This window comes from Lepisma saccharinum, chromosome 7, assembly GCF_977018435.1.
Source record: "Lepisma saccharinum chromosome 7, izLepSacc3.1, whole genome shotgun sequence".
In the NCBI taxonomy this organism is placed as follows: Eukaryota; Metazoa; Arthropoda; class Insecta; order Zygentoma; family Lepismatidae; genus Lepisma; species Lepisma saccharinum.
In genome coordinates this window covers 29285986-29358074 of record NC_139235.1, presented here as the reverse complement: position 1 = coordinate 29358074, position 72089 = coordinate 29285986, and the positions used below count along the sequence as shown (strand labels likewise).

Genomic DNA, 72089 nt, shown 5'->3' with positions numbered 1-72089 from the left:
ATAATTGTATACTTAGTATATAGTAATAAGTCATGTGTTTTGCTGTCTCTGGTCATAGCCCCACCAAAGTTGATGGTCTAGGACATTTCAAATGTGTATTTAAAGTTACTTCATGTGGCACAATTCAGAGTAAACTTTACAAGAGAAGCAAAATAACACATTAGATTCTCTTAAGCAAAATTATTTGGGGGGCTCTGCCCCCCACATCATTAACATTGGGGGGCTCGAGCCCCCCCAAGCCCCATGGAGTCGGCGCCTATGAGAATAATATTTTATTTAATGGTGATAAATTGTGTGATTTATGTAATGTTTTCGTGTTTTTGAATAAATTGATGGTGTCTGTGGCTTTCGAAGAAAATGTCCTCTTTTTAGAATTTCAAAATATGGTAGCCCTAATACTGTCAATATTTATTAATATTTTAATATTATTTCACAATTTATTAATGTTTTATGGTAAGAAAGTAAGGAAACACACAAAAAAAACAGTAAGAACGAGAGAGATGGGAAGGTTAATCTTTAAAATTAAAAGGAAGGCGACGTTAAATAAGAAAAATCAAATCAAATCAAGAAGAAAACAGATTATAGATAACTGTGTAATATTTCAGCAGATATGTATGCAGCATGACTTATCCTTTGCCAAAGAAGGGGCGGGGGGGGGGGGTTGCACCTGACACTGTGCTCTTTTAGTTATAACTGCAATGCCCTTTGTACGCATCTGTGGATGTCCTGCTTTTCGTTTCAGAAAATCTGGTCACCCTAGCATATCTTCCTTCATTCGATGTGATTAAGTGAATAACATTTTATATTATTGTTAAAATAAATATTACAATCACGGCCAAAACATAGACTTTTCAAGAAGAACTTGGCCCTATTTCATGCTAACGTGAACAATTCAGTAATGGCATAGATATTTCACTCCATTACTACAAATTTCTAAATAAAGGGCGTAGGGATGCTTTCCTGCACCTCTTTATACTCCATTTTTGCAAACTGTACATGTTGCTCACATCTTTAATTTTCAAATGCGCTAATCATGACAGGATAGAACCATTATATGCACATCTATCGTAATTTTATGGCGTTCATTAGCAGGCTGCTCGAAATTACTGAGAAGAAAACTACTTTAAATAGAAAATTCTAGGTGTAAGAATGCTTTTTATACTCACAGGATACAGAGCATTGGTTGTTTCTCAAACTAAGGTTTATTATCTAGCTCTTTCTTATTGTAACAATTGAACATAAAGTTCTACAGGGTGTCTACCAGTCAAGAAAGTTAATAAAAAGTAATGAAATCAGCAGGTAGGTCAATAAAGTCAAGGAAAAGTCAAGAAATTACGCATGTGGTCAAGATTTTTTGCTATTTTTTTACATTATAGTGAATTTACATTGTTATGTCCTGTACTGGTCCTCCTCCGTGGCCGTGCGATCTAAGGCACCTTGCTTTGGACGGCGACTGCGGGACGGCATGGGTTCGATCCCGGGAAACTTCGACCTGTGTATAGGGCCGGTGGCAACCCACCATCGTGAGGAAATTGGGGAGCTTCGAATGAGTAAGCGTAATCCGGTCACGGAGACCTACTATAACGGCTGGGGATACGTCGGACTGACCCCCCGACTGTTCCAATACTGGTTGAAGATATCCACGCTTAGAGGTGACGAAGGAAAGCGTGGGAGGGAGACCGGCAGTCGGTAGGTACGCCAAGGCCCTTCATGAGCTGTTGCGCAAAGGAAAAAGAAAAAATGTCCTGTACTGGGATTTGATAAAAATTGAATATTTGGAAATATAAAATTCTATTGGGTTGCCTTTAAGATTTGCTCACTTTACTTCTTAAGAATTACATTCTTTTATGGGTGAAGTTTTGTAAAAATATTAAATAATGTGGCCATTCCCATTCCAGGATGAAGTCTTAAGCATTAATTTGTACATGCATTAATAATTAAAGCAAGTCTAAATCTTTTAAAAAATGAAGCTTCAGTTTTCATCTTAACCTGCCTGTTTTTCATTGACTTAATTTCCAACTATACCTCAGTAGTGGGTGATTAAATAAATGTTAAGAAAAAAATTAAAAAAGAAGAAAGAAAAGAAAGGTAAAGAAAAAGACAAGAATTTTGGGTTTGTTATTTTGGTAGACACCCTGTTCTAACTTACTAACAGTTCTAGACACCTTGGAAATAAGATATTGGAATAAAACAAACAGTTTTCCGTCTACACGCAGAAAGGTATTCTTCGTGTTGACTGTGAATGCAAATGATTCAAACTTGTGAAACTGGTTTCACCGAAAAGGAAAGACAATATACTTCCAGTAGCTTGTAGTTAAATGACAACGGTTTATAAATAGCACAAGTACACGTAGTTTTCTATCTACATATTTGAATTCTGTGACCTCTAAAGTAAATGGCCTGTGTAGCAGTATGAGAAATTTGTCTGGCAAACGCGTTCGTAAGACACCTGCCGGTAGGTGGCTCTGCTGGAAGTGAGATATGGCGTGAAAAGAGAATAAAAGAGTTTCCCTTTGACACGCCCATTTCCTTTAGTAACCATTTTGTTCAACCTGTTCCCCAAGAGGACAGGTTGCATTTTCCCACAAGTTAAAAAAGGTTCACGCAAGAATGGACCTTTGCAGCTCAGAAGAATCCGTCCATAAATAAGAAAAGAGTGCACCATCTTCGATAAGGAACCTTTTTTTCTATTCACGAGGATACTAGGAAGGAATTTTTATCTTTCATTCCTATTCTTAGCTGACCGGAGGAATATAATGATATTTACCACAATAACCTCGTTAAAATGTAGGAAAAAAAGATCGGCTCGGTTTTCGTTCGCAGTTACAGCATAATATATTAAGCTTCCAGATTGATTCCCTTCGTTTCTGAGGTGGAAGGCGGGTGGCTGTCACGATTTGATTTGTGGGTGGTCGTACAAAAGACCTTGAGACCAGGCTAAATATTTGTAGGTCACTTTTCACATATGAAACATCGAAATGTTTCGTTGTCGTGGGAAAAAGTGTTCTCGGTGCCTCGCTGTAAGAACAACGTGAGGAAGAATTTTATAATACTTTTCTAATCGAAAAAAATAACCGTTTCACAACCTTTGTCTGTGTCAATTGAGACACGTTCATGTTTCACGTAAGAGAGTTATACAACACTTCTCACGGCAGCTAGGCAATCATTGTTCTACCCGGATTTGGGGGTGGAGTGGGGGGCTACAACCAGTGCTTTTATTTAGATAAACGCTAACATAAATTTATGAACCCACTGTTAGCCTACAGGATTAGTTTAGTGCAGAAAAACCGGTGTAAATATCTCTTACGATTTTCATGATATACATTTTCAAAGTTACATTATTTTTAAAAACATTGTTAATTGCTGAAAACATCTGAGAACTGATTTCCAACAATAAATGCCAACAATTTGTGGGATCATAGGCGCCGACTCCATGGGGCTTGGGGGGGGGGGGGTCGAGCACCCCCAATGTTAACGATGTGGGGGCAGAGCTCCCAAATAATTTTGCTTTAGAGGATCTAATGTATTATTTTACTTCTCTTGTAAACCTTACTCAGAATTGTGCCACATGAACTTAACTTTAAATACACATTTGAAATGTTCTAGACCATCAATTTGGGGGGCTGAGAACGCTAAACCATCAACTTTGGGGGGGGGAGGCTGAGACTGATTAACCATCAACTTTGGGGGGGGAGGCTGAGACTGATAAACCATCAACTTTGGGGGGGGGGACTATGACCAGAGACAGCAAAACACATGACTTATTACTATATACTAAGTATGTAATTATGAGTATTGTTAAAATTTTTACTAAAAGGAGTTTCAAAAGACGATGTGCATGAACTAGGGTAGTGGATGAGACTTTTGGGCTACAAATGGCTCTCACATGACATTCAGAACGAGATCATTGATATATTAGGGAGATCTGTTTTGCGCTCCGTGGTAGCTGATATTAAAAGTCGGGAATATTTTGCTATTATGGTTGACGAAACTTGTGAAATATCCATTCGTGGACAATATTAATATTCTGCATTAGAACTGTGAATAAAAATTTTGATATTTTTGAGGAATTCATGGGCTTTTACGTGATTCCGAACACTGAGATAAAAACTTAAAAAAGGGAGAGAGTGAGTCAATCATTAATTTATTTCAGTGATCAGAGCCCCCCCAATAATTTTGACAAGTCGGCGCCCCTGTGTGGGATCATTTGTTGGTGTTCGACTGGTTGTAAAACAGTTGCTTTGTGAGGTACAGCAGGGAATTTTTATTGGAAAACCTCTTGCACATGAGTGTAAGAATGAGTACTAAAATACTCTTCAGCAATGCACACGCGCTACTCCAATGAATACGCCATGCTGAATCAATTTTAAAAAAAAAGGCACAGTAGCGGCGAAAGTGAGCGAAGATAATTCAATGTAACCAGGGACAGCCTAGGATTCTCTCAAGAGTCCAATTCCTGCACAAAATCTTGATTTTTCACGTAAATGCATAGCCAATACTTACACATGTTGCATGAGACTTGTCAATATTTCGACCTGCTAGTGTTGCCATATACGGATATATGTCCCAAGAATGGCACTTTTCACTCAACCCATAAAATCGCCAGTCAAAAATTTATCAAATGTTGCACGTGACCAATATTGGTCGCAAATGACAGACTGACATGGCATTAGTCATCAAATGTCTAATTATGACCCTTCGATAATTTCTTACATATTTTTCTTACTCAGAAGTTCAATTCTGGGAAAAATTGAATGCTGCTTTCCGTCAGTTATTAATTTATATAATTTTCTGTACGGAGTGAACTGATAATTTTAAGCATTGAAAAATATATCAATGGATGAGGCTTTATAATGCAGAAAACCCGGTGTAAATATCTCTTACGGTTTTCATGATATGCATTTCCGAAGTTTGGGTTGTGCAACTTTGGAAACACTCTGTATAAGATGCTGACCATCACGGTATTCAAAACATCGCTAAATTATTTGATAAAGCAGGGAATGGGGTGTTGGGGGACAAAGGGTAAGGAATTGTTACTGACTCTATGGAATGTTCACAACATCAAAATTTCGTACATATTACAGCAAAAGATCACAGTCGCCAGGCTGAAATTTTTAGTCGCCATGGCGTCCTGGCGACCGGGCATTCGAGCCCTAGCTACAACCCAGACCGAGTAGCTGCAGGATCACCAACGATAAGTGGCTTCTTATTGATGGTCATTTCGGAAGTGAATGCGTTGAATTATGCAGTGTTCCTTTAAGGTATTTTTCTGTTTGTGGAAACTTAACTTTAGCGCTACGAAAAATGATAATTTTGAGAAATTAATATAATATTTACAGCCGACCTCCGCGACAGAGGGTTAGAACAGCGAGCCACGACGCAGGAATCCAGGGTTCGAATCCCGACTTGGGCATAGATGTTCATTGTGAGTTTCCATCAATTTCATCATATCATCACTCATCCTCATCTTCGCGATTAGTCAAAAGTGGCAGAAAAGAGAAGTAAAATAAACCAAATCAATCAATCAATAGAATATTTCTCTTTAGAACTAGACGGAAACAAGTCTTCTTGAGGCATCGAAAAAACGTGAAGCAGGGAAAGAGTTTGTAAATCTTTCGGCAACAAGTTGCATCCTAAGTTTTGGCCTGTATTGCTTCCAAATGTTTGACGAATCGCATTAACTTCCGGAATGATACCAACAAGAAGCTGGGATTTCTACAACATTAAACATTATAGAGTTTGGTAATACGCCCCCGGGCTCCCACTGGCGAAAAATTAGTTTTGAAAAGGGTCACAAAATGAAAATAAAATGAGTGGAATGCAACAAAAATATATAATAATAACTAACCATCTGACATAGTTTGTTATAATTGAAATTGTATTTAGGGGCGGGGGAGCTCAATACTGCATGATCTTAGACCCGGACTTCCACATATACAAATTTCGACCTGGTCCAGATGTGTTCATTATACATTTTGGGGGGGAGGGAGGAGTAAAATTAGTTGAACTTGGATAATATAATAACTAACCTTTTTAAAAAAATAATAAAATACTTTATCTACACTTGTACGAGTATTTACCTTCACACAAACTTGGGGGACAGATTGGTTGATTTATCAATTGATTTAAGGTGTTTTTTTTTTTTTTAATTTCACATTATGCACAGTCTATGCAGCACAGATAGGCTAATCGACACTGGACATACATTTAAAAGTGGGATCCAAACCACTAGTATGTACCCCACTGGGTATCGAACCCGAATTTTGACTACTTAACGTCGTTTTTTCTACCTGTGAGTTAACCGCGGCGATGGGGATGAGCGGATGATTATTATTGATTAATGAAATTATCACAGGTCTGCATGGGATGGGATGACTCACATATGACTGTTGTCTCTGAATAATTTCAGCATGCTGATTCCAAAAATGAAATCCATTTTTTTACCCATCACGTCTAGTTCTTTCAGAAAATAGCAATATATTAACTGCCTTCATTTCACAATAAAATGTGTAGTTCCATCATTTCCTCAATAGATGGCTCTGTTTAGATGATGGTAAAATTGGTTTTCTAGAAAGAATACAAATCCTCCAACTTTGGGAATTGAACTATAAATGCACATGGAATAGTAAGCTTTTAATCCACCTTCTATCTTCACAAGACACATTGACATGAAAATTGTAAACTTTGATTACACAAATTCCATTTTCGAAATCCCTCATAAACATTTCCTTCACAAAATGTCCAAAACTCAATGTTATAATGTAGTGGGTTGTTGATTGAACTTGATGACGTGGCGAAAAATCCTGTTCTAGGGGAAAATCCTGACGTGATGGGAAGAAATGTATGTCATGTGCGTGATCAGCATTCAAAATACTTCCAGAATCGCCTATTGGTTTGTAAACAACCGAAATTACCCTTGTTTAAATTTATTTTTTTGCGTTCTGTAATAGGTGTAATGATGTAATTGATTTGAAGTCATCTGATTTTTTTGATTTTCTTTATGATTCGGACTCTCACCCTGCAATTCCAGAGATTCAAACCCACGACACTTGGTTGGTGTGGTTTCGAACTCTTCACAAACTATTTCAGACCTATTCTTACTTTATATTTTCTTGCAGTCAAGAATGTCTGCGTGGTACAGTATAAGTAAAGACACCAAACAGCCTGATTAGTTTCCAAGACAATAAATGCCGGAGTGTTCTGTTTAAATACTATGCTAAAGGTTTTGTGATTATTTACACATTTACACCGCTGCGCTAGTGTAAATAAAATACTTTCAGAATTCAGAAATACAGCTATGCTGGAGAATTTTCTCCCCGGCATAACATAATCGAACATTATCGAATTCTCTATCGCCGTCAGTCACGAACGATTACGAAATATTCAAATCACAGATAAACGTATTCCAATACGTTTATATGTGATTCAAAATATGCATCGACCAAATCAATTGTTAGATAACCCCACAATTCACTTCTTGTTTTTTGAGTTTACAGATAATTTGTATAGGCTACCAAATGATATTAATGCGAGTGATTTAACTTGACGAAAACTAATTGAAGATTTTATAATGAAGGCCTAACTAACACGTGACTTCATTACCGATTCAATGTTACAATATCATCGATAAACTACTGGTCACATTGCGAGATAAAAGTAAGCTCTCATTTTTAGCTTACAAGAACAGTGGTGACATCTATGGGCGTCAAAGAGTATCTCTGCGCTTCAGCACATCAGTGCTTTAACCTGTGGTGCCATCTGTTTATCAATACCAGAAAGCAAATACGAAATTTTCGAAGTGGAGCAATAAGAGCACGAGCAAAAGTGTATCCACAAAATATGATTTTCACTAATCTAGTAGTGTGAACTAAAATAAACCCTCAATAAACGTAAACTATGAGACCAATGAAAATTAAAGAGATATGCAGAACAGGGCATCTTGCATAAGTAAACGGAGAAATCGCGTCCTGTTCGTGGGTTTGAAACCCGGTTCCTGTGAATATTTTAAGAAATAATACTCCTGCTATTATCTAGACAACCAATCTCAGTATCACCTGCTAACAAACTTTGACGTTGACAATCGTGTAGCAATAAAAATTACGAAGTTAACGATCCTGTGTGAGTGTGATGCTTGACAGGCCGAGCAAAGTGTAAACCTGCAGTACGAACATACCTGCAGCTCCTGTTGCACTCTTTCCATTCGAAATGTATACACACACAGGCACGTATCCAGAGGGGGGTTAAGGGGGCTCGAGCCCCCTCCGAAATATTTTGATTTACACTAGATAAAATGAGGTTTTTGGCTTGTGTGCGTGAAATAAAATATTGTGATTATAATTTAAAGAGAGATATAATTATCGAGGAAAAGCGGAGAATGTTCTAGAACCCTGAGGGATAATCCTGTTATTGGATATAAATTCGCGGATTCAATTTCACGGTTGGTCTATACAACAGAATCATTCAATAAGACTTCAGGAGTAAGTGTGACAGTTGATTAGTGATCAGTCAGTGTCCATTGACAGTTTTATAAGATGTAGAGATTGGGGGGGGGGGGGGGAGAGAACTAGTGACACGTTTTGCTGGAAACTGCTGAAGTTGACCACTATTACAAGTTTGGGTCCAAAGCTGAAGACATTGCCGACAGTGTAGTGCTAGTTTCGGGTCATGACCCGAAGAGATCGAAGGTCTCTAAAGTAAATATTTCAGCAGTAACGGGCATTCGAGCATCATTTTTATAAAAAAAAAAAAAAAAAGGAAACAAGCTGCACAGTTCGACTGAAAATCTAAGTTTTGAGTGACGGTTTATTAGTGACCAGACCAAGTTTCCTGTATGCAGTCCGAGAGTTTCGTGGGTTAAAAAAGGACTTTTAAGTCAACTGTTTTGGAAAAACACTCAAACACTAACTACCACAAAGGGTCAGCCATAAAGGCCGAAAATTTTATGAATGTCGAGAAGAGAAAGCAAGAATATGGTGCATATGTGGAAATTTTAGCGGAGAAAGCAAGCTCGACCATGACTCAAAAACCAGGGTCTCGGGCATATACCGTGTCATTCTTTGTTCTACCTTCGCTTGATCTTTTGCTGTCGCTGTAGACGTAGAGCAATGGCACAGTATGCCTGGTGGAGCCTGCATTTTCCGCTAAAATTTCTGCATGGCACATCTCTTGTGTATGCCCAACCGTAAGATGTTGCCTGTTTAATTAACAAGCACAGAAAAAGGAGATAGAATAAAAGTAAGGGAAATTCCCACCGGTTGACAAGATATTTTTCTTCTGTGGTCAACACGAGCTGCCGTTTGAAGGTGACAATGAGATTGACCCACCAGGTTTCACACCGAAGCTACAAGCTTCGGATTTCACAAATCGAACACAGGCTTGTGCAGCCTGTCGTGCCGCTACGGTGTGAAAAGTTTCTGTTGATTGGGTCACTCATTGCAAACGACGTGTGTGCGCCTTCGGTCTGAATTGTTCCTAAATCTTGAAGATCCAAGTCACAAGGATGGAAAATTAGGATTTTTGTTAAGGTTACGTTTCGAAGGCAGGGGACAACACCATAAAGGATCATATCCAAACCTGGGAGGACACATTCGAATGGGCCGGACCCTGAGGCTGAGTGGTCAGCACATCGCGCTGCGACGTCAAGGGTCCCGGCTTCGAATCCCGCTCGGGAATGGTTGTTTGTGAATGTCCATTCATCAATTTCATCACTCATCCCCATCTTCGAAAATTAGCCAAGAGGCACAAAACGCGAAGTAAAATAAAATAAATCAAATCAAATCAAAACATTCGAATAGATTGTCCATTGCATAACAGCTTTGTGAAACGGACACATACACATACTAAGATTGTTTCGGCACAAACACAACGTTCGTACATTGAGAGGAGTCGAGTGATAAAAAATGTCCCGATATCACGTTCTGAAAGAAATAAAAAAGAGCAGCTTAAACAGTGGCAGATTTAGGAGACAGTTGCTCTCCATTTTTGGCCCCACACTATGGCTTTTTAATGCTAACCTTTGTCTACCAAGAGAAAGTAAACTTTTCTTGCCCCCTCCCCCCACCGCTTTGGAACTGAATCGCCACCATCGACCTTAAAGCTTGCGAGATTCTATCTATACCCCTGTAAAAAAAAAAAAAATGTTTAGCCCCCCCCCCCCCCGAAAAGAATTTCTGGATACGTGCCTGTACACACGTCTCTTTTCTTCCGTTCCCAAACTCGATAATAACTAACAATATATGTATTGTTTAATATTGATAACTTACAATTACAGAATAACTAACTAACCTTTAATGTTTTTGGACTTGTGATTATTCGTAGTTTAAAGACACACACGCATTCATGCACAATTTCTTCCAGGTAAATTAATTCAATGTCGATTTACGTTCACTTGAAAATGTATGCTAACAATATCACAAGATGATGGTTTAACGTATTTCCACAAACAATATTAAATGTTTCTGCACACTTATATTTACTCACTAAAAATAAACCCAATAATAAAAAATCATATTACTACAGTAGACTCGCGATTATCCGAGCTAATTGGGACCGAGATTACCTCGGATACGGAAAAACTCGGACAATACGGAGATAATGTGCTAATAGGTCGTAAATGACAAAACAACACTTAAAACTGTATAGTAATTATTTATTACTAGTACAGTGGGATCCATGAGTATTACCGTGCAAATTGTCCATAACCATGTTCATGGACTTTATTTGACCCAATAAGAGCTTCAAGTATTAAAAGAAAACTCAAAACAAAATGTGAACAACTTCTGCACCAGCATACATAAAAATCCATGGCTTAAAAACACATAGGATGTAATAAAAAATTAATGAAAATAGTCATGGACAATTTGCACGGTAATACTTATGGATCCCACTACAACATAAATGAGATTACTTTTTCCGCTTAGAATAGGCATACGCAGACTTAAACACCATTGGTAACAATCGGATACACCGACAATGTAACGAACACGTGCAGCGCGGACGGTGACTTGATTCCAAGTTACTAGTAAATAAACAGGGGGTTCGTTATGAAGCGCGATGTTTTCCAACCATTCCCTCGGTGGAAACCCGGAGCCTAGGTTAATCGCGAGTCTACTGTATATCGAATCAGCACTTGAACACTTGTATTATCCCGTCAGAACCAATGTTGCCAGAATCTAAGAATATAATTTCCCTTTGCAAGGGAAAAATCCCCATTTTAGCAAACTTTTTCCCTTCATCTAAAGAAATCTCACACAGTGGGCTTTTTGTAATTCTAATTCGAACTCTGGATCAAGTGGTTCTTGAAAAGTCGCCAGGTCAATTGTGCACAAAGTTAAGATTTATTTAAACTCCATGTCAAAAGTGGATGTTTTGCTTGCTTTGATACAATAAAAACAATTGTAACGTGGGTATATACAGGGCAGGCCCGCACCCATGCAAGGGGGGGGGGCACAGGGGCCATGCCCCCCTCGAGCCTTTAAATGTAATATGAACCTATAAAAACCTACGAAAATAACACATTGACAATTTTTAAGATTTTCGATCTTGTCCTTGCATAAATGAATGTGTTGTTTGTGGAGAAAACTCTAGATGGTTGCAGTCTGCAATATTTGGTAATTTTAGTCTTACAATCATTGTTGCAAGTCGACCAACGACCCAATTTAGCCGGAACAATCTGCTCTTTTTAATCATGTCCTGGCTTTTTTCGAACTGCAGTCGTCATATGCAAATGTCCCTTTCTTTTTGGTTAATTTATAAATATATTATATTCTAAACATAGATTTATCATGGCTGTTCGGTGGTACTGGTAAAAGAAAATTACAGGATATTGAAAAATATTGTGTATTTGCGAAATACAGTACTATTCGAATACTACTTAGAATTGAATGTAAAAAAATAAGCACGATGTACTCTGTGTAACGGCATTTGTCTGTAAGCAAGTGTGTTGCTGATTGATTGGCTAGCGAGTTGAATTTTTTGGTCACCCTGAACGATAACATTGCAACTCTATAATTGTACATTAGCTCTAGCTACCATACTATAACAACATTGATGCCACATCTAATACTCCAACAGCATTTACCTCCCCGATGGCATAGTGCATGTGCATATAATGGACTAAAACAAAAATTCAATTCCAACACCATTTATGATCATATTTTTGTTTCACCCTGACATCAGTGGCAGAGTGGTTAGCAGAGTGCACAATTATGCTGTGTTCTTTTTGTTATGAGAACAAAGATAAGCAGTTAATTTGGAATTCAAATATATTTAATACTTTTTTTTCACTAAGGAAAATATTCAGACAAATAATGATGGATAATGTCTGTCCTGTGTGTTCGTGAGTAACTGAATGCTTTCTGTCTCTTTCTCAATCTCTATCAAGAGCCCATGGACAGATCTACAGCAATAAAAATATTTCCACAATACAAGTAAAACAAAAAAGTATGAAATATAATTGATTTATAATTATTAATAAGAAGAAAAATTTAAACATAATAATCATAGGCGTAGCTAGAACTTTATATTTGGGTGTGCACAAAGAAAATATATGAGGTCTTGTACCTTTTTAATAGCATATTTTGCAACACAATCACTTGGCTCTTTAACTGCACTGATGTTTGTAAAGGAATATAAATTCACTAAATAGCAGTGTTGAAAATTTCTGAATATATGTAGTAGAAAAAAATCAAATTGCATAGAAATTACACACACACAAAATGTTCATAAATGTTACAAACAAATACATCAAAATACACGTCATCTATAATGAGAGACGTCTGTCAAAAGGTACAATGTTCTTAAACTCATCAATAACTTCATTTACACCAATAGACTAAACTTTTTCCTGTTCCACAAATACAGGGGCGCCAACTTGTCAAAATTATTGGGTGGGCTCTGATCACCGAAATAAATTAATGAATGACTCCCTCCCTACCTTTTTTAAGTTTTGGCCTCAGTGTTCGGAATCTCGTAAACGCCCATGAATTCCTCAAAAATATTAAAGTTTTCATTTACAGTTCGAATGCAAAATGTCAATTGTTCACGGATGGATATGTCAAGTTTCGTCAACCATAACAGCAAAATATTCCCACTTTTAATATCTGCTACCAAGGAGCGCAATACAGATCTCCCTAATATATCAAAGATCTCGTTCTGAATGTCATGCGAGAGCCATTTGTAGCCCGAACGTCCCATCCACTCTCCTAGTTCATGCACATCTTATTTTTAAACTCTTTTTAGTAAAAATGTTAACAATACTCATAATTATATACTTAGTATATAGTAATAAGTCAGGTGTTTTGATGTCTCAGGTCATAGCCCCCTCCCCCCAAAGTTGATGGTTTAGCGGTCTCAGCCCCCAACATTTCAAATGTGTATTTAAAGTTAATTTCATGTGGCACAATTTAGAGTAAACTTTACAAGAGAAGCAAAATAATACATTAGATTCTCTTAAGCAAAATTATTTTGGGGGGCTCTGCCCCCACATCAATAACAAGCCCCATGGAGTCTGCGCCTATGCACAAATAGCAAGAGGAGGACTTCCAATCTATCCTGCTTCCGAGTTGCTCTTAATTTAGTTTTAACTTGGGAAAGCTTGGAGAAAGCTCTCTCACACGTGCAGCTTGTGACAGGTATAGAAGAAAGGTGCTGCAGTACAGAGTAGAATGCAGTAAATATCTTTTCTCCAATGACATAAAACAATCGAAAATCTATACACACTCGTTTCATCAGCGATAATGCACACGTTTGTACCAAGTAATGACATTTTCAACTTCTTACAAACTGCCGCTTATTTTCTCTCTCATTGAAATATCTGTCTTTAATTCTCTTTGATAAAGCAGCCCATTAGGGTGTGCCTAGGGAGACCTGTATTGCGCTCCTTGGTAGCAGATATTAAAAGTCGGGAATATTTTGTTATTATGGTTGACGAAACTTGACATATCCATCCGTGAACAATTGACATTTTGCATTCGAACTGTAAATGAAAATTTTAATTTTTTTGAGTAATTCATGGGTGTTTACGAGATTAAGAACACTGAGGCCAAAACTTAAAAAAGGTAGGGAGGGAGTCATTCATTAATTTATTTCAGTGATCAGAGCCCACCCAATAATTTTGACAAGTTGGCACCCCTGTATTTGTGGAACAGGAAAAAGCTTAGTCTATTGGTGTATAGCCTTTGATAATAATACCATTTCAACCATTATCAATTTGACATTTTAACAAGTTGGTAAAGGAATTAGTTTGTTACTGTATAAATGTTTGATATATATATAAAAGTAACAAATGAATTCCTTTATATAGCTATATTTAGTATATATATATATATATATATATATATATATATATATATATATATGTGTGTGTGTGTGTATTTAATAACTGATTTCTATATATAACATAATACATATATAATAATTAAATAATATGTACCTAGTGTGTGTGTAAATTAAGATCTCCCCCTGACTCTTCAATGATTTCATGCCCTGTATAAAAGCTAAGTAAAATAATAGAAAAAAATTGCTCAAAATTTCCAGGTTTGCTCCCCTTCCTCCCCCCCAAAAAAATCCTGGGTACAGCTTACAGGTCTGATAGAGGGTGTGAAGTCAATATAAAACAAACACTGATTTGCTCAAGTTAATCTCTTTGTAATAAGAAGTTTTAATATGCAGATTATAATAGTAATGCAGACAGAATGTGGCTGAAAACAAACTACACATACAAGATTATCTTATATGCAATACAGTATCAAATAGAAATAACGACCTACGTTGACCAAAATACTGGCAAGTGCATATGGTTGTGTGGTGTGGAAACTATTTCAGTGTGCCACATATTACCGACTAGAATGTGAATTGACAATTTTGGATATTTTTTCTTTACCAATAATATATGGACAAAGCTGCTTCTACAGCAAACTATGCACTGTTATTGGCAATACACTGAACGATGTACTTGTCAAATTGATTTCCTTGGATCACAACTGACTTATGTAGCTTGTAAATATCACTTTTGATACTAAACATTGCCTTTATTTCCATAAGTTTCTTTCCAAAGTACAAGTGCAGCTTCAGTAAGAAAGGTTTCCTACAGACAGCATAAATAACTTGTGTCAATACTTTTTCCCATACCATGTGACCGACCACTTACATGTACAATATGCATCTGTGTGTGCATGAGGGGGGGACAGCTTACTTGCAAACTTGGACTTCCTTATGACATCTTGAAAACTGTGCAGACACATGCACACACACAAAATATTTTTTTCAATGTGAAGTAAGCTGTTATGCAATGCTAGTTAGGCCATTCATGTTCAATACTTTAAAAAAGTGGTTAAAAGCACCCACTACTGTACGTGAATTAATTCACACAATTCAGGGTTCAATCAGCAGTAAACACCACTAGGTAATCCAATAACGAAAACTAAAGGAAGAATAAAATTGAAATTTTACACAAAAATTCATATTCAGTGCACTTCCGTGGCCTGCACAATAAACCAAAGTGAATGATGGTAGATTCCTATAACCATGCAAAGTTGCAATGAAAAAACACTGTTATTTGTTGTGTGTGGTTGGGGGGATAATGTATAAGAAAAGAAGTGTTGCCAGCTTACAAAAAAAATTAGAAAATTGCTTTCTGTGGATGTTGGATAAACCAAATTTGCAAGGAAACATTACAAAAACCACTTTGAGACGATTTAATGCTCAACCCTTTTTTTCTTAATGGAAATTTTAGAAAACTAATTTTTGGGTAATTTGAAAAGTGGACGTTTCCTGCTTGACCTCCAATTGTCATACATTGTGAACAAGTTCTCGTGTTTTCATTATTACATGTAAAAATAAAATATAACAGCAAAAAGCTGTGATTAAAAACTAATAACCCCATGTGTAAGTTATATCCCATAATGTTGGAACAGAAAAAATACACATTTTCAAATTGCATTTATTAAAATAGAAATAACTATCATGTTTTGTGATTCAAGTATGTCATAAAACTATCATGTTTTGTGATTCAAGCATGTCATACCCTCATTATGTATTCAAATGAAAGACCGAACTGAAATACCAACCCGACGGGAATTTTCGGCGTTTGAGTGCAGGATGATAGTTGGTGCTAGACGAATGGGGCATGCGACACTGAACTTTTCTCGCCCCACAGTGTCAAGGGTGGACCGTGAGTACCGCATTGGAGTCATTACGACCCATCAGGGACAAGGCAGTGGCTGCCCATGAGTGATGAATGACTGTGACCGGCGACGACTGGGCAGACTCGTCCAGGCAACAGACAAGCAACAGTGCGTGATTTGACAGCCGGAATCAATGCAGGATGTCCCAGGAACGTGTCTCAGAGGTCAGTGCAACGGAATTTGGTCTCCACGGGGTATCGCAGCCAAAGACAGACACGTGTGCTGCTACTAACCGCTGTCCATCGGCGACTGCGATGCACATTTCATCTGGAACAGGTACATTGGTCTTAGAGGACTGGCAACGTGTAGCGTGGTCAGATGAGTCCCGTTTCCAATTGGTACGTGCGGATGGTAGGGTCCGGGTGTGGCACAGACCCCATGGACCCAAGTTGTCAACAACTTGGTGGTGGTGGCTGAGTCATGGTGTGGGGTATGTTTACTTGGCATGGTTTGGGTCCTCTGGTCCTTGTGAACCAGACAATGAACGCTCATCACTATGTTCAGCTGCTTGGTGACCATCTCAGACTCTTTATGGACTTCATGTACCCTGCCAACAATGGGATTTTCCAGGATGACAATGCGCCATGTCACCAGGCCGCAATGGTGCACGACTGGTTTGAGGAACATTCTGGAAATTTCCAACGCATGAATTGGCCTCCTCGATTGCAGGACATGAACCCTATCGAGCACATGTGGGATGTTATCAAACGCACTATTCGTGCCCAGGATCCTCCACCTGCAACAATGACCAAATTGTGGACGGCAATCAAGACTGTATGGCTGCACATCCCTCCAGCGGAATACCAGCAACTTGTTGCGTCCTTGCCACGTCAAATTGCTCCACTTCGCCGTTCTCGAGGGGGTTCCATTTGTTATTAGGTAGGCACCCATGACTTTTGGCACTTCAGTGTGTATATATATATCCTGCTCATTTGTAGCACAATACAATGGGGTGGGATAAAGGTTAATGTACAGGGTGGTCACAAAGTGGGCATACCCCCCCCCCCCCTTTGTTTCCGATACTACAGTGGTTAATGTTGTTATGGTGGTTATGCGATCACATACCTGATAGTTCACTTATCCAGGACATCGGTATGGAGACCATCATGATCGTAGCACAGCTGAATTCTACGCCATGTCCTGGCAGATGTTTTGTGGAGATATTCAGGCGTCATGTCCTATCAGCATCAGAGTGTTCATTAACGTGACAAGGACAGTATGACTTGCACTTCAAATCAAGTTTCATGTATTTAATCATGGTCAAACGATTGCAAATCAACAATTAAACATACTTTTCGACGAAAAACCACGGGTATGCCTACTTCGTGGCCACCCTGTACTTGGCCATAGATGCAGCTACTTCTAACAATTAAAAACAAATACTGCAGCTTCAATTATCACAAATGAACATAATTTTTGTTCCTTCCACTCAAGTATGCAGTGTAAGAAAAAAATATATACCAGTTAAATAACCTAGAATAACAAAGGGTATTTTTAAACATGAATATATTAACAATAGTTAGACATTCTATCTGAAAAAAAAATTATATTTATTGATGGATAATTCATTTTTACAGCTGTATGTATGATGATCATGTGTCTACACCATCACAACATATCTGATAATATTATCAGTGCTTACAAGTCAAAAAATATATAATGAAGAAATTATATAAACTTCTAACAATTACAAATTAATACTGTGCAGCCAATTATCTCTGTCACATTTATATTTGTTACCAATTCTATAGCACATCAAAATTAAGATTCTGACAAGATGTAGACATACACTACCATATTCAGTAGCCACTTCAGCCCCAAAAAGTGATTTATCATGTCACTTAAAACATTATTGGTGTGGAAAAATGTCCAGAACATGCAACAGAAAGAAAAGGATGAACACGTGAGTCTTGACAGTTCATAACTTGCACACGTATTAACATAATTAAAACATTTTTACACATATTTAACTTGGCTTGATGCTACGAATATTACGTAGATATAAATTTTAAGTTCAAAGTTGTAAATACAATGTCAATACGGCATGTGAACGAAGAAAGCATCAGTTGGTTAACAAATAAAATTTTTGTGCATGAAACGCCATTGAATCTTTTGATATTTGAAAAGTACAGGAAAAAAACCTAATTATAAAACAAAGTAAATGTAGCTGTCCACTGTGGTCGTCGTATATTTCGGACCACATGTCATCATTATCATTTTACATACGATCCTACTTACAACAAACCATACTTCATGTTCCTGGAAATTAATATTTATTATAGCCAATAGATTCTCACATCAACTTCTGTCTAAAGACCCCAATACAATTAAAATGATGATTAATTGATGTAACTATATGGCAGCTCACAAAAGTAAACAAAATTGGAGAAGTTTGACAAGTTTCACAGAAATGTACAATCATACATAACATGAACAGCATTCACTGTGCACTGAAGAGTAAAAATGCAGTCCAAAATTATCTCTGATATGAAACTACCAGTGAAGTTATGTAAAATCTGAATCAGCAGACACCTTCTCAGGAATTTTGAGTGCACAGATTAGAATGCTTCTGAATTCCCGTTCCAAAAGATCCCAAAATCGTCTCCTAGTAACGGCCAGACCTTCCTTCACGTTCTCTGTCTTTGTCACGGGATCGTGATCGTTCCCTGCTGTTTCTCGGCTTGCGGCGCTCCCTCGAGCGAGACCTTGCATTACGCTGCTCTCTGGAACGAGATCTCCTCTCTCTTGATCTTGAGCGCCGTTCCTTTGAACGGGAGCGGAATCTGGTTCTGCTCTTACTGCGAGATCGTGACCTGTAAAGAAAATGGCAAATGATTGTGAAATCATGCAAACATAATGTTTGTGCGTGAGTGTGTGTACCTGTGTATGTATATATATATATATAGGATAAAAGCAAGGAGGGCCAAAAGGGCTAAGTAAAAATCAAAGAAGGTAAAAGGAAACACTCACCGGACAGTAGAAAAATTCAAAATTTTTGCTAATTTCATAGCATCATCGGTGTGAGGAGAAACAGTCAGTCAGATGGTTAATGCAAAAAAAAAAAACAGTAAAGCTATCCTTGCACATTCACAATTTCAGCCCTTTGTGGAGGCAATGTGATCAACACGGATGCTCCAACCACCTTTGCCTCCTTCAAGTTTTGATCCCAGATACCCACCCATTCATTAGTGGCTGGGTGAACCCCAGAGCACCTTCAAATAAGGACACTGCCAGAAACATTAAGTGAGTGAACCCTTAAAATTGTCCAGTGAGCCCTTAAAATTGTCCAGAAGGAAGTGAATCAACCTTTGTAGATCTGTGGTGCTATAAAAGTATTTCCGATCACAGATATTTAGACAGCTTTAAAGGTTAACTACATGGAGATTCACTTGAATATTCTAGTAATTTTGAGCAGAACCAAGTCGTAGAATTTGGGATATCAAAGTGTTTTTTTATGAAACGAGACATTTTCAATAAAAGGCAAGGTGCCGAAGAACTAATGTCACTCATTACAAATCACCCACATGCAAATTCTTTAAACTCAGAACACTAACCCTTACTGGGAGGGAGGAATGTGTTCAGTAACCCCTCGTAAATTTCACGATGGTACTTTATATTTCGTGTATCTACAAAACATTTTTTTTCTCATTCGTACATAGTATTATTGTAAGTCTATAATTTTGTTCGTTTCTCATTTACTTTTATATTTTTATTTTCAACTGTTCCTACATAACATAGTCTCAGAAATGCAAAATTTAGGGTCCAAAATATTGCATCAGAAAGTTGCTTTTAACAAAAATATTTTGTAAATATAACTTTTTCTTTGCAATAATAAAAGTGCAAGAAATGCTCCCTAATATACAAAATGTAAAATGTTTTTTTATAATTATCAATTAGATTTTAAATTCAAATTACAGTTAAAAGAAATTATGCCGTACTGTAATTTTTTTATAAGCCCTCATTTCCCATTTATTGGCACTCTGACCTTCCCAACCACGATTGACTGATTTTGTTTATTTAATGTCCCTTTTCTTCCACGTGTGACTGACTAATAGAGGTGATGGGAATGAATGAAATGACAATAACAAACACAAATGGATTCTACACACAACAAACTACTACAGATGATTACATTGGCTGTGAGTCCACTCACCAGAGCATTGTTAGTGTGGTGCCTGAACTCACAGCACTTACATCATTAACAAAATCCCCCAGATCACATAAGTAATATATTTATGACCCCACCCCCTCCCTTCTAAATGCCATAAATTGCAAATTTCCCTTAAATTCAGAAATTTGGGATCATACCGTGAGCGGTCGTGTTTTTATTTATGACTAATGCAGTTTTTTTTTAAAATAGATTTTAACTTTGTCACACTTCTTGTACTCATTTACCTTGCTGAATGAAACTTTAAAAGTAGATGACCACTTTGTTCAGTTCAAATGTGACCAGCAGATATGGTGATACTGTTTCGAATCCTCAAGTCGTGAGATACCTCTTGTAGAGGACTTAATTTTCTTTTTTTCATTAATCATTCCATCCTTTGTTTTGGAACGTTAATACCATCGAAAATAAGCAGGCATCTAATGAAACTTCCAGACCAAAGTGACAAACGACAAGCAACATACGACAAGGGCAATTTTTGTCATGTCACGTCAGAACCAAAGTTTCAATTTATTTAGGGTCCAAAACTGTGGCCGAACAAGTTCCGCTTGTAGCTTGTCACTTGGGTCTGCATGCTCTGAAAGGATTCCAGGATAAATGGGAAGTCTAGGAAAAGGCTGCAAGGACTTACCACTTACGAAAACCAGGAACGTCAGTTGAATGACCCTTATTTGCATACACAATACATGGAGTACTTCTTCATCGCCGGTTAAGATATTTGGGAAGAATTCATGCAAGAAACAAAGGAAGGATACTTGGGTGAGGGAACAAATAGGAAAAACATGGTTATGCAGGTGAATGAGGTTTACCATTACATACTCTACATATTACAAATATTTACAATTACTTCAATCATCAGGGTGTCCAAAATTTCACAAAAACAAGATTCCATGGCTTTTCTAAGTTTACCAAACCAAGACCCAAAATTTTCCAGACCAAGTCATTATGGCAATTCATGTATTTAAGCATGTTTGTAAGAAGGTCACTACATTTTAGCTAAACACCATACTTAGAATTCAACTTAATTAAGTTAAAAGTAATAACAAGAAAGGAAACTGAACAGAAATTGACTGTCAGATGAAGGAATCAGTGGTGGGCTTTTTACGTAATACTTGTCACGTATTGGCCAATGGTTAACAATTTATATATATATATATATATATATATATATATTATATATAAAAACTAGCTGATTACCTGGCATTGCCCAGGTATTTATTTATCCCAATCTTGTATTAGTCAGGAAAATAATGAATTCTAACTATGGTGTAAAATGTAACTAATTTTAAATGTGATCGTGAATGTCACCAATTAACTTAGCGACTCCGAAAACTATGGATTCGACACTAATCTAGGTCATTTGTGGCATTTTATTTTTCACTCCCTCTCACCTCCCATGCCAATAGCTGATGAACTTGGAGTTGAACGGCTTTGGGAGTGTCACGAAAACTATGGATTACATTCGCAACACAGCCTGAATGTTAGACAACCCGAGAAATACTATCGTTGTGCATATTGCATAGAGTCATGGATGTCTGTTTGTGCAGAATTTAATACCAGTGGTTCTGGATTATTTATACATGTCACCCCATCCCTCCCCAACCCTATGGGTGCCAGGGGTGTCTTACCCAAAAATATTATTTCCAGATTGCAAGTGATACGTGTACCAAGTTTGGTTGAAATTGCTCCAGGCATTTGAGAGTTATGCCGGAACAAACAAACACACATACATCCATTTTTATATACAGTAGTGGCATTAATTCTGGACACTTTTAGTAAAATGTTATTTTCTTAAAAATCTCGAATGTAAAAACTATATTCTGTATAGAAATATTAAACAAGTTTAAATGACATCGTTCAGTAACTTCAATAATTGCATCTGAGTGCAGCATTATAGTCTATTATTGTTATTTTCAACCAACAGAACGCTTGTATGCGATTGTTGTATAGTAGGTCAACTGGGAGCATCATTGTTGTACATTGTTCAGTAGCTTCAAGAATTTCATCTTACTGCAGCATTGTTATCTGATTATTGGTATTGTCTGATTGTACTGTGGGTTAAGTGTGAGCTTCATTGTTTGCAGCAGTTGGAAGTTGACCTACTATACAACAATCGCACACAAGTGTTCTGTTGGTTGAAAATAACAATAATAATCAGACTACAATGCTGCACTCAGATGCAATTATTGAAGTTACTGAACGATGTCATTTAAACTTGTTTAATATTTCTATACAGAATATAGTTCCTACATTCGAGATTTTTTAAAAAATAACATTTTACTAAAAGTGTCCAGAATTAATGCCACTACTGTATATAGATGATTTAGTAACACGTGTATTAATCCCTATATCAACAAACACAACCAAAAAATTGCAACAAGAAAGTGGTATACTTGCCTCGTTCTTTGGATCCCCAGGCGGCATCAAAGCGCGCCGGTTTCCTTTGGAAACCAGATCCTCCCACCCTTGAGAATATTGCAATCCTGCGACGCGTGCAGGGTGAGCATGCTGTCAACAGGCTGGACGTTGCCAAGTCACTTCCTCCCCCCAAGGCCTTCTCTTCGCTGCCTTTCACATTCACAAACTCAGCAACAAGAGAGCAGTGTGAGGTGCGTATGCGAGTTCGTATTCTTCGATTGACAAAGTGTATTTTTTAATTTTTTTTTCTAGTTTATTGTTATATCTTAGAAATCTTACGGGAAAACAAGTTTGTATCGACATGTGGCGACCGTGGAACACAACCGAAGTTCCAGATCATTCAACGAACCAAGATAATCCTCAACCAAGCACTTCCGGAGCACCGAACAGAAAAGTAACCAAAACCAAAACGTTGAACAAACAAAGTCAGTTATTTGTATGTAATGTGCACGAATATGTCGAAAAGAAAAAGCTAGGAAAAGGAGCCATTGCAGAGACAGCCAAAATATTAAAGTTAGACAGAAAAACCGTGCGAAATGTGATTCGGAGAGGTCCAGTCACACCAAAGAAGCCTGGAAATAAAAGAAGAAAATTTAACAAAGTGGACGAGTTTACTTGCGATTTTATTAGACGCGAGATTTACAAGTTCTATAGTAAAGGACAGTCACCGACAGTGAGTGAACTATTGAAACTTTTAAAAAGTGTGTCGGACTTCCCTTATGAAGAAACGCTTCGAGAACTAATAAAAAAACTTGGTTTTCGGTTTGGTCGTTTAAGGAAAAAGAATGTAATAATGGAATCGGCGAGAATTGTTGCTTGGAGATACTGGTACCTGCGGAGACTACAGGACCTGTGTTCGGAAGGCTGCAAACTCATTTACTTGGACGAGACTTGGTACGACACCTACGATGCAGTCAAGAAGGGGTGGGACGATGGTACATGCAATTGTATTTTGAAGTCGCCATCAGGGAGCAGGAAACGTATTATGGTGCTCCATGCTGGGGGCAGTGAGGGATGGGTACCAAATTGTCTCTATCTGTCAGCAAAGAACATTGGAGATTGCAAAGCGGACAACCACGATGAAATGACAGGAAAAGTTTTCGAAAATTGGTTCGAAAATTATCTTTTGGCAAATATGCCAATCGATACAAAATGTGTCATTATCGTGGATAATGCTAGTTACCATTCGTGCCTATTGGTCAAAATCCCAACAATGAATACAAAGTTGCAGGATATTGTATCGTTCATGGAACAGCACAGGATCCCGATACCAAACCCAGTTCCAATAAAAGCAGTTTTATTAGATGTTATTAAATCTGCAAACATAAAAAAAGATATGTAGTGGACGAGCTTGCACACTCACGTGGACATGAAGTTGCGTCTTCCCCCTTACCATTGTGTGCTGAATCCAATCGAACTAGTATGGTCTCAGCTCAAATTGTTCGTGCGGAAAAACAATGTAACCCCTACACTGAGTGCTAGCGTGTGTCAGCTATTGCGGGATGGTGCAGCGACAATTGACTCCCAGCTATGGTCGTCATGCATCAAGCATGTTATCAAGGTTGAAAGCCAGTACATGCATCACGACACTGATCGTAACCAGGAGCGATTCATCATTCACGTTGGAGAGAGTGACGACGATGAATAAAGGTAAGCCACATTAAATTCTCTTATTAAACGTTACAAAATGCTATGCAAGATTGGACGAATCAGATGATTATTATGATGTATTTTCGTGTCACAGAAATAATGAAACACCATAATTAATTATCTGTGTCGATTTATTTATTTATGTCACATGCTTTGAGGGCAGCGCGTCGACTTTCCTCTGCCGCGCTCTTCAAGCATGGCAACAACGCGTTGCCTGGAGCTTTGTTGGGGTGGTCTTGATAAGGAGGTCCTGGCTCATTAGGAGAGGGGCGGGCAGGGTAAGGTTCCAAAGGCAGCCGCCTGGGGAACCAATGAACGTGGCAACTATAAGTGTCACTAGGAACTTACTGTAGTAGTGGCTACTCTAAGAACATGATAAAATTCAAGTATAATTCCTGGTTTTCAAGGTAAACGTTGCAAAAATTGAAGAATTTCAACCTTACATACTCTGCTCACCCCCCCCCCCCCACCCCACCCACACGCGATATATTAACAATATAAAGGGTCCTTGTGGTTCCAATATATTAAAAAATTCAAATTCAATTGAACGGTAAGATGTTGAGTTTACATTTGCAACTTCACATACTCAAACTAGAAATACATCTACAAATACAAATCACAAATGTTACGTGATATAGTACTCTACGAGAAATTGCTAATTGCATAAGAATTTCAAATTTACCTAACCAACTTCAAGATATCTTGCAATAATCTTCCTGTATGTCAGATAGATTGTTCTGCAAAGGACACTAACAAACCAAATGGATTGAGAAAATGCTGTTTTATTTTCCACGCAGCTATTTCTTTTTTTTTCCTTCCTCGATAAAAATGAAAGCTGAACTGTGTAAAGCTTGCCTCAGGGCATTAATAAATATGTATTAATTCAATGGGATTTGGACGAATAAAAATTGTCATTTTTCACGTCTACAAAGAAAAATTCAAGCAGAATTCACACATAATTCCCGGTAGGGGTCACCCTGAAATAGTTCAAAGCATGACCTCTTTTCCTAGAGTATTCAATGTACAATTTCTACCGAAACTACTGGTAATACTCAGTACTATATCAAACTGAAGTGTAGTTTGACCGTAACAAATTAAAAATTTACGCTTGTTCTTTTCTTCTTTGTTCAAAAGCCTATTTTTTGTGCACTACTACAAAAATGTGGATTTTTCCAGAAACAACAGTAAATTTCCCTGCCATTTTCAGAAAAAATTAATTCCCTGAATTTTTTAGGTTTTCCAGACTGGTAGACACATTGATCATATATTTTTATTCACTAGTTAATATTATAACCGCATATTCTATATCGTTGCAAATGGTGTTTCTTTGTATCAACAGATCCAATAGAGTTTTAACGAGAAACATACACAAATTCACAGGAATTTCTAGTTTCAAATGTGAGAATACCAAAAAGAAGCAATAAATACACACTCTCACCCTCCCTGAGGTAGCTAAAGGTATTGAATTCCCAAATAACACTGTGTATAAAGTGTTGCTCATTTTCTGAATGCTACTCTAAATTTCATTATTCAATACCAATAAAAACAACAATTGCACAGAAGATGATGGTTAGTGTCCTTGTATTGGGATAACATTCATAGAAATGTAAAGTGGAACAACGATTTTGAGTTTTTGGGGAACTATGCCCAAAGAACTTATAATGCAGGGAACATGCATAATTCAGAAAAAAATTAATAAGATTTTGCACCATTGACACTAAATAGTAAAATGTAAAAATCCACTGTAATTGCAAAAAGGTTGGTAGATCACACCACATGTACACAACATCATGATAAACAAATATAAACCTTTAATGGACTGCTGTCTTCTCAGTAATTAACGTGCCATTTCTTCAAAACTACAGCTGATATTTTAGTTTTGTCCATTTTGTTCATTTGTATACATATGAACGAATGACTTACTTGAATCACAAAATAATATATCCGTTGCTACCATTACTAACAAGAGTTCGAAAATGACTGTTTTCCCTCACAGTATTATGGGATAGATATTAATAAATGAGCTATCCTTAACCACCGCTTCTTGGCTGATATATTTCACTTTTGTGTAATAACGAGAACAAAAGAACATGTAGAACAATTCTATTTTCAAAATTGTTGCATAATTTCAGCTTGTTTGTTTTCTAATTTTGAGATGGGCATTACATGTCATATGCTTGAAGAATAGTAAAATATACTCCTAATATTAATGTTAATATAAGTGCTTGGTATTTTGTCATGCTTCCCTGCAAATTTGGTCCATCCAGCATCCATAGGGCTGAAGCTAGAAGCAAATATCCAGATTTTAATTTTTTTTACCCCTAAGTTGCCAACACTGCCACACTTATACAGGGTAAGTCAAAATGATGGACCCGATTTCAGACATTTATTCTGTGAAATATAATAAACAAATGTTATTGTGAGACATGTGCTAAGAAAAGTAAACTGTCAAAGTTTTTTTCAAACAAATCACAAGTATTCTATGTGAGGACCTCTCGTAACAAGGCACACATCAAGCCGATAGTCTATCTCCTGCCAAACCTTGCGTAGCATGTTGCGGTCAATATCAGCAATGGCTGTTGTGATGTGGTCACGCAGGTCATCCAATGTTGTTGGAAGTGGTGGTACGTAAACATGATCCTTGACAAAACCCCACATGAAGAAATCACATGGGGTCAAGCCTATCTAACATTGTTCCAATGCCCCATTGAGATGGTCCCAAACACTGCCACGGTAATGTGCAGGGGCAATCCAATTGGAGAATGAAATCTGCGGTATCCTCTACAAGCTGTGGAAGGAGATATAGTTGCAGCATATCAAGGAAAACAAGTCCTGTCACAGTACGTTCATGGAAGAAAAAGGGCCCATAAATCTTTTCATGGGAAATGGCACAAAAGGCATTCACTTTGGGAGAATCGCGTTCCTGTTCCACAAATTCATGGGGTTAGCAGTTATCCAAATCATTACGTTGTGTCTATTCACTTTCCCTGTAAGGTGAAAAGTTGCTTCATCACTGTAAATTAACCTCTCAGAGAACCCATCCGTTTTCATTAATGCGAGGAAATCAGCACAGAAGGACGCACGAAAAGCAAAATCAGTGTCTTTTAAGGCTTGAACTAGTTGCAAGAGGTAGGGTTTCATTTGTAAACGTTTCCGCAGAACCCATCAGACAGTTTTCTGTGGAAGTTGAAGTTCTCTCGCTGCCCGGTAGGTGGACTTCCGTGGACTCCGCACGAAACATGTGCGCACTCGTTCCACTGTCTCTTCCCCAGTCGACGAACAGCCAGTCGATTTTCGTTTACAGATGCAGCCCAAATCTCTGAAATGTTCATACCACTTACGAATGGCCTTCCTCGTAGGTGGTTCTTTCCGATATTTGGTACGGAAATGTTGTTGCACACTAATCACAGACTTGTTCACATGATAATCAAGCACACAGAAATATCTCTGTTCTCCAGTTAACGCCATTTTCCTGTTCGTTGCAGACTCCTAGCTGTAGAAAGTGGGAACACTGCGTGGTTAACCTTTCAAAGTTACCTTTCGAAGCGCATGTCTCACAATAACATATGTTTATTAGATTTCACAGAATAAATTTCTGTAATCGGGTCCATCATTTTGACTTACCCTGTATATTGTTATTACTTTTTCGCCAAGAAATATCTGCTCATTTTCAATGAAACTTTGCATGATTGTAGGAATGTACTACTGCTATGTACTACATTTTACCATTCACTTTGGAGAATCGTGTTCATTACAGACATATGCTGAATACTTATTTCTTTGTAAAATTTCAATTTTCTTCTTCTTCTCCCTTTAACTTTAATTCTTGCAAGGTACAAGAACAATTTCACATTCACTTAAAGCCTTAACATGCCAGAAAAGAAATCACCTCTCTACATCAATTAGTTCTTGAGCTAAGTTTCTTTTATTTTTTTAATAACAGCACCTGGTCCACAAGGGGCTAACATGCAGGAGAGACTCTGATCGACTAAGCGTTAAAGCAAAATTGACATTGCTATGGTAGTTTTACTGGGAAGCTAACTAACTCTCTAGCCTTCTTAAACACAAGGGTTTATGGTTGCAGCAATACAAGCCTTCCATTTGTCTATCCTGAGCAAGATCTATCCACTCTTTTCCATCCCTACCAATTTCCTTTACGTCAATCTCAACGTTCTCTCTCCATCTTAGTCTACCTACTAGTCTCTTACCATCAGGCTTCCCTACAAGAATAACGTAAACTCTGGTTTTCTCTCCCATTTAAGCCACATAGCCTGCCCACCTAAGTCTTCTTGATTTAATCACACTGGGAAGCTTATTTTTTTAAATTTATAAATATTCTGAACCACTTAGATTTGTTACAATTTTCAAGTATCGGTTTCAGTAAGCGTATTGGCCCTGCCTCAATTCTTACACGTTACCCATCTTTAACCTTTAGCTATCAGACCTCTCCCGTGCCTGACTATTAAACAGAGCCGGTGCCATTTCAAGTGCGTGCTTTTTCAAACTTGCTGCAAAATACAAAAAAATCGTACCCCGAGAACTAACTGTCATAGACAGATGAAATTGGTTTTGTTTTCTTTCTTAAATACAGGGCTTTTAAAAGGTAAAATTTACAAATTGTGCCTCCCAATTATTAGGTTAAAGGAAGAAGTGAATGAAAAATGTAGTATGTAGCGGTGATGCATTCCTACAATCGTACAAAGTTTCATTAAAATCATACTGATAATTCTTGAGTAAAAAATTACATTATATAAAGCAGCAGTGTTGCCAGGTTCGGGACAACGTCCAGAATTTCACTTTTAGGGTTGGCCCTATGAACACTGGATGGACCAAATTTGGAGGGAAGCATGACAAAAGACTACTCTATGAGGATATGTATGTAATGAACATGCGGCAACTTTGCGAAAAGAAAATACTGAAAATTTGGGGTTCGGAAATTATATTTAGAATTTAAATTGTTCAAAAAGATGCAGTGGTTTAAGAGTTACAGCCTTTTATCTTACATGTATCCCTTAGAAACAAAACTGAAACAAACAGCTTTTTCAAACTGCACTTGTTAATAATAGTAACAATGGATATATTTCATGATGGTTACGGTAAACGCGGTTTAAAATTACTTACGTGAAATTTAGAAGATTTCACACTTCCGCATTGCACAATTTAATAGTTCAATCCTATTAATTTTGAAGATCCACTGTCTTCATTCACAAAAGGGTACGGCGTTTGAAGCAGAGATGGTATCGCGTCACTGACAGTGGACAGTGGATCTTCGAAATTAATAGGATTGAACTATTAAATTGTGCAATGCGGAAGTGTGAAATCTTCTAAATTTCACGTAAGTAATGGATATATTGTTTTGTAATATGACTAATTAATACCTTTAGACGTGAACTAATGAACAAAAAAGACAGAACTGAAATATAGTGTATAGTTTAAGAAATAGCATGCTAATTGCTGCTGTGTAGTAACATGTGGTTGGGGCAAATTTGGACAATCTGGCCTTTGCCCTTGCGTCCCCTCTGAATCCTTGTCAGATATTGCTTAAAATGTTGCTTTTTACTCATTCTTGCTTGTAGAATTTAAATTTTTCAAAAGATGCAGTGGTTTAATAGTTATAGCCACTTTAGAAATCTCTCCCATAATATGGCGGTAATGAAGGCAAACAGTGGACTTTTTCAAACTTGGCTTGTTAATAGTAGTAACAATGGATATATTGTTTTGTAATCTAGTATGTCATACCTTCATACCTATACTAAAGATAAAGAAAAAAGAATGAAATATCATGTACGGTTTTCAAGAAATGGCAAGTTAATTGAAATATCAACCATCCACCCTCAACGGGTATACATGTGGCGGTCGAAATTTTGACCATCCGGACGTTCAAGGTTAAGTGTGAATAATTTTCTGTCCATGATAAAGGACCTAGCCAGGTCTGAAAATTTGGACATTATCAACATTTAACACAGTGATTTAAGTAGATATTGGAGTGTGTGATGAAACTAAACTTTGAAGCAAAACACAATCCTACATACAACAGCCGACTAGATCTAATTGTCTTAGATTAGATTGCACCCACAGAGAAAATGCTAGAAGTGAAAATGTTAATGGGAGGTCATGAACAGTAGTGCATATTTTTAATCTAAATACAATGGAATTTTCACATTTTTGAATATAAACGCTACACAATTTTTTATGTTTATGTAGTTATAAATATCCTCAACTTTTTTTCTGGTAAAGAAGCAGAAAATGTGAGAGATCCATTAAACACGTTAAGTGTCAGGGTGGTTTAACCAATCTTGCCTCCTGCACCAAAGTGGTTATTGGACTTGTATTTCGCAAATTTGAAAATTTCACTTTTTTTGTGTAAAAAATAGAACAGCCAAAACACTTTTGATTTATACTCCATCCCCATGCCTTGTTGGTCATGCCTTATGCCCATTATTGTTATATATTGTCTGACGGTGCTCTAGGAACAACACAAGCCACATGTTTCAGTCATTATGACTGACATGGCAGAGAACTTGTTAATGCTTTACACAAAAACACAGCATTATTATGAACAATACAACCTCTTTTATTAAGATTTCAAAGAAAAGGAATTCAATTTTTGGAATCTGTTTAAAGACTGCATTATTGCCAATTTCAGTGTCAATTTGAATACACCAATTTCAGCCAATACACACACATTGAAAATAACACTTTGTCATGTCCCTAAATAAAAATATATATTAATACTCAATACTCACTTTCTTCCTCTGCGACGACGGCTGTATAAGTATCTTCTCAGCTCTCGCGATATGGGTTTCAAGTGCATGAAGTTACAGAAGCCACTACGTGTACATTCTCTGAAATAGGAACAATGAGTATCATGAATTACATTTCCTGTTTGAAACAACTAACGCTATAAATACTAAAAAAAGTTTTATTTTCTAATAAGAACATCCATTCAATTGACATATACTAATGATCCCACTTTTTGGGATCACGAACAGTTAGCAAATTCCAAATGATCATGTTTAAAAGAGGTTAACTCTCGATGTTAGAATTATTTATTCCAGAAATGCAGAAACATTCCCCATCCCAAAAATTTCCAGACTTAGGAAATTGTGAATTTTTCCCATGGTGATCCTATTCCGATCAAAAATTTTCCTGCACACTCCTTTGAATAGTGTTGCAACATTAAAAATAATTTATTCCATACAATGACATGCATGGAACAGTAAATGGACGGTTTTGTTTGTGACAAAACTAAAATCTGATGGACAGATAATTTCATATTTATGTCCGAGTTTTCTAGTATAAAATTCCCAAATTTTAAGGCTACTTTTTGTGATGCACAAAATTACTGTTAGTATAATTTCAGAAATAAGTTGCATATGCTACAATACCATATCAACCATAATGAAAATTATGTATGTGTTTAATGAGATAATATCTGTTGCATGTGATGCCCCTTCCTTGTTAGATGCATGTCTGGTTTGTTGTGGAACTAAAAATGTCTTGCAATGAAATATATTATTTTCTGTACAATATTTTTAACTGACTTTGTACGCAAACATGAAATAAACTGAACAAAAATCAGGTAGGATTTACGTTTAAATTCTGGTGTCAATAATTCCACACTTAATTCCAGGAATTTGATGCTCCTAGACACCCTGAAATATAAAACAGACGAATGGAAAATTTGTGCGTCTTTGTGTAAAAAGTTAATAAAACCAAATTTTTACTGCAGTCACGCAGAGGTAAGAATAAAAATTAAAACATAAATTACTGTCTTATAAGTATCTTTTCCAATAATGAATTCATCAGTATTTTCGTGAATGTAACATTTCGGTATGAAGGAAACAAACAAATGCTGCAGTGTTTGCACTTGTTTACAACAGATCAATTGCAGTAGAAACCATTTTAGCAATAAAACTACAACAAAAAATTCATATATGACACAAACCAAGTATGATTAATTGCATACCTTTAACATAATAACATCTTGCTTTAGAATATTCTATATTCATATTTACAAAAAGACCACCATAATGTGAACATAACTTGACTTTTGATGACCACAAAATCACGACAGATGTTCAGGTTTGAAATTAACTGAAAATCTGGATATTTGCATAATAATCTGTATCACAGATTACCTGTAGATGTTCTTCCATGCTGTATATATTCTCAACAAACCGAACTGTCATTCATCTATGCAGACCATATTTGTGCTGTACATTTCTTATTGAATCTGCTCGTGAAAGGTTTTCAATGGAGGCCATTTTATTAGAGGTGCGCAAGGTGGAGTAAGAAAACTGTTAATGCATATAGATAACAATTACATCCACAACCATCTAGCATCTGGTGCAGGGGCTGCCTTTATGGCAGTGACCCTCTGTTGTCACATTTGCTTACTGAGGAAATTGGGGACAAACAATCAATTAGGCCTACTGCTTGGGCAAGAAGCAGCAACTTTAAAATCAGTCCTACCCGAAGCAGCCAGCAGAAAAACAGGATTCTGTCAAAATAACCATTCTGAGTTGTGAATAGACCACAGTTGGTATGGCGGACAGAGAATAGATATGAGAAACACCATTGAGCCAATGTCTCTTCTGTCATGACGTCACCGCTCTGTCTAGATTTCTGATGGTTCACTAAACTGAACTCTGTGTGGCACAACAGCCCTTTGAGAGTCAAGGCCTACAAGTGACTCTCTGTTGCACAATGCAGTCAGCATATCAAGAACAACTGATGCTGTTTTCCAGCTTTCAAGACTTGAGCCTGCTGTTTCTTTTCAAGTAGCTCACCGATTGACCTCATGATGATTTTATTGAGCCCAATGGGGAAAAAACCAATAGTACTATGTAGAATATGTGTTCCACAGATAAATGGTTAGGATGTGAACTTTCTGGAGAATCAATGGTAAAAATAAAGGCACCACGGATGAATGATATGCAGGAAATTTGTACTATGACCAAGTAGACAATCCCAATGTCAGATTTCATGAGGTTCTGTAAAGGAGTAATACGACAACACAGATGAGTAATGTACAAAAATAATTCCGATGGACAAATGAAGACATCAGATAACAGGTGTATTGAGAATTCATACAGCAAAAATGTTTGGATGAAAGATATTGATTTGAATTATATGCACTTCATAAATTTGAATAAACGATTATTCAATACCCAGTTACACATTTACCTGGATATTTTGGTACCCGGTCTACACAACAATTTTCTTGCATGGGTGCAAGAATATATGATAATTGCAAGATGCAGCATTTTGCATTGCTTTAAATTACTGAAATTTTTGTAAAAATAAATAAATAACAATTGATCATGTGCTCGTGCACAAACACTAAACAATTTTTACATGCAGGTAAGTTATGTTCCCAGTTTAAAAACATATGTTGTTCATTTCTTATGAAATCCAAGTGCCCAAAACTGGTACAGTTGGAAATAGAAACTCAAAACGTTTATGTTTGTCTACTTTTTGGCTACGTAGTATGAAATTAGAGGAGAAAAAGGAATTTGCACACTCTTTGATATTGCAGCAACTGGCTGACATCAAAGAGAGGAGGGCTTGTAAACTTGGTACACATCCAGCCTTAAGTGATTTCCTACAAGGCGCATTGCATGTCAAAGTGCATTATGATAGACTGTTACAATGGTTGCCATGACAGACACACACAGATAAAACATGTGCCATGGTAAAATTAATTTTTGCAGGCTGTGTGCGTAAAGCTTGCATGGAGCCTCTACTGGCGGAAAGTCTGTTGACTTTTTCCTTACATTCAGAGTACCACTTACCAATGCACACCTATTGGGTGGATATTCAGCAATATTTTTTGTTGTTGCACATATGAATAACAGACTTGGGACAATGGGGAGAAGTACTTCCTTCTGAAGCAGGCATTTTCCCAAATGTCACACCTAGCGACAAGTATTGCATGTATGCGATTCAGGGAAAGGACAAAACGTTTTGAGTTCCTATTTCCATCCATACCTACTCTGGACACCTGGTTTCCATTCAACGTAACACACGTGCCTCAAATCAGGAACATGTTTAAATGTAACAAACTGTGCCGAAGAAAATTGTATCCCTATTATTCTCGGTTTTAAGAATTATGGAATAAAAACGAAATGGATATTTCAAAACTGCTCCATAAAAAAGATAATTTAAATTGTCTAGTAAACGTAATGAGAGTATTCCAAAGCAAGATAATAAATGGCATACAGGTTAACAAAAATATATACAAGCATCAATGGATTTTCCTTGTTTTCCTTTAATGAAACCTCTCTTAATGACTTCAGATTATATATTTTTCCCAATTCTTAAGCAAACACATTGGAGTTGCATACCCATCACAGGCTTCACAGGGACTAATCCAAACTGGAAAGACCTACTACCTTGTTAATTTACATTGCAAAAAACTTGTATCTGATAATGTGACAGCACTGTGTGGACAGAGGCATGCCGAAGAAACACACCCTAAGTCACAAAAAACACATTTGACCAAATGTGCCTTCTGAACATTTCTTCAATCTAAAAGTGGACTTAAGGCATTTTAAAACTCTCAGTGATGCTGGTCATTTTTTAACTTTGCATTTGGAAAAATGTGTCCCGCACAGTACGGTCTAAGGCATCAGGCTTCGAGCTTGGGCTAGGGGATGCATGCTGGTTCAAGTCTCCTGCGGGAAGCGTAATAACTTCTCTCCTGATAATTCAGCCAGTGTATGGGACCGGTAGCCACGCACCATTGTGAGGAAATTTGGGGGATACGAATGAGTAGTTTTGAACCGTGGTGGTCTAGTCATTACGGTATTCGACTGCCATGCAGGAGACCTAGGTTCAATTCCCAGGGTGATCTAAAGTTGAAATTTTTCCAGTCTTATCCCTGCATAAAGTGACCCTCGGGCTCACCCAGCCTCAAATCAATGGGTACCTGGTAGCAACCCTGAGGTAGGGGGGTAAAAGCAGCTGGAGCATGGTGCTGATCACATCAGCTACAAAATTACCAAGATCTATTATGAGTTGGCCTCTACCCACCAACATCCCCTAAATGTACCTCCATGGCACAGTGTATGGGGAACTTTACCTTTTATGAATGAGTAGCGTAACTCATGGAAACCTGCAACAATGACAGGGGGTTCATTATATTGACCACACGCGACTCTATAACTGGTTCGATGATTGATCGTCCACCTCTGCTGAGGCATGTGGGAGCAAGGCTGGCAGTGGATATGCAGGCCCTGGCCCTGACAGGCGGTTGCTGCCGTGTATTATTTGGAACAATGTCCCTCTGTTACAAGCCCACTCAGTACAAAAATTCATCACAATTAACTGAAGTAACAACTTCAGGCATTTAGTATGTAATTTCTAATACGTACAGTTTTAGGGTAGGTAATTAACATTTTGGTAAAAATGCACACTGCAATTATAATTGTCACTGCATAATTTTTGTTCAATGTTTACTTCCCAGGACAAAGGGAGGGTGAGGGAGAGATATCCACATGCCATAGTCTTCTTAGTTTCAAAACACAGCCCAAGTTGTACTACGTGGAGGAGAGGTTAACATTTGGGTGTTTTCCAAAAATAACACCTCTGTCATCATATGAGAGAGGGAATAATGTCCATAATTCCAATCTGGAATGCACACTACGGTCCTTCAGCAAATGCAAGAAGATGAATGAGAGGAGATCTACATGGTCTGGCAGCTGGAATTTTGACAGGCGCTTATGAAAGTACAGTATTATTTTTTATGTGGTATAGAAACATGTAGTCTGCACTATGGTCGTGCAGTCTAAGGTGCATGCTTTGGGCTCCGGCTACAGGATACACACAGATTAAATCTCCTGGAGAAGAAGTGTAACTAATTTCTCCTGATATTTTCTCTTGAGTGTAGGACCAGTGGCCACCCACCATCGTGAGGAAATTGGGGAGCTACGAATAAGTAGGTAACTGGTCATACGACCGCACGTCACCCCATAACTGGTTGGATGATCTTGCTTCTCTGGTGGAGTGAGACTGGCAGTCGGTAGGTAGGCACTGGTCCTCACGTTACACGTTATTATTATTATTATTATTACAGAAACATGTTAATTAATATACCTACACAAAGGATGTGAATGGAATCAAGAAAGGTTGAACAACTTGTCTACATGAAAAACATGCCCCAGTTGGTGTCGAACAAGCATTTTCATTCTTCGAAAGAAATACAAGGGAGTCAAATCACATTTATTAATGATATCTTTAATAAACTCAATCTAGCTTTATACTTGACTTTAAAGGAAGTTTCAAACACAAGAGGAAATTCACAATGTAGATACTGAGAATTTCATTTTTACAATATCTGCATGCATTTTCACAGATTTGATGTAAACGTGCACCCTCAGCAAAACTGTGACTTCACTTTAATGTTGAATATTAATATTCACTCTGCTGTCACAAAACATGTGCAATACTTATCCGCAACAGTCAACACAATGCTTTACCATGGTGCTACGAAGCTACCTCCTCTTTCAGTGATGTTGCCCTACTTTGAAGATTGCATATGTATTTGCTCGATTGTACATTTCTTTTCTGATTATTCAGGCTACATGCAAAGATAAAGATGAGTGATGATTAGATGGAATTGATGAATGCACACCCAGGTATCACACAAATACTGGTTTGTAAATGAATCTTGGAAGTAATTCATCTTTGAATATGTTATGAAAAATGACTACTAAAGTCACATGAATGCAAAGAAAACAGATTCAATAAGAAAACTTCTGATCAATTTCTGCTTAAAATTACTCTGTTGTGCAATTTAAAATCTGTCAAATATTTTGAGAAAAGGGTACAATGCAAGATAAAACATATACTAACTTGTCACATGACCAATGATGTTGCATCTTGGAACAATATTTTCAAATATTTATTTCAACTAGAGCAAGGTAACAATTGAGGTTTGTTTCGAGGTACATTTTGATCCATTAAGTATCACCATTGTTATTCAATGTAGACAAGAAGGTGTCACAAATGATAGGCTCACGAGACAAAAAAATTAGTCACCTGTACTTAATATTTTGTAATACCTCAATGAGCCTGGATAACAGCTATGATTCGCTGTGGCATGGGAATGGACAACGTTCTGGATCAAAGAATTGCACAGGTTGCTCAGATTGCATCATGCTGTCCATGACGATTGATGCATTGTTCAAGTTGGTCAAAAGATTTCCAATTGGGGATTTTTCTTTTTGCTCAGTTCAGATGTGTCACTGTTCCTGCATATTCATCACGCCAGTCACAGTTCCAGTCCGGTGAACGTGGCAACTGTCATCCTGGAAGACGAGGATGGCAATATTCCATTCCTCGTTAAGATGAAGGGCAAACAGCAAAACCTGGTTGTTTAGCAGCATGATGTAGGCATGCTGGTTGAAGTTGGATGTCACCTCAACCAAAGGACCCATTTCCACGTAATTAGAACACCCCAGAGCCTCCCCCAGCTTCTACCACACCTTGCACACAATCCTGCATGAAGGATTCCTGAAGTCCACGATGAAAATGACACAAGAGTATCTTGATTTTGCATCCACAAGTGTGATCTTAGGATGTGCAATGATAAATATCAACTTACATTAGCCTTGAAAACAAGCCCTGATGTTCCAATAACACAAAATGCCCAAATTATGAACATGATAGACAAGTGGTCCTTAACCTTTCATTTAACTTGGGACCCCCTTTAAATAGCATTTGTTCTTGGATACCACACCCCTAATGCTTAAACAAGAATGTTGAGTGCATCAAGTACTTTATAATACTCATATTTTTATTGCAACAATAACAATTTCAGCAAATACACAGCAGACCAAACAGACAACAGCGGTGGCACAGAGAGTTACAACGTCATGGGAGGAGGTGCTGCGAGCACCTCGTTCCACAGGCTGCTGTGTTTATCGTGATGGATTGGTCGCTTCGCCACTCCCCACTTCCTTTGCCAACATGTAGGCTGCCACCGTAAGGCTGGACAACAGCAATAAGAATACCTGAATGTACACATGTTTTGTTTAGATTTTCTGTTAACATTATGTCTTTAACATTGGACATTTCCATATTACTGTTCACATTTTTATAACTTTCTTGTCCTTGTCAAACATTTTCGTATTTTATTCTTATGTTCATTTTCTTCTATTTATGCCATTTGATTGATTGATTGATTTGGAGTTTTAAGTCCACTTTATGCACAGTAAGGCCTGTATCAACTAATTTCTTGGCGATTGTTAATAAACATCCCGTTTCCAATAAACAGCCTCATCAGGACTGGACCTACAGTTTAAAGTGGAATCTGAACCACTATGTGCCTCGACCGGAAATGGAACCTGGGACCCCTTGATTACAAGACGACGACGCTACCTCTGCGCCATCGGGAAGGCCCCTTATGCCATTTGATTACGAGTGTATGGGTAAAAATGCTGTACTTAAGAATTTTCTGTGCACCACACTATAAATACAGCTTGAAATAAATAATAATGAACATTTCGTTAACCTGTGTGGTGGGTATGAGAAATATATTAACCATGTCCCCTTACTATGTGCAGCGAGTTCGATGGATATATCCATCCTCGGCATTTTCTGGCTCATATCTCCTGCAAATGACAAGCTACAAACCAGCTTCTTTCACAATTCAGTTAGTTTGCATTTCCACCACAAGACGGAGACACTGCTTCGACATTGGCACTCTGCCAGCTGTGTTTATCTTGCATTTTACCATAATGGCTCAAAAGCAGGCACCTACTTTCATAAGCATAGAAGAGAGACTTTTCGAGAGTGACAAGTACTAGCAATTTATTAACTTACCCCCTACCGAAGAAATTTGGCATGTGCAAATTACCAATTTAAGGGGTTAATGATAATGGTGGTGCTATATTTAACTTACAAGTCCTGTAAATTGTGTTCTAATCAAGTTCTGATTCTACATTTACTGAATGGTTTCTATGCTAATTTTTAAGATAAAGGAGGAAATAAAATGATTTTTCATACATAATATGGACAGGAGCAGACTCAGTGCGGATTTCCATTATGCAACCCCTATTATCGGAAATCAATCTTCATTCTGCCTATTGATCATATTCCGACTGACACTCAAGAGCATAGACAGCTTGAACTTGCTAATCCCCACTATAGTAGTTCAAGGTGGTGATGATGGATTCTTAAGGAAAGTGGAGAGACTTTCTGAATGTCGATGGTGCTTCGTTGGATACAAGACTGACAGTGAGAATCTAGTGGGTGTGAGTAAACTGTGGTAAGAGACGTGGTTGCTGAAAATGAATATCTCCCTGCCCAGGACAGCTCTGAAAGCATTGGAAGACTGTTGGCTACACAACCTGTGGGTGTTGCCAGATGAAAGGATCTTTCCACTCTCTGAAATGTCAATATTTTGTTAAGATCCTGTATGGGAAAAGAGCAGTTCACTGGACTGGCTATTATGGACATTCATGTTGATATAATTTCAAGTGCTGACACAAAAATGCAGAGGTTTTCAAAGGACAAGGGGAGATTAAGATGATTCTCTCTCTGTGTTTTGTCAAGGTCCTGAAATTTTATCTTTGACTTGTACATTTCTTTTTGTGAGACATAATATGTAATTTGTCTATTCTTGTTTTAAGGTACTTAAAAATACAACTTCACTTTGTTATTAACCACGGTAAACAAATTGGTTACAAAAAATAAAATACTCCCAAAGAAATTCAGACCTGGGTTCACCCTGTATATTTAACATTTCCATTAATTTAATACTGTGCAGACTATAATTGCCCTAAACCTTTGTGACAAATATAAAAAGTTGTAATATTTCTTTTAAACCTTCGCAGACCCCTAGGGTCTATGGACAACAGGTGAAGAATTGTTTTCCTGAAACTATTCCAAATTTTATTGCAAGTTATACAAGGCATATGCTACAGTCTCTTCCCATGGACGTAAATATATCATTATCCAAGAAAGAAAAAATCTTACCTCACTCATATTCATCACAGTTTTTCTGAGGAAGCATGAAATTTAAATTTGTGATATAAGTTTACAGATTTTTTTTTTCATTTACTGTTGGAAAATAGGCAGACTGACTGGCATCTTCACTAACACAACGTTCTTTGTATTTTCCATAGCAGGTCATTTACACATTCTACAAGGAACTCGTGGACCACACTGTTCCATGTCTGTTGACTCAGCATCAAGAGGACAATAGGTATTGGTATTGAGTTGGTGCTTTAAGTCCACTTTATGATGCCCAGTAAGGCTAATCAGGACTGAACCTACCGTTTAAAGTGGGATCCAAACCACTAAGTGCCTCCACCAGGTATTGAACCCGGTACCCCTTGATTACAAGGCCACGATGCTACCACTGCGCCTTCAGGGAGGCCAAAGAGGACAATAGGGAAGCTACTGCTGCAGTCGCCACAGGCTGGGGTCGAGACTACTAGGGCTAAAAGTACCTATTGGAATTTATTTAATGATACCGGCTGCTGATAATTTTTTGGTATTTTGCAAGTTCGACAAACAATGTTTTCGTGGAGTCTAATTATGAAAATTATAAAAAATTCAGTTTTACTTTATTATTGCAGCATTGCTGCATGAAAACTGCTTTTGTGATTACATATTCTGATGTAATTCTTGAATATTTTAAAGCTAAACACACAGTAAATTAATGCATATAATTGGGGTGCAATACTTGCACAGTATTAATCAATATATTTGGTAGGGATGGGCTGATACCGATCAAGTACCAATATAAAATTTACCAATACCGATATTCTACAGATCCACTATAAAATTAGATATGGTCCTATAAGAACCGGAAAGCTTCATTGACCTCCTTAATAAACACATGTTTCGAGGTGACTACAGTGCAAAAGAAGTTACGTATTTAGACATTTCATCTTTTATCTATAAGAATTACAACAAAATGGCAGAATTTTGCACTAAATTATCAGATATTTATCGATATATCAGATCGGTAAAATCAGCTGTAATTTTATCGATAACCAGATGCTCTGGCCAGCTTTACCTTCCAGGGCTGCTTTATGCATGGACAAGGTCGGTACATTTCACACAGGACAATTTTCAGGCATCTCTTTCAGTATCAGTGAGAATCTACAAGAATGATATGGGCAGAGTTATCCAGAATTTTCCACCAAGGGGTAAAGTTCATATTTAGGGGTGTACGATGATATTTCGAGCCTTTGGGCCTTTCTGGAAAAAACATTAAGGGTGTATGTGTGTGGATAAATTACTGGGTATGGGCATTGGTTCAAAGTGATATCAGCTCTTACCCTTAGCACGTTTGCACATGCACCGATAACATCGGGAGCCTTTCGTCCCTCGATATCGTCCGCATCAAAAAACCAATGGAAGTCAATGGGACAGTTGCACATGTAGTCCTACACTACAAATTTCCTAGAAGGGTCACTGAAGGGTCGGTTTGCAGCCACATCTCCCCTTGAAAAGTTGACAGTACTACACATCATCCCTGCACCCCAGGAAATGAAAAAGAGGACACAGACCAAGCCATAAAATTTAGTTCAAAGTTGTTTTGAAGCAGGGCAGCGATGCCAACCAATAATGATGCTAAACCTAGCACAATTTGAGTTTCGTTGGCACCTAGCACACTGTGTTTGCATAATGGTAAATTTAATATGATTTGCTTTTCTGGGAAGGAGAAATTCATTTCAAAGAACAATATTTTGAGAAATTAAAAATAAAATAAAATTACATTCAGATCTTATTTTCAGCCCAGTCCAGGGACATGCTTTCCCAACTGCACCCTCTCCTCTTCATCTTTTCTTTATTCTCCCCAGTTTACCTCACAAGAAATTGGTAGGAAGTTGTGGGCACAAATAAAACTAATGTTCTGCTTTGTAGTAGATGAATCATTTCAAACTATCTCTAGATCAATGTTGAACTCATCTCGGAAAGTAAATGCATACGTTAAAATTACAATCTGAAAAATAATTATAATAATAAATTACTGTTACTAATTATCAATAATAGTAATAATTCATTGTGATTATTTTAAAGATCCTAGCACAATTTATCAGCATTTACTATAATTTCACAGATTAAACAGCACTTTCTCTTTACCCCCAAGGTTCTGGTTAAAAATCCCCGATTTTGTTGGTGCGTGTGCAAAACTTGCTGCCAGTGTAAGTGTTGTTGTGGAAAACTACCCGGCCACACGCACGTGTGCTTAGTCAAGACTGGCAACAAACAGTTGCGACAAGGCTCAAATGTGCTGGCATGGGTCACCTCATGAAAAGCAGGCCCTGCCACTCCAATGGCAAGTGTGATAAGATTTGAAGTTTTCTTAGAAACCACCCAACTTTCGGATGGTGGCCATTAAAAGAGGTTCCAATGTATGTGTAGAAGTACAGGCTACTCAAGAAAGACTCAGCTGAAGTAACACTGCAGTTTCAAAGAGGTCCATTATGAGTACATTTCTTAACGAAACAGGCTTTTGACATTTTTAGAGAAAGCTAAAAATATTTTGAGAAAAACCACAATGAACCTGAACTTGCATTGTCACTCCCAGAAAAAAAAATGAGGCCTTTCTCGTGTGCATAAACTCACGCGTTTATAATAAATCTATTGTAAATTACCTTGGTCTTGAAGTTGGCTTCCCTGAACCCCTCTCCATTTCTGCAAGAACACTGTAAAAACATTGTTTATTCTGCAAAATTCACATCAAGAGCACAAGATAATGATTTGACTCAATGAACTGACCACCAATTAACTAAACGACTTAGTCCCTAGGTTAAATGAAATCTAAACCTGCTTCTTTTTCTTCTTTTCACAGAAATGGTGAGAATCGTTAACATTCATGAAAGCCAAACTTCTATTCAATACCTTAATTTTTTCTTAATTGTTACAGTGGCCAGTTCCTGTAGGAAAAGCCATCGCACTGTTATGAAGCAAATATCCTTCACATACAAGAGCAAATCCTGGCAACTATTGTCAATGGTATCTAATTGTGTCATATATATCTTACCCCATTTCATATTGTCTGCAGCATGCTTCACGAAAGTCTGTAACTGGACTTAGCTCAGCGTAGATTGGTCGTCCTCCGAACCAACGGTTGTTAAGATCAGCAACTGCTTTCTCTGCATCCTCCTCACGGCGAAACTATGCATAAACATAAAATTAATGAAATGATTTCTTAAAATTCAAGAATAATTCAAATGCACTTCTTACATAATCATACAATTATACAAAAGCATAACTGAATCTGGAACCCTCAATGGCAAGATGAGTCGAAAACTCAACATGATGGATGACAGCGCTAAAGGTGTGAAACACATGTCCTGGCTATTTTATAAGGCTTTCACATACTAATTATCAATTGATCAAAATAGGGCAATCCACGAAAAGTGGAATAACAAAATGACTCAATCTGGAAATTATTCTTTAACCATATTAAGGTATACATTTTTGTGATTCCGTATATATCATTTGCATATTTCACCAACAAAATTTATTAGCTTTTGTAGCCTGTATACCTCAGAGACAAATGAAGTCAAACTTTGCTACATTTTTAAAGCATCACACATGAATATGACTACATAGGCTAAATACAAGTACCGTGCGTCCATTTCGATCTGCAGCCGAGAGATCGGGAGAAACGTGGCGGGCGGCGCTGACGGAGGTGCCGACATTTGCGGCCTGTAATGCCCGCTTATTTTTATGGACGTATGCAGACATTTATATAAATATTGCAAAACAAGCACTAACCTGTGTTATAAGAGTACGGTATTAATTTTAGTAGCTTAGTGGCTGAATGTGCCGATGATTTTGACACGCCCAGCTCTTGTGAAACACGGCGTAGAGGTTTGTTTGGAGAACGTTCTAAAGCTGCACCAATATCATCGAGTTTTGCTTCAGTTAGAATCCGTCGTTTTTGCTTAGGCGTTTTAAAATTTAACGATCCAGTTTCTCGTAATTTAAGGACAAGATGTCTAACCGTATCTCTGTGTGGAGGTGAAACGCCTGGGAATTTATGTACAAATTGCCTACACACTTCTCGACACGAGTCTGTATTCACGTACGTGTCATACATAAAAAATCTTTGTTCTAACGTGAACCTTGCGGCTGGCATTCCAATCGTCTCACTGACACAACACACATACACACTGCAATAACACAAACAAGTAACGGCAAGTAACCAAGAATAACACTCTTACGCACAGTACGAAATTAACACGCTCTTGGTTTACATCTGCCTGCCACTATCTTCACAGCTCTGTAGTCGCGAAGGAACAAAAAACTTGAGCTAGGAGATTTCGGATTGCAAGGAAGCTCACGAACACCATTAGCTTTTAACGGTTCGTCTGCAGCGTAATCTTGATACAGTGTTGCACATTCGAAACCTCCAAACGATCCCCATCGACACAAAACTCTTTCAAGGATATAAACTTAAGCAGGACGTTACTGGTCAAAACTATGATTAAAATGTTTTACTGAGTATTATCTGTGGCTCTTAATATAATTTCTAAAGCGTATTTATTTGTGTATATAAGGGTGGAACTTGGAAGAATTACAGAAGAACTTTTGCGTGTTATAACACAGGTTAGTGCTCGTTTTGCAAGATGTCCACAAAAATAAGCGGGCATTACAGGCCTCAAATGTCGGCATCTCCATCAGCGCCGCCCGCCACGTTTCTCCCGATCTCTCGGCTGCAGATCGAAATGAACGCACTGTATTTTTCAATTTGTTAGCAGACACCACAAATCACTTCATAATTCTATGAAATCAGTTCATTATGAATATTTTAATCCAATTGCTAATTCAGAACCTTGTGTGAATGTCACACATGTAACGCTGGATTTGTTCATATGGTTTGTTTCTTTTTTATAAGTTAACTTCATGCACAGATGGGCTAATAGAGACTGGGGTTAAAAGGGGTAGCTCAATTGGGTATCGAACCTGGTAGCCCTTGATTATAAGGTAATGACGTTGTCAATGCACCATCAGGGAGGTCAAATTAACGTAGGATTGCATCCTTATGACATACCAAAGTGAGAATCTAAAATTATGATACTAGTAAGCAGTGTGAGACAACATTTAAATTATAAAAGTTTATTCAACAAAGTAACTAAACAAATTTAAAATATAAAAATATTTTTACATTAAATATCTACAATAGAGAAGGTTTTCCAGAAAAATGTGAATTTTCCTCTTGGTTTCTAATACTGGCAAGCACAAAAATCATAATTTTTCTTCTTCTTTTTTTCCCCGTAGCTCCCCCGTTTCCTCAGGAGAAAGGTTGTTATGCTTCTCCCGGGAAACTCGAACCTTCAGGCATCCCACAGTCAGAGACCAAAGCTTGCACATGAGACAGTATGGCCATGGTACAGGCCATATTATGCAAAATACATAATGTTATTTAATTTGCCTGGCAAAAGAGAATTTGATAATTAAATTACAGTATCTAAATGTCTCAATTACATATAAAGTAATTTTTCAAAACAGAATTCTGGTAAACTGAAAAAGTATAACAACAAATCAGTACTAGGATTTGAGAAGAGTATCAGGTTCATATAGTACCAGCCAAGTCCTACTATAATTAATCTAATGTTCAATGGATAAACATTAGTAAGATTCAATGAAATTACAATAAAGAATAGCAAAAACTATTGGTTTTACTGGCAATACTTCATGTTTACTCAGAAATGTGTTATTGAACCAAAAAATGAAAAATATAAACATCCTAAAAAGTTCGGTGAATGATCTGATATATCAACAGCAACCTTAGCCAGGTGCCTGCGCACGGACATCCATGTCGAGAAGCGTCAGTACACGTGGCAGTCGAACGTAGTCGGTGTGAGAGGTAGTGTCACAGTGCAATGGAGTTAACAAGTGAACATCAAGTTCTGCTACAAATTGGGGAAAACTGTGACAGAAATGCATGAAATGTTGGTGCAATTGTATGGGATGGACGCCGTGACCAAAGATGTGTTTACGACTGGTTCAAACACTTTTCAAGGAAACGTTTTGTGGATGTGGAGGCAATCCAAGAACGAGTCACAGTTTCCAGAAGCTTTATGACCATGGAATCAATGGCGATAACATTGAAGGCCAATAAAAGTAATTTGTATGTATCTTTGCTTTGTTTGTTTTCTAATACCATTCACAGGGTGTATGCTTATTCCTCTAGCTGATGTTAAAACACAAGCATCTTCTATACTTACCTTGATGTAAACATTCCCGACAAGATGGTCTCCCAGGTTGTCGCACACGTTCATCTCCTCTATCTCACCGTACTGCAAAGAGAAAATGTAAATTTTACAGACATTTCACAGGGAAAAAAATATATATATAAAAAAAAAACAGTGATTAAAGGTGGGGAGGAGGGGCTAGTATGGTGCATAATGAAGATGCAAAACAAGTGACCTTATTAACAGTAATTGATACAGAAATCTTTGTAGCAGTGCTGCATGGCATGAACATTATCAAATGTCAACTGAAAACTACATGGAAATTTAAGTCCAATTTAATTTCAATCATTTTACATTAAATAACAGTTTGTTGCTGTTGTAAATGGCACAATCTGAATTTACTTCCACTAGCGGAATCAAAGCATTATTTGATCTCCACCCTTTCTCCTATGTTGTGCATATAATGCATATAAGTAAGACCCACCATATAAGGTTTCACTTAACATCCAAGTTGACTCTACAATTAATTACATCCTTGACAATCTCTCTTCATTCTGAAAAACTACACGGATATTCTTAGAAATTATATCTCCTTAGGAGTTTTGTAGAGAACTTTGAAAAGCTGGAATTCCTTTTGCTGTTGTGTAATAGTTAGAGGCATGCAGATTTAGTATTATATGAAAACATGAAATGTGAAATAACACATTGTAATGTAAATTTTTCATGTTTCTGAAAGGTGTGAAGTGCATTTTCCTTCCTTGTTTTGTCACAAAATGAACTGCCAAATTCGAAATAGACTCAAACATGAAATTTGGAGTTTATTTACCGACACGACACTTTGTGAAGTTTGAATTATCCTGAGAGTTATGCAAATCACAAAAACAATTCTGCTGTAAATATTTGAAAAGCAAAAATGAACCTCTTTATACGTACAGGAATAAACTTAATACTCTGGTAACTACATAAATGTGCTATTAGAAAGGTTATGTTTGTTTTGTAATAAGTAGTTTTTAAATCAAATTTAGGATTATATTAAAAAATTTTAAAACCAAAATGTCATTTTAATTACCACTTTTGATCCGATTTTTCAGATATAACACCCAAGTTTTCTTTTATTTACTGCTTTTGAACTTGAAATTCACTCTGTTTTTGTACTGAAATTTTGGTTTTTTACAAAAATATGTGCCTCTATAGAGGGTACCTGGGGGAAACCCTGGGGGGTAAAGGCGGTCAGGGGCGTGATGCTGATTACATCACCCCCCCTCACGACCGGATCAAGAAAGTGTGGGGCATTACCCCCACACCCCTTATATGCCTTCATCGCATGGTGCTATGCACAGGGGAGCACTTTACCTTTTTTACCTCTATAGAACGACCACAGACAGACAAAAGAACCTTCCGCTAAAATCCTTCGTGCACCTTCCCCCCGACCTGTTCAGCTCGGGCCATAAGGAAGCATGCTCCACTCTCCCTCTCGGGTCTGGCCAGGTTCATTTGTTGGTGGTAGCATGAATATGCCACTGCACTTCATGTGAAGTCATATGAATGCTGTTGCCGACATACTCATATTGTCTCCTTCACCGTAGTAGTGTTTTGCACATTGCAAGAATTATTTTCATGGTGCTTTTTCTATGTGATCTTGAACATACAACACCATCTTCCTTGCATGTAAATGTAAAGCTCATTCATGCAGAAAACCTCAAAGCAGCACTACAACACAACAAACACAGCTACACACAAACCTTCCATGTCGTGTAAGTATTCTATCTTGAGCCACACAGTGCCAGTGAGGGGAGAAAGCCATTACATGTAGAGGCCATTAATTCTGTCAACGGAGGTGTGGCAAACTTTGGCAATGACAATGGCTGGTGCGCTGACATGGTTAGTTGATCTTTACTGACATAGTTCCCCAGCTGTCGTCTCCTCTATTGGCAGGAAGCCAGTAGAGTTATATCTTTTGCCCTATAGTCATTGTTACTTGCGGGTTCATGTTCCAAATTAAAATATTAGTCTTGTGTCTTACCCCCTGCACAGGTATACGTTTTCTTTGTAACTACTGAAAATAGAATAGCCTAATAATTTAAAACCAACTTACACAAACATTATTGCATACTAAAATATTTTCCCCAAGACATGCTAGTTTACATCATCTTAATGTGTCATGAATGACCAGGCAAGGACATGAACAGTAACAAGAAAAATTGCCATTTACAGAAAAACATTGAAATTCGTAATTTTATACTCCATCCTGAAAATGAAAACAACATTCCTCGAAATAAAATTTACATGTATGTATTAATATTATACAGCGTGTCCATAAATATACTGTCATACTTTAAAGTGCTATTACGTCGCTTTGGATAATCGTATTTAAATTAAATTGGTGACATTTGAAAGAAAATATTTTATTTTACAACTCGTAGGCATTGAATGTGGCCCCCACGAGTGGCCCTGCAGACATCAAGGCGATATTCCCATTCATGCCACACACGCTCCAACATATCCACAGGGTTGGACTGGATTGAAGAAGTGATGCAAATTTGCAGTTCTTGTAGGTTTTGAGGCAATGGGGGTACATAGACACAATCTTTTATGTAACCCCATAAAAAAAAGTCACAGACCGTCAAGTCAGGTGACCTCGGCGGCCAATTGTAGAAGACATTATCATCATTTCCGGCATGTCCAATCCATCTTCCTGGAAGCCGCTCATTCAGATGTTTCTGAACATGTAAATGCCAGTGAGGAGGTGCTCCATCTTGTTGAAAAATAAATTCATTGCCTTCATTTTCTTCCAATTGAGGAAATAACCATTCAGTGAGCATGTCAAGATAAGCTGGACCTTTCACAGTGGCTTCTCGAAAGAAAAATGGGCCATAGACTTATGTTTCGATACGGCACAAAAGACATTCACTTTAGGGGAGTCTCTTTCAACTTCCAAAATTGCATGTGGATTCTCACTCCCCCAAATCCTTACATTATGTCTGTTCACTTTTCCACCAACGTGGAATGTTGCCTCATCACTGAAAATTATTTTTCCTGACAGATTTACGTTATCCTCCATTAGTAACATAAAATGTTCAGAGAAATCTAACCGTTTTACAGGGTCATTAGGTTTCAACTTGTGCAATAATTGCAGTTTGTAGGAGCGAAACTTCAGTCGCGTACGCAGGATCTTAAGATACAGTGGATTTAGGATGTTCAACTGCTGACTACTCTACGTACAGACTTCTTAGGACTACGAGAAATGCCTCCCACACTTGTTCCACAATTCCCGCATTGACAGATGGGTCTCCCTGAATGGCCTTTCCTTTGATGACATATGAAGCCACGATCCACAAAATCCCGGTACCACTTCAAAATTGACGTATGTGAAGGAGCCTGATTTTGAAACCTTCGCCTATAAGCACGCTGAACCTTCACCAAACTCTGCGTGGAATGATATTCTAAAACACACCAACTACGTTCTTGTGGGGTCACCATAACCACTTCAATTCGCACGCTGAACCTTCACCAAACTCTGCGTGGAATGATAAAACACACCAACACATTCACCAAACTCTGTCTGTAATGATATTCTAAAACACACCAACTACGTTCATAAATCTTCTGTAATAACAACACAATTTTAAAGGAAAACATTCACATGTAACCTGCCTGCCTGCTAAATATCCAACAATGAACCCGCATTGTCCATTGTTGTCAGGAGTGAATTTATTTCAGTTTCTATGTTTGATCTCGTTCATTGTTGTCCATTTCTGATATTGGTGTCCATTGTTGACATGCACAAATATTGAGTTTTTCTTTCAAATGTCACCCATTTCATTTAAATACGATTATCCAAAGCGACGTAATACCACTCTAAAGTATGACAGTATATTTATGGACACGGGTGTACTAGGGCTAAGCCAATGCCACTTTCAATAAAACAGCTCAGCCTTATATTATTTTATACATTCTTAAAACAAATGAACAAGTAACAATAAATTCATGTTTTGTAGTTCTCCAACATGTATACTCTGTCCCAGGAGTTTGTGGAGCAAGGGAAGGTAAAAAAAAGTCCTGTGGCCAAGTAGTGACATGAGAGGGTTCGAATAATGAACTGAAGGATTGCATGGAGGAGGAAACATGACCACAGCTACCAGCCATTTGCACCAGCATGCACTGCTCTGCTCCACCCACTTGCTTTCTCCCCTTCTCAACCACTGTGTGTTTCTCTATAGACTCCTGAGATGCAGTATATTTTCACATTTTGAAGGCTTCCCCAGTTAAGATTTCACAAATTTCTGAAGTAGGCAACATTCAGACCTTACACACACGTAAAATAAGTACAAATATAAAGGTCATTCAAAGTTAACCAAGACACTTGAGGGAGAAAATGAAAATAGCTTGAATAGTTGGCGAATGATAAACAGCTGGAGGATGTACCTTCATTGTTCGTGAGTATTGTGCATTCACACCGATGTAGTTGGTGCATGCACAGTAGCGTCAGCAAAAATGGTGGCAAGTAGAGTGTGGTCACTCAAGGACCTTCATAAAATTCAAGTATAATTCCCGGTTTTCAAGGTGAACCTTTAAAAAATTTAAGGCTACAAGCAGATGTTTTCTCTATTTCAACCTTATGTATCACCACCCACCCACACAAATACATTAACAATATAAAGGGTTTGTGTGACACAATGAATCCAAAAATTCTAATTTAATTAAATTAAACAGTAAATATAGGGTGTTTTTTTAGAGTGATAGAACTTTGAATTGAAATAAAACACATAAAAAGATAAGTTTGAAGCCAATTGTGTTTTTGTTTGAAAGATAACTTTCTGACATTTACTTTTTGAAAATAATTTCCGGCATATGTCCACCACGACTAGCTGTGATGAACTGGATTCGATCAGTCCAATTTTGAACCACTTTTTCAAGTAATTGGGGACATATGTCGTTAATAACACGAGTTATGTTGGCTTCCAAAGCCCCAATTGTTGCTGGGTTATCAGCATAAACCAGAGACTTTAGATATCCCAAAGAAAATAATCCAGTGGCGTTAGGTCACATGATCTTGTGAGGCCAATTCACTGACAGCACCGATATTTCCGAAGTGCTGTATACGTTTGGCGAACAGAACATTGATTTTGGAAATATATTTCCACAATTTGTAAACGTTGTTGCAGCGTCAGTCTTTCCATAATCATTTGCCAATGCTCACTGATATGGAATGACAAAACAACATGTCATCAAAACAAAACAAATGACAGCTATCCTTATCGAAAGTTCTATCACTCTTAAAAAAACACCCTTATATATATATATATATATATAAATGTTCAATTTAAGGATTGCAGTTTACATTTGCAATTTCACTTACTCAGAAAATTTCAAACTCAAATTTACCTAATCAACTTGCAATAATCTTCTGCCTGTCAGATAGATTGTTCTGCAAATGTCGCTAACAAAGAAAAACGGATTGAGAGATTTCTGTTTTAATTTCCACGCAGATTTCTCTTCTTTTCCTTCCTCGATAAAAGTAAAAAATAAACTGTGAAATACTGGACTCGGGGCATTTGTAAATGTATGAACTCGTCTGTATTAATATAATTTGCAATTTTTCACATCTACGGGGACAAAATTCACGCATAATTCCCGGAATTCCCGGTGAGTAGCCACCCTGAAGTAGTATGTCTGTATCTGTGGGTCAGCAGTAGTGGATCATCAAATTCCTTGTGAAGGAGGTTAAGCCAGCTGACATTTTGAGAAGATTGCAAGTACGGGGAAGAAATTACATCATGGACAAGAGTGTATGGATGATGTTAACTGTTTAGCAAAGCACAATAGTTGAAAAACAAATGAATTGCATGGACTGTCACCCAACTGGGACATGCAACGTGTTATTTATGTGGATTTTTTGAAGAAAGGGTCAGAATTACTGCACACTGATGAAGGGTGCCAAACAAAATGCAATTTGCAAGAACAGACAGGAGATGTCACCATGACAATTCCCAGCCCCACATGGGTCAATTTGACAGTGACAACTCTCAGTGGGAGATTTTGCTTCATGCCCTTACACAGGGTGTTTACCAAAATAACAAACCAAAAATTCTTACCTTTTTCTTAACATTTCATGCCCCCCCCCTTATTTAGTTATAGTTTGAAATTAAGAAAATAGATTTTTATTTAATGAAACACCCCTCCTACAGGGTCGGTTAAGATGAAAACTGAAGATGTATTTTAACAAGAGATTTAGACTTGCGTTAATTCTTATTACTTTCACAACTCAATGCAATTTTAGATTTCCAAATATTAAATTTAACGAATACTAGTACAGGAATATAACAATGTAAATTCACCATACTGTAAAAAAATGCAAACATTCTTAACAAGCATAATTTCTTTACTTTTTCTTGACTGGTAGACCCCCCCCCCTTGTTACAGTCTGAACTTAGCCCTTGGCAATTTCAGTTCCTTGAAGAGCATTTAAGAGGGAAGACATTGAAGGCAGATGAAGCACTGACAAACAACAGCAACCAACTTCCTTCTACGCCAAAGGAACAAGGGAACTGCAACAATGATGGCAGCAATGCCAACATGCTGAGAGAGAATACACATGAAAAACTTATCTTGGTGCTTGTAGGACTTTCCACTTTCCCTTACAAATAGAAGTGTTGGTCAACCTTGAACGGCCCTTGTAATTATTTTTTTAAAAGACTAAAACATACAAAAATGTCAACAAACTGAAATTAATCTTACCTTATCCTCACACTCCACAAAAACATCTTCGAAGAAGTTGTCGTAGTGCTCTTGCATTTCCTCATCGGAGACATTTGCGACTACTAAAATTCAGAAACACTCAAAACAATAGAGATCTGAAGAATAGGTTGACACTGGGAAATTTGTGGTTTCTACTTTTCCTACACATGCTAAATCTATAGTTTACTTTGTTGAAGCAATAAATAAATGCAAGAGTATACAATTACAATGTACAATAATGAGAAGAAAATAGCAAATATTTGTGAATTTTGTAATGAAGTTCAATTTACTTGCAAATACATAATCCTTGTTTCAATATCACGAAGCCTGCATGAAAATCAACTATTTTAAGGATACATCAATGAGATAGTTTTGCAATATCAACAACCAATATTCTACCAATCTAGTATAAAACTATAAACATTCCATAAAGAAACAATGGTTAATTCGCCACCTTAATATATACCAGGTGTGCCGGTTAATAGTTCTTAATTTCGTCGCTGGATGGCGCTGGAAGCAAGGGTTGGTGCACAGTCTCAACTGTTATGTCAGTGTGTTGCCAGGACAGTACCTGTCAAAACACCATGGATGTGCAACCGAATTTGAGTGATTGTGATATTGGGTTTGTGTGGGAAACATGTTGACCTTCAAACCAAATAAGGAGCATGTGCGGCACGTCGTGCTTTTCTTGATCAATCAAAAGAAAAACGCGAGTGAAAGCCATCGTATCCTTGTGGAAACGTACGGTGACAATATCCTACCGCAAGACACGTTGGTTTCGATGATTCAAAGTGGTCATTTTGACTTGAAAGACAAAGATCGCCCGGGCCAGCCGAAAAAATTTCAAGACGCCGAATTGTTGGACGAAGACGATATGCAAACGCAACAATAACTGGCACAGAAGTTAAATGTTGGTCCCCAAACCATATCTGATCGTCTTCATGCCATGGGAAAGATCCAGAAGGCAGGAAAATGGGTCCCACATCATCTGAACGACAGACAAATGGAAAAGCGAAAAACGGTGTGTGAAGTGTTGCTTTCTTGGCATGAAAGAAAGTTTTTCTTGTATCGGATAGTGACTGGGGACGAAAAATGGATCTACTTCGAGAACCCAAAATGCAAAAAGTCATGGGTTGACCCAGGACAACCTTCAACATCGACTGCAAAACCGAATCGCTTCAGAAGGAAGACAATGCTGTGCATTTGGTGGGATCAGAAGGGTGTGGTGTACCATGAGCTTCTGAAACCAGGTGAAACAGTGAATGCTGTTCGCTACCGTCAACAACTCATCAATTTGACCCATGCATTGATCGAGAAGTGCACAGATTGGGCGACAAGACACGGAAAAGTGATTTTGCACCACGACAACGCTGCATCACACACAGCGAAAGGCATCAGACACCATTTCTCCACTTGGCTGGGAATTCTTGCCCCACCTGCCATACTCACCAGACTTAGCCCCTTCGGACCACCACTTGTTTTCACCGATGTCTCACTCACTTTCCCAGCAACACTTCAACAATTACGAAAATGTCGAACAATGGCTTGCTGACTGTATCACCTCAAAATGTGAACGATTTTTCTGGAAGGGCATCCACAATTTGATGGACAGATGGGCACAATGTATAGCTAGGGATGGCGCATACTTTGAATAAAGCATTTGTTACCTTTCTCCCCAGATACATTTGTTTTCTTTCGGATCAATTAAGAATTATTAACCGGCACACCTGGAATAACCAAGTGACTGTAATGGGTTCTATCTTAGAGAAAGGAACACCATAATAATAGACATTTTCTAAAACAAGCAATGCATATGAATTATACATTAAAAAAAATTGCTGAACTTTACATTAATTTTAGGCAGGGATGGACCAATACATGTTTCTTTTTGCAAATACCAATAAACTACACATATAAAACTACTAATATTCTACTGAATGAATATAAAATCACAAATACTCCTTGGAAAAAAAATGAATGTTCATTAACCTGCTAAATAACCATAGTGATTGATTTGGCTAATTGCGGAGATGAGGACGAGTGATGAAAGGACACTCACAAAGAACACCCAGGCCCTTAATCAACATATGTAAGTATGTGACTGTAATGAGTTTTGCCTTTGAAAAATAAACTGTGTGCTTAGAAATTTACTTTATGATAGCCGGGCATATGAATTATATGTTTTTATTCATAAAAATAGTAGCGAAACACAATTTTTGTTTAAACTGTTCCATTCCTAATTTAAAGTTTTTCATAATTGGGAAAAGTGGAACTTGCTGTACTGTTGCTTGGAGTGCGTCTTTTGTTTGTAGTTCTGTGGCTGCTGCTAGGTAGCCTGGGGTGGATGCTATTTAGCATCCACCCCAGGCTCAACTCCACCGTAGAACAAGAAAAACATGGTAAAATCAACTTCCTGGACATCACCATCAGCCGTGCACTTAACAAATTCACAACCACTGTATACAGAAAACCGGATGCAGGCAACCAGTACATACATGCTCTCTCTAGCCATCCCCCCAAGCAAAAAGCCAACGTGTGGCTGAACTTTTATCTAAGAGCCTTCTCCTACTGTTGCAGAGAAGAGGATCTACGAGAGGAGATAGCCACCATCACTGAAATAGCCCTGAAACATGGCTACACTGAAGCACAACTTTCCACTTGGTGCAGTAAAGTGGAAATACAGGTCAGACACCCTAACCAAACACAATCAACCTCCAGCGGCCAATATAAATGGTTTGCCTTCCCCTACCATCCCACCACTTCCAACCGCATATCAAAAGCCCTTCTCCCATATGGCATCAAAGTAGCGCACAAACCCAATTCCAAAATAGCTGATAAACTGAACAAACACAAACAGTACTTCATCTCCCCTTCATAACCCAGGTGTATATGATGCAGAGTGTGAATGCAAGGCACATTACATCGGCAGGTCAATCAGATCTGTCAGTGAAAGATTCCAAAAGCACCTAGCAGATGTGAAAAAAGCCCAACCCACTACTGGTCTTGCTGAACATATCAAATACAATAGCCATAAAATTCAAAAGGTTCAAGTCAAACACACTGCCCACACGCTCGTAGACACTAAAATCAAGGAAATGCACGAGCTAAACATCGATAGTGGGCAAGCGCACCCTACTACAACAGTTATCGCCTGGAAATAGCAGACGACACAGACCCAGATGCACAGTTAACAACAACGCACCTAGCAGCAGCCAGAGAACTACAAACAAAAGACGCACGCCAAGCAACAGTACAGCAAGTTCCAACAAGGATGGTGGCAGTGGCCACTGAAATTAATCGAAAAACAAAAAACAGCTTCGCGGATAAAAGTGAGTACTAGTTTCTCCTTATTTATTAAAGTTTTTCTTAGACTATCAAATGCGAAAATTTTGGAATTTTTAATTTAGACCGATGTTCTTACATAAACTGATACAGATACAGCACCTACAATATTGCCAATCACAAATATTATGTGATGTCACATTTCGGTGCCAAAATATATTGTTTGTACAAATATCCACCATTATCATTTGGGCTGAGTCTACATAGCAATTGCCAGCCTGATCAACACTACCTGCTGTTACCTTCCATGGTTTATGTTATCATGCAGGTTACGCAAAATTTTAAGGAGTTCAATTACTCTTGAGTTTTCTGAAGATATGCTATTTTCAAATTTCTTGCACATGAAAGACTTATTTCCTCCATTTGCTATGAGTACTTATATAGGAAAAACAACTGAACACTTTGCACTTTCCAGAGAGTTGATAAAGAAAGGTGCTCAAATTAAACCTCCTTACAACAATACCACCTTACTTACAATGGGATCCATCTGCAGACTTCGCCGAGTTCTGCGGATTGACGTACAAGTTCTGCAGGAGAACTGTCTGAAAGAGTAAAACAGAAAAATTGAAACTTTCAGTACGTGAATGTAATCAACCACAATGTTGTCGAGATGTGTTTATATGTGTAACGGGACTGAGCCCATATCACTTTAAACAAATACCCCCTACTGATACCGATGCTTGAAAAATGTAAAATGTAAAAGTCGACCAAAATAACGATTAACATTAGTGGCTGAGAATTGCTCCAATTATAAGCATCAATTTACCAGGGCTTTGCTTTAAAATACACTTCTCACAAGAAGTTTTGAATATTGTTACATTAGACAATGGCCTGGGAATGCAACAACACATGGTACCTGTCTGTCATACGTTTTTGTCTTTTTTGCTGACAATGCCACAGTGCCTATCACCTATTGTCTAATATAACAATATGTATTCCAAACTTTTTATGAGGAGTGTACTTTAAAAAGTACATCCAAATATTACAATACCTGTTATCTAATCACAAAACACAGTTTCTTCCACACAATATTGGTGCAAAATCAAGTGGTGCAATCAAAAGAATTTTACATAACCTCCATGATAATTAGACTCTGCAAAAGTGTCATGCAATATTTTGTGGACCGCACAAATGATTAAAACACCAGAAAAGAATAGGTAAATAAAATGCAACATATACTTTCCAATTATGATACCAATGGTATCAGCCGATACCAATACATGGACATTGGTGCCGGCTCCGTGGTGGAGTGGTGAGCATGTAACAGTTGGGCTGAAAAGTTCGTAGGCTAACATAGTAAAAAATATTTTTTTAACAAAATTCGATTTTATTATTCAATATAGTTGCCTTCGAGGGCGATACAACGATTATAGCGGTCATACAATTTTTCGATGCCATTTTTATAGTACGATTTCTCTTTAGCCTTAAAATAGGCCTCAGTTTACCTCTTCATCAGTGCTAAATTTCTTTCCAGTGAGCATTCTTTTAAGGTCTGCAAACAGGAAAAAGTCACTGGGGGCCAGATCTGGAGAATATGGTGGATGGGGAAGCAATTTTATTACGGTTGAATATCGCTAAACATTGCTCCGAATCATCAAAACGTTGTTGCTTTTGATCGACTGTGAGCACGCGCGGCACCCATTTTGCACACAGCTTTCGCATGTTCAAATATTCATGCACAATATGTCCAACACGTTCCTTTGATATTTTTAAAGTCTCAGCTATCTCGATCAACTTCACTTTACGATCATTTAAAATTATTTTGTGGACTTTTTTGATGTTTTCGTCGGTAACAGCCTCTTTGGGGCGTCCACTGCATGCATCGTCTTCGATGCTCATTTCGCCTTGTTTAAATTTAGCAAACCACTTCTCAACAGTTGATTTTCCTGGTGCAGAGTCCGAATAAGGTTTATCAAGCCAAGCCTTGGCTTCAACAGTATTTTTTTTCGCCAAAAAGCAATGCTTTATTAACACATGAAATTCTTTTTTTATCCATTTTTTCACAATAACAAAAGCTGCTTCACTCACAATGCTATATCTCACGAACTAATTATCCGGCAGCTGTGAAATTTATACACGTATCTTTTGAAGGTTAGTACTAAGTAAAAATCACATGGATTTAATTCTAGTAATGCCATCTATGAGTCAGCCTACGAACTTTTCAGCCCAACTGTTATGTTTGTGAGTGGCCTGGGCATGTATGTTTGTGAGTGTCCATTCATCAATTTCATCATATCATTACTCATCCCCATCTTCACAAATTAGCCAAAAGTGGCACAAAAAGCGAACTAAAATAAAGCAAAACATATTAAATTGGCATCGGTATCAACTCAGCCCTAATGTGTAGTGATTAGACTTTGGATTTTTAGGTTCTAAAAAGTGTGCTTTTAGGTTCCTAAAATAGGCTCTAAAAATCCTAAAATAGGTTATAAAACCTTAAAATAGGTTCTAAAAATCCTAAAATAGGTTATAAAACCTTAAAATAGGTTCTAAAAATCCTAAAATAGGTTATAAAACCTTAAAATAGGTTCTCAAAATCCTAAAATAGGTCCTAAAAAGCTTAAGTTAGGCTCTAAATACTGAAGTAGGTTAAAAAATCTTAAAATAGTTCAAAAATCCTTGAAAATGATGATTGGGTATAGTCACCGGCAATGAAAATGGGACACCTATATCCTGAAATAAGCACTCTCTTGCATAACGTTATGTGTGTTGCCTAACCCTACGGTGAATAAACAACAAATTTATCAAAAAAACTAACAAAATCACCCTATTCACTGCAAACCCAAATAACATTAAATATTCTCTCTGAAACATACAGGGTGTCAGTTTAATGGCACCCACGGACCACGGAAACGTATAGAGGACATTAAAACAAACAACCTTTCTCAGTAACATTTTTCTCGTTGGGACCGTCGCTTCGGCGCTACAGGCTTTCAAAAAAGCCCATTTTGCCACTGAATGCTGGCAACCACACACAACATTTGATTTCATTTGTGACGCCATATCCCGTCGTGAAGCGATGCGTTCCAGGGTTGCCAGGAACACACATATTCTGTGAAAAATGACATAGCTACAATATGTACCGTAAAACAAAACAAGAAAACATGCTGTGTAACCTAACAGGAAGTAAACAAAAAATGTAGAAAGAAAATAGAATTCAAGTGGTGGAAGTAAAAAAAGTAGTAAAGTGCTCCCCTCTGCTTAGCACTATGCCATGAAGGCGTATAGGGGGTGTGGGGGTAACGCCCCACACTTTCTTGATCCGGTCGTGAGTGGGGGTAATGTGATCAGCATCACGCCCCCGACTGCCTTTACCCCCCGGGGTTTCCCCCAGGTACCCATGTTATTCGACGCTGGGTGGGCGCCGGCGCCGCTTCCATCGTTAGAAAAGTTCCCGGATTTGAACCGGCCGGGGATCGAACCTGGGACCTTCAGCATGGTAGTCAGACGTGTTACCGACTGAGCCACCGTGGCAGTGGAAGTGGTCATATCGAATTTTGTCTCAGCTTACATGTCAAATATTTGCAAATCTAGTTGGATGGTTTGATTGATTTGGTATTTTAAGTCCAATTTGTGCACAGTAAGGCTAATCGGGACTGGACCTACAGTTTAAAGTGGGATCCGAACCACTATGTGCCTCCACCGGGTATCGAACCCGGGACCCGTTGATTACAAGGCGACGACGCTACCACTCCACCATCCGGAAGGCCCCTCTAGTTAGATGGCATCTACAATTTAGTCTATCCACTTCATCCTTCTGATACTAGTTGTCTGTGACACACTGAACAACTGACAAAATAGAAATGGAAGAACTCGAAATTCCAAAGGTAAGCAACAATAATACAATGTATATTCAGGGCATCATGAGGCAAGTGACAAAAATGGTTGATAATACAGGGATATAAGTAGTAGTAATACAAGCTCCCCAACGACTGTGTTTATCTATGCACCAGATACACATGGAATAGTTTGCAACTGTGAACAGGGCAGTATATTCGCTACTGATTCATCATTAGATTGTTACTCTGGTTGTACGTGTTTTAGCCGTAATGTAACAACGTGTACCTTGGATACTTACGTTATCAGCACAAAAGTACCACAAGGCATCTGGACACAAAGTTGTAGATATCAACCTTGCCATGAAATTTGCAAATATTTGACATGTAACTGGGCGTAAACTTACTGTTGTTGATATTTGACATGTAGGCTGAAACAAAATCCGATATTGACACTTCATTTTGAATACGTTTCTACCATTTCTCATATCGTTCGTTCACTTCCACCAAGATGACTGCTGATCTTCTGGCTGGTAGGCTATGATGTTCGGTCTACTGGATGCCTTTCTCGTTTCGTTTTATAGCTAATAATGTGGTTGGTAGTTTGTCATTTTCACAAAATTTGTGTGTTCCTTGCAACCCTGCCGTGCGCAGTTTCGCCGCAGGAAATGATGTCACAGATAAGATCAAATGTTGTGTTGGGTTGCCAGCATCCAAGCGGCAAAATTGTCTTTTTTGAATGGGCGAGCGTCGAACCGAGAAAAATGATACTGAGAAAAGTTGTTGGTTTTGATGTCCTCTATACGAATCTGTCCCGTGGGTGCCAAATAAAATGACACCCTGTATATGTATTTGTGTGCAGAGTGGGGTGGGGGTGGGCACGTAAAATATACAAAGTGTGACAGTTGACACAAAGAGAAATTTGAATTTTTAAAACTTATTAACACGAACTAATAATGTAAGTTCAATTCTACATTTGCCCATCAGTATGTGTGTACATAGATGGTTGCAAGAATACTTACCTGACTGAATGTGGGTTTATTATGAATTCTTGAACAGCGGTCTCCATGTCGACATGCACCGATTTTGAAGTAGAATGAACAATTAACTCTATGAGAGAAAGAAAAAAGCACATTAAGGAAAAAATACAATTTAAAGAACAGAACAGCCATTTACCATGTAATCAAACAAGTAAATCTTGCTTACGTGAACTACTCTCAACGTATCATGCAATAAAATTCACTAAGACATCAGATTTCATTTTGGGTCAATTCAAATTTTCACTGCTACTTTGACTTACATATAATGCTTCTTTAAGCAATATTTAAAAGCTTACTTATTCCACACACACGTATTAGTGTACCCGAGATTTAAAACTAAAAGCAGTTCTTTTGCAGTAATTTCAACCAATCTGGTAATGAACACCATAAAATACAATAGAAAGTTTTTGATCCATTGACTGATTTGTTGTTTTAAGTCCACTTTCTGCACACAAAGGCTAATCGGGACTGGACCTACAGTTTAAAGAGGGATCCAAACCACTGTGTCATGTGCCTCCACTGGGTATTCATGGTGGCCACTCACCGGGAATTCCTTGAATTTTTCTCTGTAGATGTGAAAACTTGCAACTTATATTGATCCAAATCCCATTGGCCTAGTCCATATCAATTCAGGCAGGGGGTTACCTTCACAGTCTCAGATGTTATTGAATTAAAGTTATGTTAAAATTCAGGACAAAGTAAGAAACCCATTTTTTAAAAAAAAAAAAAAATGGCCCAAGATACAGGTCACCAAAGATAGCACCTCGGACATCATTTCTCACGTGCGATTTTCCGCAAAATATTAAAATGCTCTACCTCTGGAATGGTTCAAGATATTTCATTGCAGTTTTTTGTAATTGAAAGAGAATATAATATGTTTCTGATTAAAATGATAAAATCCGTTTGTAAGTATGTATCCAAGTTCTCTTGCTGTAGCCTTCTGAAATTTATTTTTGAAAAATAAAAAATAATATTTTTTTCAAAATTGCCAATCCCAAAAATTTTCATTTTTTTACTGTTGATCAGTACCATACAATACTACATTCTCTGAAAAGGAGAACTTCCACTTTTGAGTTTAACAGGTTTTATAAACAATTGAAAATTTTGCCATACATTAAACCAGTTTCCATTACCACATTCTCACGTATTGGTCTCATGAAATCAAAATGTAGTCTTATTTGACATGGCATTTTAATTCTTCATAAAGATAAGTAACAGACACAGCTTTAAAAACATATTACAGGTTCAACAGCATACCACTTCTGTGCACTCTGCTTAGAACTGAAATTAGCAATTCAACGAACTAAAAATTTGTTCAACTGCATCAGTATCTTCCTTTGATACTGAGTGATGCCTTCCTGTTGAACCAATAGGATCTGGGGCACCCACAATCTTTAAAATGTCGCGAATTGGAAGTGATTTCTGATGGTGTCCCTAGTCACTTCAAAAATAGTTTGAATTGACTAAGTCACTTGTGCCAATGGAGTGAGCATACAGTGATACTGGTCATGGGAAGGGGCCTTGCAATGGTGTAGGAGGCCTGCTGAAGCATCATGCTACAAAACATAATCTCTCCAGCCCAAGTACAGCTGCAATTCAGAATGCAGAGTATTTTACAAGAGTGGTGAAGTAATACACATTAACAGCCCTCATCCTGTTGGCCAAAAAGGAAGTTGAAGAATTCCGCCAGTGTTTCCAACCGTGCCTTCCTTTACGAGAATTTTTTTTAACTATGCTTACCTAACCTAACCTTGTCAGAAATGGTCCATGGTGCTATCATGAATGGTTTTTGGGGCTATCCATCAATGGTTTGTGATGACATAATGAACACAAAAGTAGGCGGGTAAAATTTCAGTAACCACCAAACGTCTCTAATTCCCTTATTTTTCACATTGATACTTACGTATTCTCCATTCGTAAGTATTCTTGAAGGTGGCATTTAGTTTTTTCCACGCAAATAATCTCAATTTCAGACATATAGAGTATTTTTTTTTGTTTGCTTTCGCTTGCGTTACAAGCGATATGGCGGAGAAATCTTGACTGGCGTTGTCCATGATCAGTGGTTATGCAGTGTTGCAACCTTCTTCATAGAAAAATACCTACTTTCGTGTTACTGATTTTGTATTTCTTTCCAGGTTCGAAAAACGCATGAACCATGCACGGATAGCCCCACGAACGATTGATAAATAGCCCCACGAACCATGCACGGCAAGGTTAGGTTAGGTTCTGTTAGGTTAAGCAAACATACTTAAAATTGTTTTTTAAAATTAGAAAAATATTTTTTTTCGGATTCGAAAATCCCACGAACCATGCACAGGAAGGTTAGGTTAGGCAAACATAGTTAAAACTGTTTTTTTAAAATTAGAAAAATATTTTTTTCAGGTTCAAAAACTCCACAAACCATGCACGGATAGCCCCACGAACCATGCACAGCAAGGTTAGGTTAGGCAAACATAGTTAAATTTGTTTTTTAAAATTAGAAAAATATTTTTTTCGGGATCGAAAACCCCATGAACCATGGACGTATAGCCCCACGAACCATTCATGGATAGCCCCCTTGAACCATTCACGGATAGCCCCACAAACCATGCACGGCAAGGTTACGTTAGGCAAACAGTTAAAAAAAAATATTAATATTTGAAAAATTGAAGATAATTTTTTTTTTTTTTTTTTTCCTTCACAATTCCATGGTGAATTACAAATTCTACTGGATCTTCAACGCCGTGCAATTTCACCACGCATCCTGTGCACATCATGTTGTCGCAAGTTCGTAATCAGAAATGATGAACAATAACACACGTTTATTTATGTTCTACAACTGTTACACAGTTACAAAACTGCATATTTGGAAACACTGACCGGTTCTTACGTCATTAAACACACGCAAAAATTTGGTTCACGTAGTCGACTGACATCAAGGGAACAGCTTTCGTGCATCGGAGTGAAATTATTCGTGCATCGGAGTGAAATTAATGTCGAAAATTACATGATTTACCGGCAAAAAAATTTAAGCGAGGGGAAAACACACTTCCAAGACCTTCCTAAAGTATAAATAAACTCATTTCCGTGAGTACTTTCCCCTGCAAAATTGAAGAAATACGTTTTTCGGAAACGAAAAGTTTACCCACAATTCGTAACTATGAACCATGAGAAACACAAAATATCTGGGTAACACTTCGATCTAGTGAAAACGGATTTCTTCATTTTTACAGAAGAAACTACTTATGGAAATCAGTTTCTATAGCTTTATCGAAGTTCGTCAATGTATTTTCTTTCATCGTGTAATCTTGTTTTGCGCGAATTCATGTTTTTTTCTAGAAAAATGAATTTTTAACTATGTTTGCCTAACCTAATGGAACTTAACCTAACCTTACCGTGAATGGTTTTTGGGACTATGCGTGAATGGTGTTTGGGGCTATGAGTGAATGGTGTTTGGGACTATGTGTTAATGGTGTTTGGGACTATGTGTTAATGGTGTTTGGGACTATGTGTGAATGGTATGTGGGGCTATTCTCTATTATTTTCATGAGAAAAGCATAATGTTCCATAATGCAGAATACGTAAGTAGGAATGTTAAAAAAGGACGAAATAAATGAGTTATAGGTGTTTTCACGAGATCGAAGTAGTACCAATATCGGATTGTAATGTATCCATGGCGATGTAAACGGTATACCAATATCACATGACAATAGTAGTAATCTGCCTACATTCAGATGGTATGAAGTTAAGCCAATGGATATTATTAAAGGAACACAAAAATTAAACAATTCAAAATCTGAGGATTTGTATGGTTTATCAAACTTTGTTATAAAAAAAATTATTGATGTTATGCAGTACCCAATTACTACTCTTATTATTTGGATGTTTGACAGTGGGTGGTTTCCTACATGCCTCAAAGTCTCAGTTGTTGTTCCAATACAAAAAAAGGGAGATAAGTCCAACCCAATATCACTTGCGCCTATTCTATCAAAAATTATTGAACACTGCATACAAATTCAGCTAGATAAGTATTTTTCAAATAATAATTTACTCACAAATGCTCAGTATGGTTTTAGAGCTCATTCATCTACCACAAAAGCAAATGAAAGCATTGTTGCAACAGTACTGGATGCTTTTGAATCTAAACTTTCCGTGAGTGCAACGCTTATTAATTTAAGTAAGGCTTTTGATTCAGTTTCACACTAAATGCTGATAAAAAAGGTACGCTCTTATGGTATCCTAGAAGCTGAACTCTCTCTCATAAAATCGTATCTATCAAATAGACAGCAGAGGGTCAGTATAAACAGTAAACAATCAGATGTCCTGAATATTGAAAGCTGAGTTCCCTAAGGTTCTGTTCTTGGTCCTTTCCTTTTTAACATTTATGTAAATGATCTACCCAGCTTCATACCCCATAAAACAGTTTTGTATGCAGACGATACTACTTTCCTCACAATTGGCAATAATAAATGCATACTTGAAGAACTGGACAAAGAAGTAGAAGAGAAGTCCACTTTCTGGTTTGAAACTAATCAATTGACTACTAATCAAAACAAAACAGAGAAAATAATATTCACCCTAAATAACGACATTGAATGTACCTCAGTAAAGCTTCTTGGTCTATATCTAGATTCAAAATTATCGTGGGATGTGGAAACAAACAAATTATGCTGCAAACTGGCCAGAGTCGTCATCTTATTAAATAAACTTAGATCCTGCGTAAGTGAAAATTTATTGGTACAATCTTATTATGCCTTTTTTCATAGCCATTTAACATATGGGGTTTTATTATGGGGTAACTCATCAAATGCTGGCAAAGTATTCATTTGGCAGAAAAAAGCCGTAAGAAATATGGCTGGAATATTCAACCAATCTGTTTCGTGCACACCTCTTTTCAAGCAATATAAAATAATGACTGTTCCATGCCTATACATATTTAGCTGCCTAATGTTTATCAAAGAAAATATTCATAAAATCAACATAAGATACTCTATACACAGACACAACACAAGATTCAGTTATAAGTTGGACACACCATCAACCAGGCTAAGCAAAGTACAAAATAATTACAAACGCATGGGAATAAAACTCTTCAACCAGCTGCCAGGGACAGCTCACTGTGCACCTCTTGAAAAATTTAGAAGGGTGCTACAAGACTGGCTAAGAGAAAAGGTTTTCTACTCAATAGATGAATTTATTCTGCACTCAAAAGATGATTTAAATTTCTAGAACTCGTAATACATGTAATACTGTCCTCTTCATACTCACCCTATATATTTATTATTTATGTAGGCTTGTTTAAGCTATTCTGGTAGAGAGTTTTAGATATATATATGCTATTCTTGTATCATGACATATTTCTATGTTTATACTATTCTTGTTTTATGTCTTATATTTGTATGTTTATATTATTCTTGTATTATGTCTTACATTTGTATGTTTATACTATTCTTGTATTCTGTTTGGTATGACTTGAGATGACCGGACCCCTCTCCCATTTTCTTCATATTTGACAGTCACTAATTGAGGCCTCCTAATCACGAATCTGAAGTTAAAATTTGTCGGAAACGTCTAGAAATTGCGAACCATTGATGCTAGCCCCACGAACCATTGGCACGTGGATAGGTTAGTTTCGGTTAGGTTAGGCAAATATAGTTAAAATTTCGTGTCGTTGTAGTATCAGGATCTAGAAATTGCAAATACTTGCGAAACATTGACACGTGGTTAGGTTAGGCAAACATAGTTAAAATTTGGTGTCGTGGTAGTATCAGGAATATATATATATTTGCTTGTGAAACAAAAAAATTCGCGACAATCGACTGTTTCCATTCTGAAAACTAACGTCTTATTTTTGCTTATTTTGCAATTTCTAGACGTTTCCGACAAATTTTAACTTCAGATTCGTGATTAGGAGGCCTCAACTAGTGAGTATGCCAAATATGAAGAAAATCGGACAGGGGTCCAGTCATCTCAAGTCGTTCCTTATGTTTTATATTTGGGCATGAGTTTACAATACCGTAATGATGAATAAACATATTGATAGTGTCTCCGATATAACGAACTGTTACCCACAATTGGTAAGTACGAACCATGCGAAACACAAAATATCCGATTTTAATGTGTCTCCGATCTATGAAACTGGTACCGAAAATAGTAAATGTAATCACATAAAAATTATCTTTGGTGCATATGAATCTTACTTTATTATAAATAATATTTTATATTTGGTGGTAAAATTTACCCCCACGCGCCTACTTAAGGTGGTGAAAGATGTGCGCCTGGTTAATGGTTAAGCGCACACACACAAAACAATCTCTTTTTACATATATGTACTTACTTATCTTTTTCTGTGCCAAAGATTGAAGCTAAATATTCTGCCATTCTCTACGAAGTCTATTCAGAACAAGTCCATGCTCACATATGCAACATTTAAATAAATAAACTCGTACCTACAAATATTGTAGTGCTTTAGAAGCTCACAAACAGGTTATTGCAAAATGGCGACGGTACCAATTATCGACAAAATAAGCTTGTTCTCTATTGGCTAATGTTTCGGAAGAGACAAATTGTCCTATGCCGTAGAAAGATGAACAAAACAAATATTCCCCTCAAAATCAACTTTAAAAGAATAAACATGTTTCTAGGACTGAATCTAAGCCACTAATTCCAGATCCGGGCGAACGTAAGCCAATAACATAAGTTAACAGAAAGTAATTTTTCATGTTTTGTGATATTCGTGCCACATTAAATTTCATTCTACCTATGGTTCTACATTTGGTTGCCCTAAGTTTTACATTGTAACTACAGCGCCTTGAATAACGTAGTGTGGAAAACGACACACGAAACTGGTTCCCCAGACGGATGAGAAACATAGATGGCAGTGCGATCAATGTCGGTGCTAATTTTCTTATGAAAGTAATGCGGCTTTGTTAGTTTTTGGAATATATTGTGTAGATTTGTTTGTCTTGAAAGGCGGTACGTGAATTGATGGAAACAGTAATATTTGTGGAGTGATTTGCAGTCACGAAATGACATTAATTTGGAAAGAAAAGTAAAATAAAATTAATAAATAAATAGCATGCGTAACACAAGAAGAAACATCGCAAAGTGATTCCGGACGTCAGGTGTTGGATTGTGTACTAGAGTTTTATTTTAATATGTTATTAGAATATAAATAGTATCCTGAGAGATATTTCATACCGAGGCGACAAACCACAAGTGTCGCTTGGAAGCGAGCAGTTCGTAATCAATGCAGCCTTTCGAACCGTAGGGACACAAGCTCTGACTGCACCGTTTCCTCAAGGAGATTTTACACCAAAGCGACACACGACAAACGATACGAGGATTTCACACCAAAGCGACACGGGTCCTTCGGTCCAAGGCAACTTCACACCGAAGCGACACATGTTGCTTGGAAACCAGCTAATCAAGAGCAACATTTCACATCGTAGCGGCATGACGGGAAGCACAGGCCAGCGTTCGGTTGGTGAAATCCTCAAGCGATAAGTGTCGCGTGCCCCTTGTCGCTTTGGTGCGCAATCTCCCTAAATCAAGACACTCATTGCATCGCACATGCGCGAATAACAAACAACATGTTGCAAGCTATTGAGGAAATGGTCCAGTTTGAGCGACGCACAAGCGACAAAGCGGCACGTGTGACTTATCGTGTCGCCTAGATCTGTTGTTGTAATGTGCGGTTTTTCGTGTCGCCTATCTTTTGTTCGCACAATTAGTAGCGAACGCTTGCCAATAGACTGAAGGCACCATGTCACTTGTCACTTAGTTGGGAACTCCCCCTGCAGCGCGTCGCTTCGGTCTGAGCACCCTTCCTTTAAGGAGCTTTCCGACCGAAGTAACAAGTAGCACGCGAATACGCCATATGAACGTGTCGTTTGCTGTTTGGACCCTCATGTGCAATGAATGCTATTTTACAGTCTGGAAGTGTGTGTCACTAGTGTGACAGTGTGAACATCCCGTGTCGCTTGTCCCATTGGTTTGAAAGTTTCCTTACACTCATGTCGATGGCACTAAGAAAGTTTTGTGGGGTTCCCCTTGTCGTTTCATGGAATCGTCATTATCATCATCGCCGCGATTAGTTTAAAGCGGAACAAAAGAGACAGTAAATATCCAAAATACAAATGCTTCAGTGTGTATATCTTTAAAAGAAATGATGATGATAATAATGAACCTAATTCATACACAAAAATTTAGTTGCCCAGAGCATTCCACGCGTATTTTTTCACCCGTATTATTAACGAAAGTATGACGATAACAGGACGTGGTCGACTGTCTAGAATGTTCGTTAATATCTTCGCGACCACTGTACCAAATATCATAGCAATTATCACATTCATAGAAATGCTTCATGTAAAAGAATCAGACGTTGCAGCGAAAACTCGATTTACTTCCATTATAGACCGTGTTAAAAATGTAAACATAAACATTGGTGAGGTCTTGCCCGGTCCCCCCGGAACTTCCGGTTTAGGCGAGTCCCCGTTGTTTCCAGTGCAGATTCACCGGCATACGAAGTAAGAAATGGGCGATTGTTTTCATCAGTTGTGCGACGATAGTCAAGAAAGGTATTTGTTAAAGTTCCATTATGAAGGAGTTGGCGTCTAGAATCCGTCGGATGATCAACTGCAGAGCAGATTATTAAAATATGATCGTGTCTTTGTGGCCGCCAGTTGTATAGCTAATGGCCGTGTGCACGAACGAAGATCAAATTTTAAACTCGGATCGGGAAAGGATCACTGGAAAATTCCATTGCACGAAGACGGTTCAACACTTGATCGCGATCTAGGAACATCAAAACGAGTTTATCTTCTGATCGGCCATTCGCGACCGTTTTGGTGTCTGATCCTGGTTCACGATACTGACGCTTCGACTGCAGGCAGTTGTTTTTTAATATAAAAAGAGCGGAAAGTGATATCGAGGGTGTGCAAACGTTAGAGATGTTGGATGTACAATGCTGATAATTCGAGAACTATGTAAACTAAAAACTGCCAAAATAATAATAATAATTTGTGGTTCTGTGGTGAAAAGTTGTAATGTTTATAAATACTGTACTTTCTATCCCAGAACACAAAACACATATGAATGTCATATATTACGTGCAAAATAAATTATAACACAACAATGTTTATGATATTGCTACATGGTGTTGGAAATATGATTGTATAAATTTAAGAAAATACATGTTACTGGCTATTTACACCAGTTACACGACACGACATTATAAATACATAAGAATTAAGAAATGAAAAATTCAAATACTTACCACAGTACAGTAATAATAGAAATAATAATAATATAGCCTATATCTTTATTTGATGGCCGTGTGCACGAACGAAGATCAAATTTTAAACTCGGATCGGGAAAGGATCACTGGAAAATTCCATTGCACGAAGACGGATCAACACTTGATCGCGATCTAGGAACATCAAAACGAGTTTATCTTCTGAACGGCCATTCGCCACCGTTTTGGTGACCGATCCTGGTTCACGATACTGACGCTTCGACTGCAGGCAGTTGTTTTTGAATATAAAAAGAGCGGAAAGTGATATCGGGCGTGCAAACGCTAGAGATGTTGGATGTACAATGCTGATAATTCGAGAGTTGTGTAAAGTAAACTAAAAACAGCCAAAATAATAATAATAATTTGTGGTTCGGTGGTGCAAAGTCGAAATGTTTCTAAATACTGTAGGCTACTTTCTATCCCAGAACACAAAACATGTGCAAGTGCAAGGTAAATTAGAACAGAGCAATGTTACGATATTGCTACATGCTGTTGCTACGCGACATGACAATATAAATATATAAGAATTAAGAAATGAAAAATTCAAATACTTACCACAATACAATAAAATATCTTTATTGAGCGGGCGAGTTTCAGCGTACGCTGTTCTCTCGCGAATGCATTTCGTAAGGCATTGAAGTCCCGTAGAAGAAGGTTCCATGCTTTCTCCTTATTCATTTGTCTTATGCCGTCAGTTCTTTTTTAAGATTATTATTTCTTTACACCCTATTACATCCTTGTACTCGTCGACAAGGTTTATCAGTACATTTCTCAAATTCAGATAAGTTTGCGGCCCGAATTACTTTCTTCTCCTACACGTTGATACTTTAACACATCACACTATTCGGTGGGGTTCTTGATTGTCATTTGTTTTAGCCAACCAATCAGGTATAGCCTTACAAATTAATCTCGGATCATTTGAACGGAATCTCTTGAACGTCGTTTTTCGTTGGTGCAATGCAAATCTTTAAACCACGTTCATTTAGAGTGGATCAAAATTGATCCCGCTCATCTGAACTTCGAAATAATCGCCGTTGGTGCACTCGGCCATGAGCGGGCAAGGTTCAGCATACGCTGTTCTCTCAAAATAGAATGCATTTGGTAAGGCATTAAAGTCCCGTAGAAGAAGGTTTCATGCTTTCTCCTTCTCTTTTGTGTTGTACCGTCAGTTCTTTTTTAATACTATTATTTTTTTACACTCCACTACATCCTTGTACATATTGACAAGGTTGATTAGTACATCTCTCAAATTCATAGAAGTTGCAGCCCGAATTATCTTCTTCTCCTACATGTTGATACTTTAACACATCACATTACTCTATTGGGTTCT

The 72089-nt window shown here is 37.6% G+C and overlaps 1 protein-coding gene across 2 annotated transcripts; it reads right to left on the bottom strand.

Annotated features, from left to right (window-relative positions):
- Positions 1–17683: 17683 nt before the first annotated feature.
- On the bottom strand, positions 17684–68020 carry LOC145989788 (splicing factor U2af 38 kDa subunit-like). 2 transcript variants are annotated; one of them, XM_083125123.1, is made up of 9 exons: positions 67802–68020; positions 61468–61555; positions 57145–57211; positions 53328–53410; positions 46623–46694; positions 43427–43560; positions 43038–43088; positions 31164–31262; positions 17684–18997 (listed from the first exon to the last, which is right to left on the bottom strand). In XM_083125123.1, exons 1-9 carry the CDS (start codon positions 67843–67845, stop codon positions 18790–18792), a joined length of 846 nt encoding a protein of 281 aa, XP_082981249.1. In that variant the 5' UTR covers positions 67846–68020; the 3' UTR covers positions 17684–18789. The 2 variants fall into 2 exon arrangements, with proteins under 2 accessions (XP_082981249.1, XP_082981250.1); XM_083125124.1 differs by lacking the exon at positions 43038–43088 and having other exon boundaries at positions 17688–18997; positions 67802–68016.
- Between the last annotated feature and the right edge of the window lie 4069 nt (positions 68021–72089).

Bases quoted from the DNA above. Each gene is read 5' to 3' on its own strand.
- LOC145989788 (XM_083125123.1), bottom strand. From the start codon at position 67,845: ATGGCAGAATATTTAGCTTCAATCTTTGGCACAGAAAAAGATAA. The intron at 46,695-53,327 runs GTAAGATTAATT...TTCTCTTTGCAG, and splicing joins TTGTGGAGTGTGAGGATAAG to TACGGTGAGATAGAGGAGAT. The intron at 43,561-46,622 runs GTAAGTATAGAA...GTTTATGCATAG, and splicing joins TCGGGAATGTTTACATCAAG to TTTCGCCGTGAGGAGGATGC.